At 32.5% G+C, this 72089-nt stretch overlaps 3 protein-coding genes and 1 pseudogene across 3 annotated transcripts; all 4 read right to left on the bottom strand.

The window, feature by feature from the left end:
* Nucleotides 1-7700: 7700 nt before the first annotated feature.
* LOC102663811 (protein MAIN-LIKE 1-like) lies at nt 7701-9382 on the bottom strand. Its single transcript, XM_006579242.1, has 4 exons — nt 9023-9382; nt 8517-8909; nt 8251-8415; nt 7701-8147 (listed from the first exon to the last, which is right to left on the bottom strand). Exons 1-4 carry the CDS (start codon nt 9380-9382, stop codon nt 7701-7703), a joined length of 1365 nt encoding a protein of 454 aa, XP_006579305.1.
* A 34694-nt stretch (nt 9383-44076) lies between these two features.
* Nucleotides 44077-45570, bottom strand: LOC100789513 (uncharacterized). The gene has a single exon (XM_003522329.4). The coding sequence runs from the start codon at nt 45228-45230 to the stop codon at nt 44373-44375; it is 858 nt and encodes a 285-aa protein (XP_003522377.1). The 5' UTR covers nt 45231-45570; the 3' UTR covers nt 44077-44372.
* A 7118-nt stretch (nt 45571-52688) lies between these two features.
* Nucleotides 52689-64071, bottom strand: LOC100788986 (uncharacterized; annotated as a pseudogene).
* Nucleotides 64072-64086: 15 nt separating this feature from the next.
* Nucleotides 64087-64987, bottom strand: LOC102663552 (uncharacterized). Its single transcript, XM_006579240.1, has 4 exons — nt 64847-64987; nt 64473-64740; nt 64285-64369; nt 64087-64168 (listed from the first exon to the last, which is right to left on the bottom strand). Exons 1-4 carry the CDS (start codon nt 64985-64987, stop codon nt 64087-64089), a joined length of 576 nt encoding a protein of 191 aa, XP_006579303.1.
* Nucleotides 64988-72089: the final 7102 nt, after the last annotated feature.

Here is a 72089-nt window from a genome sequence, read left to right as displayed (position 1 = left end):
CATAGTTCCTCATGCTTTGTATTGAATCCTATTCTTAGGCTAAATACCTTGCGTGTAGTTGTAGTTCTCCTATTTTGTTTTGTTACACCTAATTGTCGCAGTTTTAAGGTAGAAAACAATTGCTTTTTCCATCATTAATATTTTCAATTAATTTTCGGTAGCTCCCATGAAATCACTTCTTAAACTCCAAGGCAGGGAACAAAATGTCTTTCTAACATGCATGCGCATCAGTTGGCTTCTTAATCTTATTAAGAAAAAACAAAAAGTTGGCTCTTAATCCTAACATCAGAAATCAATTATTCATTTTGGCCAGAAGATGGTATAATATTTTGTCATGTGCAGAGGTTCTAAATTGTGATCATGACCACGGTTTTGTTGCGACAACATCATCAACCTTACTAATAAATTGCTCATATCTTTTTCCTCTCCCTCACTTGAGCATGTCCAAGTTTCTATTCAAATGCAATCGCCAAACTTTGAAGAGATACCTTCAACTAATGTCACCTCCTCTACGGGAGATAATTTTTTTTGAGTCCCGAGTATCCAGTTGTGTTTAATACTTGGGGGGAAAATTTTCCTGCTCATAGTGGTCCTACCCGATTCCAACAGGATTTCTTCAAGTGAAGGATACTTAAAGTCTAGAAAAAAATATCAAAGTGTACCAATACTTTCTAAGGTCTAATAGTATGGTCCACACACCAAAGAGTATTGCCATTTATGTGACTTTGATCTGATTTTTCTAGTCCACTTCTAACGGTTACCTAGTGGCTCATACATATTCAGGTGTAGAGACAAAGGGAATCCATAGTGCACTTGTTCCAATCCAACACAATACTTGGTCTCTCAAGTTATTTTAGAAATTTAATATGTTGTATTCCTTTGATTCTTGTTCATTTCTTTGTGTTGTTTTTTTTGTCTATTGGTTATTTCGAAAACTTAAGGGTTTAGAGGAAAAACGCATGTCAGATACCAAATCTTAAACAAAATATGATGATTATGTTAGCTTCAGGGGTGAGGACATCCGCTGTGGGTTTCTCAGACATTTGATTGACACTTTTCAAAGGAAGAAAATAAATGCTTTGTAGATGATAAACTTGAGAGGGAAGATGAAATGTGGCCATGTTGGAGCAATTGAAGGGTCATTAATTTAATTGATCATATTCTCACTAGATTATGATTTTTTGCATTGGTGTTTAGAAGAACTTATGAAAATATTAATACTTAAGTGCAAAGAGAAATATGGAGAGAATATAATCCTAGTTTTCTATCATATAGATCCCACACATGTACGATATCAATTTAGGAGTTACAAAATTGTATTTGTTGAACATGGAAGAAGAAAATATAAGACCAAAGAGGTACAAATCCAGAGACAATGATAGCAACACCAGTTGTAACATGTCCCATAACAAACCCAAGAAGACAACTGAGAAGTCCACCCATTTACGTGATTACGTGTCCCATAACAGCTGGAGAATATCCCATCACGTATCATTCTGTTACTACTACATATCATTTTGTTATTACCTTTTATCCATCATCCATTTCCAATGTAACCGTTTCAGTGCAAGTTTGTTAGTCGTGTAGTGGTAGCTGGCCAATGTTGGGCCATAATCGTGGAATATGTTCAGCTATAAATATGCTATCAGCAATATCAATAAACAAAGAAGAATTATGAAATACCTGTTTAGTGTAGTTAGCATAGCATAGTGTAGTTATGTTCCTAACAAATTGGTCCGACCTGCCGTCCATGGCTGCCTTTACCTGCCGAAACCCCTACCTTCAACCATACCTACTCACTACAGCCACTAGGCCACCCTAGACCGCCTTGCAGAGGTTGTTTACCACCTCACCCTAAACCTATCCCCATGACCACCCAAACTTTGGAGATGACCACCAAGACTCTAGAGATGACCGCCAAGCTTGACGTCATCCTTGACCGGTTATCCGCTCCCACACCCACTCCCTTTTATCCCAACTCATCCCCAACAGACGCACCACCACCTGTGGAGACCTTAACAATAGAGCCACAAAATACAGAAATTGACCTCCCGAGTCTTCGCTCCGCTTTCATCACCATCGTGGACACCAAGAAGCGCATCAGCCTCAGTCCCGTAATGAAGTTACGCATGCTTAAGCATGCCAGCTCCATCTCCCTCCATTGCTGACAACCCCGTCTCTCCTCTCTTAGTCTCTCTCCCTCTCGCTCCTATGACGGCTAGAAGAACGTTCACAGTCACGGTCTCTCGCTCTATCCTTGTTAGGCTCCTTCTTGCACCTGCCGTTCTCGCTGTGGTTTGCGTCATCGACCTTCAACCTCTTGCTCTGTCCATCATCGGCGACGATGTCCGCTGCCACACCATCACCACATCTACCACCACCACCGAAGCCACCCCCTCCACCACCACCATGGCCAGCATAGGCTGAGCTTCATCGACACAAGTGTTATGGCCGTCACGGTCATGGCCGTCAACATTGAAGTCAAACCATTTTAACAAACGAATAACCACTCAGCGCAAAAGAATGTAAAAAAAACATTATTTAATCTAATGTGCCTCTCTTCATGTTTACTTCAAACTTTAGAGTTGAATATGAAGAATGAACGACATTTCTTGAAGTAGAGATATGAATTGGTTTATTGTGTGTGTTTTGCACGATGGATTTTTGATATTTCTTACTAAGAACTTGGTTACTTCTTTTGCATTTTCAAAGTCATCAATGCAAGTTTGCTGGTATGTATGTATTTCAGCACACAAGGAAACAAATTATACCGTTATTATCAAAGCAAAAGGCACACAATGGTGCACCTTAGCTCTAAGTAGTTTAATTTGGAGATTTGATATTGAAATCAGATTGGAGTAGTTCTAGCATCTTGTTTTTCTTTTTTAGGCAAACAAATCATCTAACCAAAACTCTTTTTTTTTGTTAGTTGATTAGGGATCTAAACTACAAAATAACAAAAACTATTTATAGGCTCTAACTCCACATTTGATTATATTTTAAAACAATTTGACACTAAGGAAAGTTGGTTAAGAATTAAGTTAGGCAATGTAGTATACTACACATTCTCTGATTCTAGCCTACTTTATTTGCATTTGATGTACTTGAGACAACTATAGAAGTAGACTACACATCTAGTAAAATGTAGCTTAGTCATATCTTCTGTCTAATCTCCCTAACTGACTTAGAAGTAGTTAGACAGTTATAGTATATCATACTCTATTGTGATACAACTGGATTAACATTAATTAGCATCAAACTACAAGATAATATCATTTCCTTTCCTCCATACCCGGATAAGCTTGTCATAGAATGAACAAGTAGTTAGCTAGTAGTGGTTTGGTTTCTTAACCTCTTTGATTTACTTCTCCTTAATTCTGCCAGTCTGCTCCATAGGCAAGAGAATCATGCCTCTATTGTAATTAAATTTTCCAACACTCTAAGTTAATTGAAGTCTTATTAACAGGTTTTTAGATTGATCTTAACTCCCATACCCTCAAGAATTCATCATAGCTGATATATCGTGGACTTTAGAATGTCATATTGGGAGTGAGGTTTTGATGCAAATCCTAATTAATAACTAGATAATTTAGATGTTGTAGATTCCAACAGTTCACAGTTCTAAGTATAGACAACACGTTTAATTAGATTAGTTCTAAATAACAGAAGGTTACCATTATTTGTAGAAATATATCATACTCTATTATGCAGTTTCTGACTGTGCAGGAGTAATCATAATATTCTGCTCTATACAAGGTAAACCCTAGCTTAATTTAAGCAACTTTAAATTCACAAAGTATTAAAGCCTCTGCATTTTTTATTTTCATAAGTCGGAAATTATGTCAAGTACTTCCTTCCATTCATGGTTATTTTCATATTGGCATTGGATGTTCCTCTAATCAACTGAATTTCTTGTTCTTCATTGGCAGTGGCTTGCAAATTTGACAGGCACTTCAATTGCAGCTAGAAGTTAGAGGCATCTTCATGAAAAGCAAGCGGTATATTTGCTATATTATTTTATAACTTCTTGGCTACTATATCAGTATATCCTCATGTTCTGCAAACCTTGCAGGTTCATATTTCGTACTTCATAGTTATGTTCTCTAAACAATGTTCCCTAATTTCAAATTGTCTTTCTATTTGAGACTTAACCATGTGTACAGGATCAACATATAGAATTTTCTCATGTACATGGCTTTCATAACTAGAATCATGTTAAGTGCAACCTCTTTGATATGGGTCAATGTCATGGTTAGATTTTACAAGAATATCCAAAATCTCTTTTTCTTCTGTAAAGCCAGACCGGGAATCCCTTAACTTTTTTCCCATAAGGAGTTCTACCTTGCTGCTGAATAAGAAAGGTGAAATAAAGATAACAACACCTGAAGTGAAATTATGACTAAAAAAGAAAGAAAAGAAGATAGAGACAAATTAATACCTCTTTCGAAGATCCAATGTGAGAAGCAGCTGATTTAGCTTGCATTCTGTGAGCTGCATTTCATTGAACCTTATCCGCCATTCTTAATCCAGGCATTGGATTCAAAAGGCAGAACCGAGGAAATAGGCTCCAAGTCGTAGTTGTGTGGTTTGCAAACTCATTTATATAATTATGATAAAAAGAAAAATCATTTCTCATTCCCTCAAGTTTTTCTTCTTGCAACAATAAATGCATATTTTTATTATTTAAAAATGGATAAATGTAAAAGTAGTAATAAAAAGGATAAATATTTATTTGTTATAATTTTATTGTATACTTAATTTACAAATATATAATTTAGAAATATATGAAGTTGTTTCAGAGAAATAAATTCACAAGGCAAAACCTTAATAATATGAATATCCAACACCCAAGTATAGGAAAACTCAACTTTGAAATTAGAATGATTACAAAGATTTACATCACGACACACAAATGATCACATCCACTCCTCAGGCTTTGATCATCATTCTCCGATCGATCAGATCATAACTCTATACATAAATATTAATCATACCACAAACTCGATCATATACAAATTAAACAAATAAATGTCCCCGTTATTTAGACACACACACCCACCCCCCAAGGCCACCTCCCAAGGCACTTGTAGAAAAGAAAGCATACCATACTTTGAAGTAACAAAAAAGGATGTAGGACAAATTAGTAGCTGTTGATTATGTGTGTGTGTAATCTATCTTGTTCTATTTTTGGGAAAGAATTATAGTGAGGTGTGCTTACATGCCACTTTGTTCTGTTTTATGAACAAGCAGTTACAACTTCCGAATATTTTTGTGGTTTGTGTCCCAGCTGTGACTGCTTTTATCTTTCTAATATATACTTTATCCTAGAAATCATTTTGGACAAAGACAACCTTGTTATTTATTATTTCTTTTATGTATTTTGTCTAAATTGCATTTTCCAAATGTCTTGGGAACCAAGTTGTTTGCTTAATCAAATTGTACCTCACTTTGTTCTGTCCCATGTACCTTTTTATTGTTTGCAGTATGGGTGGCCTAGTTGTGAAGCAGATTCTTCATAAAGCAAAGGAAGAAAGATTTGATAATCTCATGAAAAATACAATAGGAATTTTAAGTATTGTCTCCTTAATTAAATATATGTTTTAAAAATTACAGGGTATTTTATGTTATTTTGGTTGTAGGTTTTTTATAGCTTCCCACATTTTGGTAGCAAACTTGCAGATATGTCCTCGCAAATGGGCTTTGTGCTTCGTCCTGCTCCAACAGTTAGTGCTTAAAGTTACCTACTTGTATTTTCTATTCTAATAATTGATACATTTGAAAGATTTTTTAGCACTTGGTTCTTAATGTTTATAGATAGGAGAGCTAAGAAGTGGATCTTCAAGACTGATAGAGCTTAATGACTATATTCGTCACCTTCATAAGAAAGGGTTGCTTAATGTACGTCCTCGGCTTTTGTGAGGTAATCGGCAGTTAAGTTATTTGTTAATATCTATAGTATTGTCTTTTCATGAGTTTGAGTTGTTAGTGACTGCTTTTTGTATAGCAAGGTAACTCCAATAGTTGAAGGTTATGGTGGATGGGCCTTTCGAACTGAAATTGTACCAATTGAGTAAGCATATCGTGGATTTGGGGAATTAGTTGTAAAAATTGTATCTCATTTGATAAATGATAAAGGAATTAGTTTAAATAATTATTTTTTCACCCAAGTTGTAGCCCCACCAAAGGTGGAGGTCTGGGCTTTAAGCCCCCAACTTCCCAGGAACAAGGAAGCCCTCCTACTAACTATGCCTAACAAAAGAGTGTTGTTAGGTGCATCCAACATTATTGTTGATGCACCCAACATTCTAAAAAAATAATAAAATTGTCCTTACTTGGTTTTTCTCTTAACTTGATCCGTAAGAGGAAAAATAATAATTTATTAAAACTATTTATTTTATAATATAATTTATAAAGATATTTATTTCATTAATTATAATATAATTAAATATATTTATTTATTTTATTAATTATAATATATTTATAAATATTGATTTATTATAAATAATTAATTTTTTAATATATATTTTTAGAATAAATTGGTTTAGAAGATAATATTAAAATACTTACTCAGTCCCATTATAATTATTGTTTAAGGTTATTTTATACATATTAATAAAAATCAATAAATACATAAAAGATAATAATGATTTTATAAAATTAATATTATCATCATTAATTTATTTTTTATTTTTAAAATTAATCATATCATTAATATTATAAAGAATATAAAAAAATAATTAGTATTATATTAAAAATTAAAATACTAACTACTTTATAATACATTTTTTTACATGATCATTAGTATAAGTGGGAAAATAGTAATTATAAGAGAATTTAAAAATATTAGTATGTTATATAAAATAAGGATCTTAGATAATGAATGATGTCCATTTTTTGTTTAATTTTTTTTGTACAAAAATATTAATTTATTTTTTGGTATGACCTCTACTCATGATGTCCATTTTTTGTTTAATTTATTTTTTTCTACACCCTTTTCAACTTCTTTATTTCAATTATATTTAAAGTTATATTTCAAATTTTTATTTATTAGTTGGTAAACTAAGTTAACTAGACCATTTATAATAATTTACATATACTATAACTAAGTTAACTAGACCATTTTAATAACACGCGTGTATATAGACACAAATGGAAATAAATAAAACTAACATTACTAATGAAAATAAATAAAACCAACAATACTCATGAAATGGGTTCATGTACAATATCTGTATATACATGGAATATCAATATAAAATATGTACATAAACTACGCCTGATCCGTGTGCCGCCTGCGTCTAGACCTAACATATACTAGATGGTCCTGTGTCACACTCCTGGCCAACCTAAGACATTCTTCGATCACCTCATGTGTCGATGAGTTAAGCGTGACCACCCCTAGACTCAGATGGCACTCCAACCTCTAAGCAATGTCATCACAAACTTCCTGTTACATACAAAACAAACTGATTACACAAATTATTATGCAAATATTGAGGTAAATGACATAAATTATTAGTATTACTTACCACTGCATGTCTAGGCTCCTCTGTAGATGTCGACGATGCTCTTGGCTCCGACACGTGAGGGATATCTGTTTGTGAGGCCTGAGGGACAACTCGGGGCTGCGGGGCGTGACCATGAGGCAGAGGATCTAATGCATGGTCTGGTGTCATGAAATGATGGGAGATGCGGAAGAACTAGTCCATGTAGTCACTGGAACACTGGCCTGGCACAACGCACACCTCACCTGCTAGAACGATATGATCCTCGTAGTGCATCCACCTGTCATGTATATCATCATACGAGACCCATGAATCGACAAGAGGAGTAGGAATGGTCTGCGTGTAGTGAAACTTCCGCACGATCCTCTCCGGTCGGTAATAAACAGCAACAGGCCCCCAGCGCAAGAGATCGGAATAACATGATTTGACGTGGAAGTCTCGGACCTCCCGGTGCTCCCCATAAGGGATCCAACAGACATCCGAAATCCGGAGTCGGTCCAGGTGCTCCCTATATGACGGCGTACGAATGCTCTTCACGGTCTTCTTGGTCGCAATCCACCTACACGCACGCGGAGAATCCTCGTCGTACTCTTGATCAGCAGTGGAGTCCGTGACCGACAGAAAGTGCTCGTAAATCCAGCACTACAAATGTAACATCAAAATTATAAACATTAATAATGAAAGTGTAACAAAATTTAAAGTTGAATATTGTTGAGGCTGAACGAATGAAAAACATATTTGTTACCTGCAGCAGTGTGATGTAACCTCCAAGCTGCCGACTGTGGCTCATAGATGCATCGTTCAGCTGGTCATACATATGCACCAAAGCAGCCACTCCCCAAGCGTACCTCTCCATCATACTGAGGTCACGAAGGGCCTCCAAGTAGACAACATGGACATTGGTTGCACTCTTGTTAGCAAACAGAGTGAACCCAAAAGATGAAGAAGATATGCGCGAACCGCAGCTGCCCAATGGCCTGCCTGGCATCGGCGCTCATATATATCATGTACCCATTGCAGGCGTATGTACGGTCCACGACACTGGGCTGTCTCAGCCCTAGCAGACTCTGCGGAGACCATCAATAAGTCCACCAGCATCTGAACCGCATCGTCCACGTGCAAGGGCTCAAAAGCGCGTAAGTCACCAATCACGGGAAGATGAAGAAGCGAGGAGACGTCGTCCAGCATGATGGTGAGCTCTCCCACCGGGAGATGGAAACTAGACGTCTCCCGGTGCCACCGCTCGACAAACGCGGACAAAAGTCCCCGATCGTCGGTGTCTACCGAACACACAATTATAGGACTTAGTCTTGTACCAGCAACAAGTCCCTCAATGGTAGGGACAGGCCTGCCTAAACTGTGGACCCTCCTCCCATGAGAGGATAGCTTCAATTCAGGACGCTCCTGAATTGAAGTATAAAGGAACGCAAAATTCGTTAAAATCATCATTTAAAGGAAAACTAATTTCAATCATAAAGTATAATTTACAAGTAACTAAAAATAAATAGTATAAATACCTCTTCCGTCCATACGCTGCAAGCAACATGATCCACATACTGGGTCAACACGGATGGGTCGCTCGGACCATCTGGAAATCCCTCATGCTCATCCTCAGCAGCCTCTATGCCTGTGTCCACAGGAATGTCTGCCACAATGTCCTCTACAGCAGCTGGTGCCTCCATCGGGTCATCCTGAACATCTGGCGTAGGGACGATTGGCTCATCGTGCGCCGCAGTCACAACGACTCGCTGCCTCCATGCGGATGTAGTAGGCCGTCGACGCTGCGGAGCATCATCGGAATCATCACAATCTCCTCTGCCCACACCTCTTCCAGTAACCTGACCTAAGGCACGACTTAATCCTCTGGTCCTAACCATGATCTGCAAATGAGTGCCGCAAATTCAATCACCGATTTCATTCACTCAAATTTCATTGGTCTAACACAAATTTCAATGACTGAAAGTCGCGAAAGCTGTCAGGCTTTCATTGATTGTAGGAGATGTATGTCAAGAAAGGCATGTCAAGAAAGGCTACACATGTTAGGCTTTTATCGGGTTAGTTTTTATTAAGTACACTATTTGATTGAATGGAAATTGATTATGGATCCTAATATTATTGATATTAGATGAACAAAGCCAAAGAAAGAAGAAATCAATCTTCTTGAAATGGAAGCAACTCCTCATCTTTTGGCAAATAGAAGCCTCACTTATGTGGACTGGTCAAGCTTTATGCTTATTCATTTGGTTCAACCTATAAAGGAAGTACATGGTCATAACTTAGTTAAAGGATACTCTATCCTTTATGAGCTATTTCTTTTCTAATTCTGGCAGTTAAGTGCATTCCTATGAGCCCCAAGCAATATTAATTGAAATATTAACTACTAAGTAGTTTACCAAGTGTTTTTATGATTCATTCTAATATCTCATGCAAGTTGTGATTTTTTTTTAAACATAAACGGTAAATTTATGGAAGGATTGTTGTATGACCAAAATTAACGTTTACTCCAATATGTTTTTGACGTGGTTTAGTTGCTTTACCTGCTTTGCCATATTTCTATTTTTCTTCTTCTTCAGATTTGATCAAAATGCTTATTGCTCTAAAATTTGCATTGAAATGGAAAGTGTTTGATATAAAACCATTTGTATGGAATAGTTGGTTCATCATTTGTGATATTATATTACAGCCAACCATGTGGCTTAGAGTTCTAAATAACTTAAGGTTTTGGGATAGTTGGTTCATGATTCCAAATGCATTTCTTCACATACAGGCTCAGAGGTTCTAAGCAAACTACCTTATGTTAACAGGATGTTTTTCCTTTTGGTGGTGATCAACCATTGAACATGCTTGATGGTCATACAAGTACTGCATCCAATCATAAAAAATAAGTGGGCAAAAGTTATTTCATCTGACCTTTTGCATGTATAACAGTCCCAGAAATCTGCAGAGCTACTTCTTGATTTAAAAGTGAATTGCATAATTAGCCGTCCTAACAAAGCTTGTGTTGGGACAGCCACGATCATCTCCCTGGTAGGCTCACTCTTGGTACTACATAGTTTCATCATGCCAAATTCCTAGTTCTATCATGTCAAATTCCTATTTCCTAGTTTAATCCATTAATTGCAAGTATTTGCATCTATCTATCTATCTATATATATACCTGTTGAGTTGTATGCCTGAACTGGAGAATTTGGATTTTCTATTTCTATTCATTGTTGTTCTCCTCTAATTAAATTGTTAGATATGAATTTAGGTACAAGAAGCTGCAGATTGCTTGGGTGCTGACTGTGTACCTCGATATGTTGAGATGAAGCACATGGAAGTTGGCTTATAGGGATATCAATCATATTGGTCATAACTTAGTTAAAGGAAATACATGGAAGTTGGCTTATATGAAGCACATGGAAGTTGGCTTATAGGGATATCAATCATATTGGTCATAACTTAGTTAAAGGAAGTACATGGAAGTTGGCTTATATGGAAGCACATGGAAGTTGGCTTATTAGTTAAAGGAATGAATTTGTATGCAATTACATAAAAGGCAATTACATATTCGCATTAAATCAAATAAAGTATTTAGCAAATAATTAGCATACATTCATGGCAATTTGTATGAAACAGTAGATATTCATGACACTATTTATCAAATATTTAGCATACAATCAGAGGTATCAAATAATATTTGACAATTTTTTAATTAAAATCAAACTGTGAGTTTTACGGATCAGGTGATCCGTAAAGCTCCCAGCGACTTTCCGACAACGATTTCCGCCATCGCCAGCAACATTGGACCAAAAAAGGTAAGGTTCACGGTGCTTACCTCGACGGTGGATGCTAACCTCCTCAACGACGGCGTTGCTCTTCGCAGAAGCTTCCTCGCAGCACCACCGCAACAATGGTGACAACCTCCTCAACGAAGAAGAAGAAGAGGCACAAAGAAGGGCTCTAACGTGAAGAAGAAGACGCACAAAGAATGAAGAAGAAGCAGGAAGAAGAAGAGTTGATCCGAAAGAAGAAGAAGCAGAAACGGAAACGCGGGGAGAGAGAGAGTCCAGGTTTTTTAAAAAAAAATTAGTGAGGGGCATTATGCCCTTTTCACAACAATTGTTGGGTGCACCTAGCAGCCCCCCCTCCCCCCAACAAAAAGGGCTCCTTTTTTCCTTTAAAGGAAAATATAATGCAGTAACTAAGGTCATTGCCAATGTTGTCTAATGATTAAAAGTTATCACTTATTTTTGTGGTTATGATAATGAGTTGATTGTGGCATTATGTTTTTTCTCATCTTAACCTGCTTCAAAGATCCTTCTGAAATTGATATTTATTGTACTTTGTTTACTTCATAGATTCTACTTCCATTTTATTTTGTGTGGCCCATTATATGTGTGTAATTTGTTCCTTTATGTACAATGTTTTGCGTGATCTGTTATAAGCCTATAGCTTCATTATTTAGGAAAAATTTATTTGTAGTAGAAATGAAAAAAAAACCATTATTTTGTGCCCTTTTATAATTTTAGTCGATAGTAGTATGAAATAATTGTTGGACAATGCTCATCTGCATGTCTTGTTAGATGCAAGCTTTTCGCCTACATGTTACAGTTATAGATTTGCCCAGTACCTTGAAAGTTTTATCAGTTTTATTTATTTGTTCGATTCTTTACTCTATTGTCCTATTGGACAGAGTATGTGGGGATCATAACCTTGGGCCCCTGATAAAGGTCAGGGAACTAAACATATACAACTTTTACTGTGATTTTCGACATATCCATTAAAATTAAACTCGAATGGGGAAGTTAATGTTGCCTAGTGACAATTCATGAGAGATACAAGTTGATAGATGCGTGTTTGGAGGGACTTGATATGCTTTTTTTTTACCAAGTATTTATGCAACACAATTGCGATGGGCAATAATATTTGAAGCGACCTTTTTCTTTTTGTAGTATTCAGTTTAAGTGCTTGCTTTCCTGATTTATCAATTTTGAAATAAGTATTGGAGTCAACTGATCACATAAATTCTTGCAAACCAGTGAGTCGTTTAGACCCTTCTTACACGGAGACATTAAAGTTCTTGCAGAAATTAAAAGCATGCCATGCCTGTTTCAGCGGAAGATATGGAAATACCTCTAGAAGGGTGTTCCGATTGGCAGTTATATGTCACAGGCATGGGAAGTCCATAGATCTTGTGAGTTTGACTTGATACAACAACTAAAACCTTATCTTACTAGGTGAAATCGACTACATGGATAGAAGTTTTAGCATTTTTAATGAAGCTTCAAGGTGAACTAATGATGTAAGCTCCATTGGAGCTTGTAGGCCTAGGATCTTCTTCATCAATGGATTCCTTTGCTTCTTGGAAGATGAATGACAGCGGAATGGAGAAAGGAAGAGAGAGAGGAGACGCCACTTCAAGGAGAAGATGAGTCTAGAAGAAGCTCACCACCATAGGAGGCCATGGATAAGAACTTGGAGGAAGAAGGAGATGAATGAAGGGAGAGGGAGAGAAGAGCACGAAATTTTGTGCTCTAAATGAGCTTTGAAATCTGAAGTTTAATATTCAAATGATCAAAGTTGAAAAAAATGCACACACATGACCTCTATTTATAGCCTAAGTGTCACACAAAATTGGAGGGAAATTCAAATTTCACTTGAATTTGAAATTGAATTTGTGGAGCCAAACTTTGGAGCCAAAATTTCACTAATTATGATTAGTGAATTTTAGTTATGGTTCAGCCCACTAATCCAAGATCAATTCCAAGATTCTCCACTAAGTGTGCTTAGGTGTCATGAGGCATGAAAAGCATGAAGGACATGCACAAAGTGTGACTATATGATGTGGCAATGGGGTGTAGTAAGCAAATGCTCACCTCCCCCTCTAAAATTTAATTGGATTGGGCTTCTACCAATTCAATTAAATTTATTTCCAACCACACACATCAAATATCCACTTAGTGCATGTGAAATTACAAAATTACTCCTAATACAAAAACTAGTCTAGGTGTCCTAAAATACAAGGGCTGAAAAATCCTATATTTCTAGGATACCCTACCTACATTATGGAGTCCTAAATACAAGGCCCAAAAATAATGAAACCTTAATCTAATATTTACAAAGATAAGTGGGCTCGTACTTAGCCCATGGGCCCGAAATCTACCCTAAGGCTCATAAGAATCCTAGGGCCTTCTCTTGCATCTCTGACCCAATCTACTTGGAGTTTTTTTATCTAATGCCCTTGTGGGATAGAATTGCATCAACTAACATGTGAAAATCTTCTATTAGAGTTCAACTTGCCTAAGCTGTACATTTTTCCATTCATTCAACCATTCGTCATGTGGCCCTCAGGGATTGTAATGAGTATCCAACTTGGTTGTCTCCTCTTTGGGAAAACAATATGTTTCTCTACTCTACTTAATTTTGGCACTCATCATTTTTTAATTAACAGTTGTGAAAATAATATGGAAAATTTAAACAAAATGAATTGATTACTTTAAATTATAAGAGAATATAATTAAGCATTTTCATAAATAATATAATTTTTTATTTTTTAATAAAAATAATTTTACTTTAAATTTCATAACTAATACCTTTAAGATATTGCTTAACATTTCTCTATTTTTAATCTCTCTTAGCTTCCACATTAATTTTCAACACAAAAAAGGATCGTTGCATTTATATATATTATACTATTTAATTGATTCTTTTTATGATCACCACGCACACCAATATTATTTCACCCTCTCATAGGACCACATGAACACTTCTTTTCATTTTTTATCAGAAGGTTACCATTTGACCATTTTTGGGTATATGGTGCTTCCTCCCGAGGGACTCTTTTTACCCACCATATATTGCATGGTAGTTGCTTGAATAAATTAAAGATTGTAAATACATTCAACATTAATTGATTCTTTTTCTTGTTTCTTTCTTTCTATTTTTCTTTCTGGACCATTTGGTTCAGTTAATGGAGTACAGCCCTATTAAAAGAGCAACATGTAGTGCAGGTTCTGCGCATGATCACCTGCCAAACTCGCAGAACTCAGTTTGTTTTTAAGCTTCTAAGTAAAAAAGGAATTGTATAGAAAGGAGTGAGGAAATACTGGAGGAAAGATAGTGCTATTGTGGCCTGACGTCTATCCTAGAGTATGAACATTGGTGGCCAAAAATTAAAATACGATATAAGGATAACACCAAAAAGTGTTAAAGGAAAAGCATTGCATCAATGAAATAGTTCATACAAATAGTGGTATTATGGCCTGACGTGTATCTTGACCTTTGTACCAATATATTTTAACGTTGACAAAAACAATTCTTTTATTAGTCCATGTTAAAGTGTTTGAAAATGAAAATTAAAAAAAAAGGAATATTACTAATTATACTGAAGACACATTTTTGTTGCAAGACGTGGACTAAGATTTATTCCATAACTAGTAAATACAAACTCAAAAAAAACCATTTCAAGAGAAGAATTAGAAATAGATGTACTTGTAAAAAGGCTCAAATTTTCACCACTGACTCCATGACTGATAGGTGTACTTTGGTAGTGCTGCTTTTCAAACACCTTTACTAATGTCACGTAAAATTACGTCATATGCATCATTTCATTTTTTTCATAACAGATGCAAAATGGGCAACTTCAGTATGAACACTCATCATGTCAGACATCCCACACAGATTACATACTAAGCTATTCTGACCATTAACGAAATAAGATGCTGCCAAAAATGACTGTAGAATGCTGCAGAACAAAAACGAAGAGGCAAATAAATCTGTAAGGACTGTGGAGAAAGCCTAGCTCTTCACGAACTCCCTGATTCAAAGGAATTTTGAGCCGTAAGAAGAGTCATCCACGTGCATCGTCGGGTTGATCGAATGGAAGAACAGCGAAGGGCTACGTTGCATCTGTCAATGTGCTCACTCACAGAACAGGAAAGGGTTCAATGTAACGAAGAGGGAAAGGTTTTTAACGGGCTTTGTTTTTTTTTTAACCCAACTATGACGGTTTTACACTTATATAATATTACATTCTAAGGCGATTTTTAATAACCGTCTTAGAATGTATGTCATAAAATGTAATTTTTTTTAGAATAATTACAAAAATGCCATCGTGTCACTATTTAAATCGGTTATCTAAATAACCGTCGTAGCACAGGTGACGTAAAAGGCAATATTTATAGTAGTGAGAGAACCAAACATCATGCACAAAAGTATCTGCGTTTTTAATTGATGGGTTTGTCATGTTGCAAACAGATAATTGATAGCATGGTAATAAATAATATTGTTGTTATTGGTCTCCTACATGAAACATACCCCAGCAGGAGGGGCAAAGGCCACACCAATGACCAAAGCCATTTCCCTCCTTCTCAGTCACTTTCATTGACATGGACACACTCATAGAGGTTGGCAAAGCACGCGGTCACTGTTGGACATTTTAGTGTAATTGATCTCTTTATTATGTTAAAATAAGAGTGCACGCTTGTTTTAATGTAATAACGAGATGTTCGATTTAGGTAAATGTTGGAAGTTACATGGAAGTTACTAAAACTTCCATCAACGGTTGGAAGTTACATGGAAGTTACTAAAACTTTCATCAACAGAAATTTTTAAAAAGAAATAACTTCCATCAACCGCCAAAAACCACCTTTTCTTTGATCATAAATAATCATTCTGGTTTAGAAAGCATAACGGGTGACAAAACATACAAGACCAAAACAAAACTCTTGAATTATAATCTTTTGATTTTATCCGATTGAACAATTTTGGTTGAACCCCGAAATTTGATTCAATCTGAAAGTGTTATACACGACTTCAGATTTATCCAGCATCATCTCGATTTTTCAAATTAACCAACAAAAGATTGAATCAAATCTTTCGAGATGACGAACGATAGTTCGAAGATGACAAGCAAGTTTGCAAAGTTGGACAAGTTTGAAGGGCAGGATTTCAGAAGATGGCAGAAGAAGATGCACTTTCTCTTGACAACATTGAATGTGGTGTATATGCTGAGTACACCGATGTCGGTGTTTATGGAAGACGAAACTCTGGATCAAACAAGGAAGCGTTTGAAATGGGAGAACGATGATTACATTTGTCGTGGACACATTCTGAACGGTATGTATGACTCTCTCTTTGATATTTATCAAAATGTTGAGTCTGCTAAGGAATTATGGGACTCTCTTGAATCCAAGTATATGGCAGAAGATGCTTCAAGTAACAAATTCTTAGTTAGTAATTTCTTTAATTACAAAATGATTGATTTGAGGCCTGTTATGGAACAATATAATGAACTGCTGCGGATTTTGGGTCAATTTACTCAACATGATTTGAAAATGGATGAATCCATTGCAGTTTCATCTATAATTGATAAACTGCCTTCTTCTTGGAAAGACTTCAAGCATACCTTGAAACATAAGAAGGAAGAGTTGACTCTGGTTCAACTCGGTAGTCATTTCATGATTGAGGAGTCGTTGAGGGCTCAGGAAATTGACAAAGTCAATGATAAAAACGTAGTAGGTTCCTCTTCCGTTAATATGGTAGAGGAAAGTGGAACAGTTAAGCAAAATTACAATGCTAAAGGTAACAAACGAAAATTTCAAGGAAATAAGAATAAAGGTCCAAACAAACAGACAAAATTGTCATGTTGGAAGTGTGGGAAACCTGGTCATTTAAAGAGGGATTGTCGGGTGTTCAAAGGAAAGAACAAGGCTGGTCCAAGTGGGTCTAATGATCCTGAAAAGCAACAAGGTCAGATTGTAGTGAATAATTTTAATTCGAATACGAATTCAAATTATGTATCACTAATATCTGATGCATTCTATGTGCAGGATGATGATGTTGCTTGGTGGTTTGATTCGGGAGCAACAAGCCATGTGTACAAAGATCGTCGTTGGTTCAAGGAATTTAGACCAATCGATGATGGCTCTATTGTGAAGATGGGCAATGTTGCAACTGAACCAATCCTAGGATTAGGTTGTGTGAATTTAGTTTTTACTTCCGGAAAAAGTTTGTATTTGGATAATGTCTTATTTGTACCTGGTATTCGTAAGAACTTATTGTCTGGTATGGTTTTAAATAATTGTGGTTTCAAGCAAGTACTTGAAAGTGACAAGTACATCTTGTCAAGACATGGTTCGTTTGTTGGATTTGGTTATCGTTGTAATGGAATGTTTAAATTAAACATTGATGTTCCTTTTGTTCATGAATCTGTTTGTATGGCCTCGTGTAGTTCTATAACTAATATGACAAAATCAGAAATTTGACATGCTAGATTAGGACATGTTCATTACATAAGATTAAAAGATATGTCAAAAACAAGTATGATTCCTCCTTTTGATATGAACATTGAAAAATGCAAAACTTGCATGTTGACCAAGATCACTAGGAAACCTTTTAAGGATGTTAAAAGTGAGACTAAAGTCTCAGACCTTATTCATAGTGATTTGTGTGATTTGCATGCTACTCCATCATTAGGTCATAAAAAATATCTTGTTACTTTTATTGATGATGCATCAAGGTATTGTTATGTATATTTATTAAATACAAAAGATGAAGCTCTTGATAAATTTAAAATTTATAAGAAAGAGGTAGAACTTCATCAAAATGGGCTAATCAAAACTCTTCGTACGGATAGGGGAGGTGAGTATTATGATCCGGTTTATTTTCAATCTACTGGAATAATACATCAAACTACAGCTCCCTATACACCACAACAGAATGGTGTAGCCGAAAGGAAGAATAGAACCTTGAAAGAAATGGTGAATTCCATGTTATCCTATTCGGGTTTAAGTGAAGGATTTTAGGGTGAGGCTATGTTGACAGCCTGTTACTTGTTGAACCGAATTCCTAACAAAAGGAATAAGGTTACCCCATATGAACTTTGGCACAAAAAGACACCAAATTTGAGTTATCTCAAAATTTGGGGATGTAGGGCTGTGAGAACTCAGCATAATTTGGCCGATCATTTAACCAAAGGGTTAAGTAAAAATCTCGTGAAAAGGTCAGCTGTGGGATTAGGATTAAAGTCCATCTGAAATCTCTTATGTTAAGATACCCAATTCCCATCTAATATGACATTAGGTGCTGAATTCAATGTGGAAAGCTTAACATGTAGAGATTGGAACACATCATCGAAAGTATCCCAAAAGGTATGTGTTCGGTTCTGTAAGTTAAGGAGGTTGGAGTATAACTCCTCAATGGTTCTTTTGAAAAATTGCATTTGCAGGTGCAAGAAAGAAAAGAACTACCTATATAAGCATGAAGTTTAGCCACTTCAAGAAGCTGGGACTTGGCTTTGATATGCTTATGAAGGATAGGGACACAGGCTAGTAAACTAGTGTCGAGCAAGAGTAATGTTATAAACTATTGTGCAGATTATCTTCATGTATTCATTATGAATAGAAAGGGTTCAATCCTTAGTGACACCCTGATATTCGAATATTTGAAACGTGTAATTTGCTAAGATGAAATTCAATCGTCACGATATTTCATCTATGCAGTAGTTTGTGGTATGTTATGACTTTGGTGATTTGATCGGTAATTACACTGAAATGGGGGAGGTATGTTGGACATTTTAGTGTAATTGATCTCTTTATTATGTTAAAATAAGAGTGCACGCTTGTTTTAATGTAATAACGAGATGTTCGGTTTAGGCAAATGTTGGAAGTTACATGAAGTTACTAAAACTTTCATCAACGGTTGGAAGTTACATGGAAGTTACTAAAACTTCCATCAACGGCAATTTTTAAAAAGAAATAGCTTCCATCAACCGCCAAAAACCACCTTTTCTTTGATCATAAATAATCATTCTGGTTCAAAAAGCATAACGGGTGACAAAACATATAAGACCAAAACAAAACTCTTGAATTATAATCTTCTGATTTTATCCGATTGAACAATTTTGGTTGAACCCCAAAATTTGATTCAATTTGAAAGTGTTATACACGACTTCAGATTTATCCAGCATCATCTCGATTTTTCAAATTAACCAACAGTCACTGCTTAAGAGCAGCAATGGTTTTGTAAGGAGAAGAGCCTCCTGAGTCCTCTCCTGTCCTTCTTCTACACTTTCTAAAAAGTCTTGGATTGGAACCATTTCTCTTAGTTCGATCTAAACTATTAATTCATCAGCTTAATTTATATGTGTTATCTTTTTTCACCTTTCTCTCTTTTTTATTTAATTAGTAATCTTGGCACGTCATATATCTTTGCTTCTGTCGCTAGCTTTTGCAGTTTTGCCTCACAGTGTAAATACCTACTTGGGCCAGCAGGTTCAAGGATTTTGGAAAAATAGTATCATAGTTATATAAAATTTAAGACAACTTATATATAGTCAGATTTAATGATATCGTTTCATGTCTTTCATCATTATATATAGTATTACACATAAGACATATATATATATATATATATATATATATATATATATATATATATATATATACATTTTTATATGTTTATATCATCAGCTAAATAGATTCCTCTTCATTTTCAGACAATGGGAATTTGTCACTCATACAAAACCCTCTCCAAAATCAGCAACCATGATCTCTCTGAACAGATTTATTAACTGAGTCATATCATGTTGCTAAATATCAGAGATCTCACACTCCTTGACAGTGATAGTATATATATTCATTCAATACAGAGTTACTGACTACTACCCAGTGGACAGTGTTGATGGTCATACAGCGGTGTTTTCAGCTTAGGTAGAAGTTTTGGTAGGCTTTGTCAATTCTCTGCAAGCGAAAATGGCAGTTTGCTGAGAAGAATTGATGAAATTGATTTTTGTTGTTTTTTCTAATATTCATGTGGTGGGACTCACCCTGTAAGTGCCTTTCACTAACTAACCCCAACTCCGCTCTTTCTTTTTTCTTTGTCTCCTCTTTTGCTTGCCTCCCCCGTAGTATCTTAGTTTTTTATTCCACCTAAAAAGTAGATAATTAAAATTGACTGCAACATTAATGACAGAGGAATAGATATATCCCATACATAAGTTAATGACGTCTATTAGGGTTGGAACCATACAATTAACAAGCAATTAATATACTTCCTAAGCTACCCCATTCCCTCGGCTTTTCTCCTAAATCAAACACTTAATATACTTCCTCCCACCTTAGTCACATTTACAACTGTTTTCCAAACTGAGTCAAACTTAAGAAAACAACTAAACCATGAGATGCTACAAAAGATGGATGATGGATAACCCTGACCAGCCCTTCAACTACTACATGTAAGAATCAGCCTCCTACCTTGAAGAGGAAGACAAACCTCTGTTGGAATCCAGGCAACTAATTTGTTTAACTGAAGAAATTATTTGGACAGAAGAACATCAACATAACAAGTTGTCAAGAAAGACCTACAAAGATACATGATAGGCTCCACCAATTGAAGGTTGTCTTGGTTGTAGATGATGTTCACAAGTTGAAGCAATTACAGGAACCTGTTGGAAGACCTGATTGGTTTGGTCCTGGTAGCATAATCATCATCACCACTAGGGACGGACAATTAATTGGTACCATCTCATAAAGGTAAAAGGTGAAGGAATTGAATGAGAATGATGGTCTTTAGTTGCTTACACAGAAAGCTTTTGAAAACCAAAAAGCTAATCAAAAGTACAAATAGGTCTTAAATCTTGTAGTAAAGGATGTTTCAGACCTTCCATGCATTGGCTTTGGTAGTCATAGGCTCCACGTTGGTTGGAAAAAGTATGGAAGATTGGAAACTTGCTATCGAAAAATATAAAAGAATTCCACACAACGACATCCTAAAGATACATCAAGAAAGCTTTGATGCTTTGGGGGAAGAAGAAAAGACTGTTTCTCTTGACATTGGTTGTTGCTTCAAAGGATGTACATTGACAAAGGTACAAGATATACTTTGTGCTCATTATGGACACAGCGTACGTTAAACATCATATTGGTGTGTTGGTTCAAAAATTAGTCATAAACAATAAGTATATAGTGCCTCATTTAGTGCAGAAAATTTCTAGCATTTTGTATGCCAAGTTTTCATATTCTCATCCATAGATCAAAGTTTATAATCCTATTTCAAATAGAATGTTTTATTGTTAAATTGAGGAATGTAGTTTAACCTAACTATGAATTAAAATTGTGACATAGTAATTACTAATTTCACAACCATGATGCTGTTACACTCAACAAAATGCATCACCATTATTCATTTTGCATAAAGCTGAAATTAAACATCAAAGGGACGAAAATGCAGCACAATTTCTAACACTCAGTTAAACACGAATCTGACTAGGGAACGGTACGAAGTCCAGGTAGGTCAACAAGCCACCAATAAAACCAATAGAATGTTTCCCAAGAACTGCTGCACAAATACAACGAAATACATGAAAATGCGTATAGTCTGAAAATTCAATAAGGCCCACTAATGGTGTATTCAAACCCCATCAGTATCTTTCCCATACAACCCCATAAACCAAGAAAGTTAGACGGACGTGAAAGTGTGAGCCGGAAAACAAACCTAGCTAGCCTTCAACGCAACCGGTTTTAGACCACGAAGGCGACACACCAAGTTCCACGGCCAGTGAGTGATGGGGGAGGTCAGCTGATGAGTGCGTGAGGGAAAAATAGGATAAGCTCACTTACTTCCGGCAAGACAGGGTCATCTGCAACCACGTGTGTGTCACCCTCTACCCTCACAAATATAAATAAATAATAAAAGGAAATAAAATCATACAAAATTTATTTAAAAATTTTTAAACACATAATAATAAAAGGAAAGAAAACCATGCGAAATTAATTAATTCTTTTTTAAAACACATTTAATTTAAATCAAATTAAAAGGGTAAAAGATTTAGATCTAAAAATCATAGTATAAATTGTTCGAATAAAAGATAAAGATATTCTGATTCAAAACAAGACCGTCTATTCTGAATAAATAAAAAAACTAAAACAAAAAACATAATGCAATTATATCATTCAAGGAATTATAACATGTGAAGTACAATCTTATGCCTCAATGTCACACTTAACAGAGCATATCCCTATCATAGACTAAGTCTCTCCATCTCTAGCATGGAACTCATGATATGCTGGCTCACCTAAAATAAAATGGCAATCAGCCCAAACATAGACACATACCAGGAGTGAGTTATCACATTTCTAAATAAAATATGGATAAAATAAAATCATAAGCAAAAATACATTATTCAATTATTTATAACATAACTCAACTTAATTCAATTCACGATATCTCAACACTTTATCTTTTAAATATCATATTTCAATCACCCATCTCATGACCCATGAATCACACACTCAATCAAGGCATAACAACACTCACCAATTTCATAATAAACAATTCACAGACGTTATGCAACAATTATACTAGGGCGCTTAGAAGTAAATAACAAGACATACCACACAATTGGTATGTTAGGTCACTCTCACTAAGTAAAATCACAAGGTGACCAGTTAGGGTTACTCTATTTTGCGAGAATGTTCCAACCACATGGGATCAACATAGGCTTAAAAGAGCACTCAAATCGAGTGTCTTTACCCCCAAGGTCTAAACTCCGAAGAATCCGTTTGGGCCTCACCTTCATGATTCAAGTCCAACCCCTAAAACAATTTTTGCACGTTGTTCATAAATTATACAATACCCACGACCTCACACTTATATTTCAAACATATTTAACAAGTTGCGCTACAGTTTAATGCTTCAAGATCCTAACTAGGACTCCTACACTTTTCCATTAACACTGTGCATAAAACTTTTCTTGAGGTAAACACTGGTCAGATTATTGTATAATTCATAGCTCACAAGATAAGTAATATCACTACAAGTATTAATCACACACTCATTCACAACCATATCTCATGTTTACAATTTACACATTTCACAATTTAACTAATTACAAAGTATACTTAACAATTAGAAGAAAAAAAAAATATAATAATAATAACATAACACATCTAACTTCAAGACTTATAAACAAATAGATCTAACATATCAATGTACAATTACATATAATACTTATATATATATATATATATATATATATATATATATATATATATATATATATATATATATATATATATATAATTAATAATAACAAGGATTAAACACATTAAATATTAAATATATATGTAAGTAATTAAATGTATTATAAACATTAATGTATATATATAAGTAATTAATATATTAAAAATATTTATATAAATATATTAAAAACTTATTGAATATATTAATGTAATGATACGTAAACAGTAAAAATACGTTATTGAATATTTATAAGTAATATATATATATATATATATATATATATATATATATATATATATATATATATATGAAACATTAATTATATTAAAATATTTGCATAATTATATTAAAGCCTTAACGTGACATTTAAAAACATTAATATAATATATTAAAACATTAAATATATTAAAACATTCATGTAAGCATTAAAAATATTAACATAATTATATTAAAACATTAACGTAAACATTAAAAACATTAAACATAATCATATTAAAACATATATATAAATATATTATATTCAATATAACGTAAACATACGTTAACGTAAATATATTAGAATTTTAATATAATATATTAAAACATTAAATATATTAAAACATTCGTGTAAGCATTAAAAATATTAACATAATTATATTAAAACATTAACGTAAACATTAAAAACATTAAACATAATCATATTAAAACATATATATAAATATATTATATTCAATATAACGTAAACATACGTTAACGTAAATATATTAGAATTTTAATGTAAACATTGAATATATATATATATATATATATTAAAAAATGTAAACATTGAATATATATAAGAATATGAAAAAAAAACATGCTAAATATATTTATATTAAAAAATAATAATAAATATAAATATATCCTCAGATAAAAAAAATATAATATATATATATATATATAACAACTAAAAGCTTATATAGATTTAGACGTATATCCTAATGCATTTTCAACCAGTCATGACAATTCAACAATGAGAAATAACACCTTGATTCTGAGTACTACACTATCATCATGGAAAATTAATCACAATTTTCTTTTTAGAATATTTCAGGAGTAAAATACAATCTAATAAAATTTATCATTGGCAAAAGGATAACAGGTGATAAACATTTAAAGAAGAAAATCATACAATAGAAGAACTTAAAAAACGCTTCTCTTACGGTAAATTCTTCCTTACTTAATCATCAACTAGGAAAATACTCAAATTATGCTTAACAATGAAACACGTAAATTTCATAAAACACAATCAATCCGTCAAACATCATTAATCCGCGATTTAAAACATAAGAACATAATTACATTTCATAAAACAACTCAAAATACCAAAAATTGATTTTCTAGGGATTCCTACACATGTTCATTCTAATCTTCAACCATGAGTAACTCATCACTTACCTCAAGGTAGTCACTCAAGTGTCCTCCGTTAATAATGATGGCGTTTATGATGCTCTCTAGAGTTTTTCCTTCGATTACTCTATTAGGATTCTTGTGCATCAGAAGAAGAAAAAAGAACAATATGTGTTTTTGTAAAAGAATGATTTATGGATAAGGCGATGGGCTTAAGGTGAGGTATGTAATCTTTCTCCCACAAACTTCCCTAAGGACTGCAACTAGATCTCTCACTTCCTTAAGCTTGATCCCTATGCCTACAAGTGAACTTCCAATGAATGTAGCAGAGCTCGCATGGTCGAGAACTAAAACCCCAAGGACAACAATCAATTCATCGGATGACTCCCCGGGAAAAAAAGAAAGAAAAAAAAAGTTTCAGTCTTAAAATAAGTCCTTGCTTTTGAAGAAAGAGCTCGGGTTAAAAGTTAATTTATATAATGAGAAATTGATGACCTAATCTTATTTTATTTATTTATTTATTTAAAGGAAGTAAAGGGACTGGTGTTACAACTAGCCTCATTTAAATAACAAGGCATGTGACAACGGTGCCCCAATAAAATGTCGTGAAATTCTCAATTCAATGACAGTTTTATTAACACCGTCGTTGTTGACGCACATCATAATTACAAAAATGACACCGAATATGATTCTAAGACAGTTTCAAAAGACCGATGTAGAATATGCGTCGTAAAAATAGTTTTTTCTATTAGTGATTATATATATATATATATATATATTCACTATAATTATTTGTTAAAAAAATTAGAACATACTAAAATGGTCATTACTCATTAATTAATATTTAAAGCATGGTAGCTGCATGGAGATATGAATTAAAATATTCAATAACAGCTGAGCTGAGCAAACCCTTTTCATGGCTAACTAGCCTTGGGAGGTTAGTTAGGTGCAAAACACCTTAACCCAAGTCCTTCCATATCAAGTAAATGGCAAGGTCCAAGATAATGGTGACAACCCAGTACCCTGGTGGCAAACAAAGAATGTCAGAATCAAAGAGATCGATAATGGAATTGAGTATAATGGAGCACCTGCTGCATCCAGTCAGCAGCCAGTCCAATGAGCGTGGGTTCCTCCTCAACCTCCTCCCATAGCAATGCCAGAGGCTGCAGAAGCGATCAGACGCCTAAAGCAGGTAGTCCAAAAGGAAGTGACACCAGATGATCAGCCAACAGCTCATTCTTCACACCTTTCTAATGGATCCAAATCCAAAGATGCAATACAAGGCAGCAGCGTCAACTCACTTGTCAGCTCTGGTGAGATCCAAAACCATGAAGTCAGCTAGGAAGAGAAATGAAGGTAGATCTTCCTCATAACAATACATTATACATGAAGATGGAAATAGAATTTGAAGTGGTCTCAAGTTCTGAAATAGTTTGATTTGGTTCAACTCTTATTTCTTAGTTATGTATTCTGTTAAATCAGAGTTGAGTCTTACGTACACCAAAGCATGAAGTGTCGAAATGTTAGTAGTTAGTGATTACCGTGTTTTCTTCCTAAATACTGTTTCACTTTATAGAAGCAAACACCACTTAAGCACATTGATTATTCCCTTTTTATTCTTTTGTTCTTTGACCAAAATATTACCTTTGGATGATGTGGTGATTGGAAGACTATTTTTAACAATTGCCTTTGAGTTTATTGTTTTTAATCTTTTATTTAAAAATAATTTCATTTACCCTCTTACTCAACTGTTAGTCCCGATCACATGGAGAAATTTTATGGTGGATCTAAATCATCATCTGGCCGTGAATCTTGGGAAGGGGTGGTTTCATAAGGTATGTTTGCATGAAGGGTTAAAGGGAGATTACCCCAAACATCAAAGTGAACAAAGTCAAAAAGAGAAGCATAAATAGAATCATTTTTACTAAAAGATAAAGCAGGTTGTTTAGTAGGTTGATGGATTTACTAAAAATATGCATTGGTCACAAATTTCATCACTGATATATTTTGTGACAATTTTTTAACTAGTTAGCTAGGGATATCATTCTCTCTAATGTTAATATTTTTAAGTAGCGAACCTAGAATATATCGAGGGGTTACACTTTTTCTATAACAACCCATAAAAATCCTCCTCAACAGGCTCTTAAGAGATCAAAATTGAAACTCAGAATAGTTCTCCATACAACCAATCTTGAAACTCTTGAAGAGTATCTAGGAAAAAATATACCCGTGATTAAGCTTGATTTAATAAAATTATAGCCCATTTATGGGATTGAATATAGAGTTTATTTTTTATGCATTATTTATATGAAAATATTTACAGTCGACTAAATAAAAATAATCTAAAGTAAAATTTTAAAGATAATTATTATAAAATTCAGAAATTTACTATGACAATATGTGATTATATGATATTGTAATTTTTTTTCTTAGATTGTCGATACATTTTAATTAAATTCTTCAAGGAAACCCAAACACTGTAAAATCTTTTGATTCCTTCTTTATTTTATATTATTTTTTTAGTTCATTTATATTGAGAAAGGGGCTTAAGCATCATTTCTATGAAAGAAAAATTTATTGAAATACACTACCATCTAATCATGCATTGTTATGTAATTAAAATATTTTAAATATTTTCTTTTTAGTTAATATGTAAACATATTTTTCTAAGAAACTGTAATTATTCTTCACGAAAGACAATTTTTTTGAGTTGAAAAAGACTACTATAAAAAATTCAAATATTTAATGTTACTTAAAAATTTAAAAATTAAAGTTGAGATCACTAATTTAGCCAGAATAATTATGTGCTTAGTGGTATTCATTAAAGTGGTAAGCGGATCGGATCCAATATGCAAACCCGTCCAATTCAATTAAACTTTGTGGGTTAGATTGTGTCATTGTATTAAATTGGTTTTAGTTTAAAGAATCCAATTAAAATTGAATTGTTTGACAAATTTAAAGTTTTGGACTCAATCAAAATCTAATTAATCTGCATATAATTAAATTATTAATATAGAAATTTTAAACTAAAACATATCACATTCTCAAAGTAACACATTGTTTAATTATCTTAAGGTAATACATTATTTTGGAGCTTATTTTTTTCTATTTATTTTAAGGTAATTGAATGGTATTTTGAGTACATATTTATGGATTTTTTTTTCTCTTCATCATATGAATAGTACTATATTTTATGATTACTATTTTTAAAAATATCCTAAACGCATATTTCATTCTCAAGGTAATACATTATTTTAGAGTTTATTTTTTTCTATTTATTTTAAAGTAATACATTATTTTATGAATGATATTGTGAATATATATTTATGGATTATATTTTTTTTGTTCATCATATGAATAGTACAATATTTTATAAATACTAATTTTTAAAAATATCCTTAATATTCTATAAAAAAATATCCTTATTACTTTTTAGTTTAAGAATTTTTTTAATTTTATTCTAAGACTTAAAGATGTGACAATTTTTTAATGACTCAACCTCATAACTAACTCAATCTAATCCAATTAAAGTTAAATTGAATTGGCAAAATAAAAAGTAAACCAAATTTAATTCAATCAAATTTAATTTAATTAAACTAGATTAAAAGATAGATAAAATTCAATCTAACCCGATTTACTTCCGGCCGTTGTATTCATATAGTTAAATAAATCTAGAAAGAAAAGGTGAAGTTTTTTAAATTATAATTATAATAATAATAATAAATATAAGTGCTTAAACTTAAAAAAAAAATGGGTACCGCATGCTCGCACCCAAGAAATAATGAAATTGTAATTGAAGTACTAATTAAATCATCTGGTGGGGCAGTATATATGGAAATAAGTCAATAAACTATCTGTTACTCCCTCAATGTCGTCATATAGGAGATAGTCACGTGGCTTGTCATCTTAATTAAATTGAAACCTGCAGCTAAAAATGCTATATCTGAAAAAAGAATAGCATGGTATGCTAGACTTCAAGCATGTAGTTAAAGATTTGGTCATCAAGTTTGTTTGTGCATATAAAAGAACATTTGTTAAGATGAATCAGTTTATGAAATGAATCTTTGTATTTGAAGAGATTAGCTTTATTTTTTATTTTTAAGAAAACCTTTTAATTATAAGTTTCTTAACTTTAAAATAAATTAATTCAAATAAGCTCCTTACAAGTTATAACCCATACATATATGCGATTATTTTTTACCATGTTCTTCTGTGTAACTTTCATGATACTGACATTAAAATAAAATAAAAGAGTCTAATAAATATGTAATATGTAAGGATATTTTTATTTTTTACGTAACAATAAATCTTGACTACCCCATGTAATTGTATGATTAACATTTAACTGTAAAGAATATTGATCATAACATTAAATCAAGAAGAAAAAAAATATCAAATTACCTTGAAAAAATAATATTGCTCAATGATTTGATCATGAATAATCAAGATTAAAACAATTTTTTTTAAATAATTATATAATATTAAATCTTGATTATCCATATGAATTATATGATTAACAATTAATTTTCATACTTTCATATAAAATTGACTCTTTCATTACGGTGGGCGCAAAATAGTTAGGATGTTTAGAAAAAGAAATAAGATGAAAATAATTTTAAAAATATCCAATCTTGTATTATTTCTCCCCTATTTACATTAATATCACACTACTTTATTTTTCTTCAACAAACACTTTTATTTTTCACCTATTTTTGTTAATCTTTTTTATTTTTTCCTCTATACCAAACACATATATTTTATTTTTCTCATCATATGTAACTACATGATTAACGATTAATATTCACACACATACATATTTATAAGAAAAAAAAATTGTTATGGGGGAAGAGGCAGCTCCCGTGTCATCAAGAAGCTCCGCCTCTGCAAGCAGGAAACATTGACTATTAAGCTTTAATTTAGGATTAACCTCATGCCTAAAACCCCACGTTGCCTAGAATAAATTAAATTAATAATTACAAAATATTTTTTAAATACTTAAATTAAATATTTTATTTATTATAAGAAATAAAGATATTTAATTATTACCATGCATAAAATTAAAATTAACTTTTCAAATTATATATTCAGTATAAGTTTCACGTAATTTTTTCATATTATTCAAAAGATTTATGAATTTTATGGAAATTGGAAAGCTTCATTTTTTTTAAAGTAAGGAAAGCTCCATTCTTAACTTAAGTTAGGTACATTGGTCATTTGATCTTTAGTAGCATGAGCACTTATGTAAGTATGCACATTTCTTTTATTATTATATTATTGATATGAGATATTTATTAATATTTTTATTTTTGTTTAATTTAACATTATCAATAATTAATGTCCGTCGAAGAAAGTTAATTGGTTGTCTTTGATCAAACTATAACTACACATATGATACGGATAAATTTGAGAATATAGTTGATTAATCGTATAAAAATCTTGTATGTTTAACTTAAATTCTTATAAAAATAAAAGTAGCAAGTCATTTTCTTATATAAAACAAAATGACCAAACACATAATTAGCTAATATGGATGTGACCATTTTTTTTCTTGTTTTTCTTTGCTTCTACGAACAGTTTTTTTCTTCTTATTATTTATGAAATTTCAAATCTCTGGAAAAGTATGACGGCGATAGTTTCATGGATCTCGAAGGACTTAAAATTCAAAGGGTATGTTTACATGTCGGCAGAGATAATGCAAACCAACAAACAGAGGACAAGTCCAAAGTTTAACATAATTTCTAGAAGGTAAACTTCTCCCCAGTTTCCCCCTTTTTTTCTTTGGTCAGAAAGAGTAGAATTAGGTACTGATAGTGATTAATACTATTATATAAGACAAATAACACCTTTCAGAGTCTTTTCTTTCTTTCTTTCAATCCAACAATGTTTCAGTGTTAGTCTGTCCTAATCCCACCCTAAATTAAATATAACAATTCTTTATACTTTATGAGTTTTATTATATTAATTACATAAATTCTTCTCTGATATTGAATATAACAAGTTTTAATACTTTCTCTATGAATTTTATTATTTTTATATAATAAATGAGAGTAATTAGACAAGAAGAAAAACTTTAAATATATTAAAAATAGCGTATTTCTTATTTTTTTTTCATTGAATTTTTATTCCACATTTTTAAATGATTGAAATTTATGAGGGGATGTAAACACAAACATTGTAGATTAAAGTAAAAATCATAAGTTAGATTATCACAAAAGTATTGATAAATGAGAAAGTTAAATAAATATTTAGAGGTGTAACAAGAAGGAGTAAATATTTTTAAAAACTAGAAACTAGCTAATGTTTATCCATGAATTCTTAATTTAGAGTCAATATTTAGCATCATTATTAATCCTTCTTGTTTCAGGTGTAACAAGAAGGAGTAGCCCTATTCGATAATTGACAATCTTATTTGATACTCGTCTGCTTCATCAATTCTTTATTTCTTCAATATTGACTATGTATGGTTCACTATGGACATCGATCCTGAAAATGACCACCATTGTCGCATGTATAAACAATGCGTATAAAGGATACTTACTAAAATCAGTAATTGATTTCCTTGACAAACATGACAAAATGATGATGAAGAATTACCCAACATCCAACACGATACCTGATTCTCTATAAACACTTGATCCATAAAATTACACAACTATCATTGCCGCAAGCATAGACATTACTAGTAAAGGATACTCACTGAATTTGTAACTGGTTTTCTAGACAAACATGATAAGGTGATTGTTAGGGTCCTATACTACGAGAAGTAAGACTATAAAGGTAAATCGGGAAAAATTCTGTTCTGCCTTCATTATCATTCATACTCCCTTATTTATATAAAGATTTCTGCACCAAAAGATATAACTAACTTTGGCTTGTAGTGCTAACAAATTCATAACATAATGTATATTCTTTTATTATAATAACTAACTAGATGGGAGGGATAGTAGAAATAAGTAGTGGGCATAATAGAATAGATTTTAGTGCTTGTTTAATAGCTTCAAACGAAGTCATTGAAGCGTGTGGGTTTTCTGGTATTCCTTCTAGACATGTTGTGGTCCAATTCCTTGCTACTCTGGTGTTCTTCCTATTCTTGTGTGTCTGAATTGCTATCATCACCCCCTTCAACCAAACCAACCTTGTCCTCAAGGTTGTAAGACTAACGTAGTGTATCCAGCGGCTCCCATGTAGTGTTCTCCTGTGCTAGGCCATTCCATTGGACCAGAACAAGCTTAGTTGGCGGGCAATATAAGGAATCCCATTTCCAGTCCAGAATATGAAGAGACTCAATGATGGGATGGTTCTTAGTGCTAGACGGAGGAAGGACTACAAATTGAGTGGGTGGCGGTCCGTGATGGAGTTTCAATAGTGAAATATGAAACGTGGGATGAATCTTAGAAGAAGATGGTAACTGGAGTTTGTACAGGACAGGGCCCACGCGTTCGAGTATTTGGAATGGACCGTAAAATCATTTGGCCAACTTGGTGTAAGCTGGCGCAAATGATGTTTGGCGATATGGTCTAAGACATACATACACCCAGTTGCCTACTGTGAATTCAAGACTACGACAATGAGTGTTTGCCACAGTTTTCATGTTGGTTTGGGCTTTGATCAGACGACGGCGGAGACCGGCGAGGATGACAGTGCGTGTGGCCAGCAAGGAGTCGACAGCTTCGACTGTCATGTCACCCAGTATATAATGTGGAATTGACAGTAGCGGTTTTCTGTATATTGCCTCAAAAGGAGATATGCACGTGCCTGAGTGTGTGGATGTATTATACGACCATTCTGCCAGCAATAGGAAGTGATACCATTGAGATGGCCTATCATGAACAAAGGCGCGAAGATATTGTTCCAAAATGCGATTCATGACCTCTGTTTGGTCGTCCACCTGTGAATGATAGGTGGTGCTCATCCTGAGTTTGGTTCCACTGAGGTGAAAGAGTTTTGTCCAAAATTTGCTAATAAGTAATGGATCCCGGTCTGAAACCAGGCTGTGGGCAAGACATGGTGCTTACAAACCATGTCAAGAAATAACAAGGTAGTCTTATAAGTGGTATTGTGTGACGGCAGTGCCCCGAAATGGGCTCCTTTTAAAAAACAGTCCACGACAACTAGAATAGTGGTAAAGTCATGGGACGGTGGTAGCCCGGTGATGAAGCCCAAAGAGACATCTTCCCAGATAGTTGAAGGAATAGGCAGGTGCTATAGGAGACCAGTCGGTTTCTTGGTGTCATATTTTATTTGTTGATAAACGAGACATTAACGATAGACATCTTTAAGGATGCGCAGCCAATCGAAGTTCTAGTGCAGGCGGCAGAAAGTCTTGGCGACACCCATGTGTCCTCCAATTGGTGAAGAGTGAAACTCTTGCAATAGTAAGCTAGTGAAAGGTGTTTCGAAAGGCAACCATATCTTGCCATTTCAAAAGAAGAGATCACAGTAGACCTTGAGGTCAGGATGTTTGGCAGGATTTTGGCGGACATCGACCAACAGTGTCGTGTATTGGGTGTCCTTTAAAAGAGTATCCCGAAGTTGGTCCAAGAAGACAAACGTAGGCACTGATAATGAGTAAAGCTTTTCTTCGTCTGATGCCAAAATTTAGGATAGCGCGTTGGTGACGACATTCTAAGGCCCTAACGTGTACTGAATAACATAGTCGTATTCCAGTAATTTGGACAAATATATTTTCTACTCATAAATTTGAATTCCTTGGGACATAAGCTCTTTGAGGCTCTGGTGGTCCGTCAAGATGGTGAATGGGTGGCCCAACAGGTAGTGCCGCCATTTTCGAACTGCGACAGTAATCGCATGAGGTTCTCTGACATAGGTCGAGGCAAGTTGCAAATGCGGACACAATGTTTTGCTATAATATGCAATTGGGTGACAATTATGTTGAAGTACCGTGCCCATAGCTCGTGATGAGGCATCTGTCTCTATAGTAAAAGGGGCAGAAAAATCAGGTGAAACCAAAACAAGAGCCTCTGTCATCTTTCGTTTCAACTGTTCGAAGGTTGTTTGGGCCTCGTCGGACCATTGGAAGTTGTCCTTTCGAAGCAGCGAAGTAAGTGGAGCAATAAGCGCGGCATAGCTCTTGATAAAATGTCGGTAGAAGCCTGTTAATCCCAAGAATCCACGTAGGGCAGAAGGAGTAGACAGGCTGGCCAGGTGAGCATAGCCTGAATTTTGTTGGGATCAAGAGCCACTCCTTGAACAAAGACTATGTGGCCGAGATAATGTAACTTCTGTTGAGCAAAAAGGCATTTGGATTGGCACAAGAGGAATTGTGCCTATGACAATGTCGATAGAACTTGCTTCAAGTGTTGGGCATGCGACTGCAAATAGGGGTTGTAGATAAGGATATCATCAAAAAAACATAGCGGCAAACTTCCGAAGAAAAAGGAGAAGGGTGTCATTCATAGTAGCCTGGAATATCGATGGTGCATTATAGAGACCAAATGGCATGACCTTGAATTCATAGTGGTCATGGTGGGTTCTGAAGGTTGTCTTATGGATATCAGAATCCGCCATACATATTTGGTGAAAGCCCTATCTAAGGTCTAATTTGGAAAATCGAGAGGCATGGCCCAATTCATCTAATAATTCGTCAATCATGGGCATGGGAAAATGATCTTTGATCGTTACTGCATTCAAGGCTCTATAATCGATACAGCAGTGCCAGCTACCATCTTTCTTCTTAACAAGCAGTACTGGTAAAGAAAAAGGGCTATGGCTGGGCTATATCAGTCTGACATTGAGCATCAAGGTGACTTGTTGTTCGAGTTCAGTTTTTTGGAAATGTGGGTAGCGGTAGGGCTTGACGTTGACTAGGTTGATGTTTGGGGTGAGGTGAATATGATGTTGGATTGTTCGAGAAGGTGGGAGTTGGTTTGGTTCATGGAAGATTTTTGGAAATTGGGTGATGATGGAAGTTATCTGGGGAGGTGTAGGTGTCTCGTGGAAGTGTAACGGGGAGGATGAAGTACTGGGGTGGGTTAGTGATGTAGTAAGGGCGAAAAGGGCTGAAATGCTCTGTGTCTGAGTGGATCTTTTTAATTGTTGGGCTGAAACAGAAGCTGAGTCCAAAGAGACATTCACGATAAGTGTCATTGGTTGACCCAAAAGGAAAAATGACATCTTCAGCGCCTTATAGTCTGTGGTAATGGGCCTTAATTGTTTTAACCATTAAACGCCCAAGACAATATCCGTGCCGCTAATGGGAAAATGGAAAAGGTCAGTGACAAACGTGTGACCTTGGATGTGTAATGGCACCTGCCGGGAAGTGGTAGTGTTGTCCAAGGTGTTGCCGTCACCTACCATAACGCATAGGGTGTCTGAAGGGGAAGTAGGCAAGTGAAGGAATTGAGCAACGTGGAACTGGATAAAATTATGAGTACTGCCCTTGTCGACCAAGATAACAAGGCAATGCTGGTGTAGAAGATCATATAGACGAGAGGTGTCAGGTGTCGCGGTGTCGTCCATAGGATGCAAGCTGATTTGAGGGTCTAGAGGGTCGAGGTGGTCCGAGTGTAAGGAAAGGGTGTCAGAACTTGATGCAAAGGGTTCGATGTCCTCATCGGCAATTAAAATATGCAATCGAGGTTTACAATGATGGCCAGGAATCCATTTGTCATCCCAATGATAACAAAGTCCCTGGTCACGCCAGAGAGCCATTTCCTCGGAAGTGAGATGTTTGAAGGGGATTTTAGGGGCTAGGGTTGTATTTGGTTTGGGTAAGGGGGAAATTGGGTTTGGGGATGCTTGGTAACAAGGCGGTGGTGGGGGATAAGAGCTGCAATGGTGGCCAAGAAGTTTTGTTTCCTGGAGCTTGGCCAGGGACGCGGCTTGTGTCAATGATGAAGGTTGGAGGGCCTGCACCTCCCGACGCCAGTCCGGGGTCAAGCCGGAGAGGAAGCAACTTAAAAGAAAGGATGGGGCGAGGCCAACAATTTTTTTGGCAAGATGTTCAAACTCTATAAGATAATCATTGACGGAGCCTTGCTGCTGGAGTTTAAACAAGGTGCCGAAAGGATCCTCGTAATATGCTGGGCAAAACGTGACTCAAGGGCTTCGAGCATCCCTGTCCAGGATGTGAGGAAACCGTTCCTCAACATCCATTGGTACCAGCACAACATCGGTCCCTCCATGTAGAAGGAAGGGACTGTAAGGAGTTCATGGTCTGGGATCCCTTGGTAGTCAAAGAACTACAAAGCTTTAAAGATCCACTCGACAGGATCGCGTCCATCAAAATGTGGGACGTCCAATTTCATATGGGGCCAAGAAGGGGATGGTGAAGTTAGTATCGGAAAGGAAGAAGGAAAGGTAGGGACAATGGTCATAGTAGCTAAGCGTTCAAGAATAGACTCGAACTTAGCGCTCATGGTGGCTTGGATTTGAGCAAGGTTTTGTGCTAGAGAGGACTGGCCCTGGTTCAAGCGAGTGACCGCCTCATCCAAGCGGTCAATGGTGGCCTGCCTGGTATTATGCTCTGGCGGCAGCATAAGGGAAGGTCGGACCAGTTGTTACGATCCTATACTATGAGAAGTAAGACTACAAAGGTAAATGGGGAAAAAATTTGTTTTGCCTTCATTATCATTCATACTCCCTTATTTACACAAAGAATTTTGCACCAAAAGATATAACTAACTTTGGCTTGTAGTGCTAACAAATTCATAATAGAATGTATATTCTTTTATTATAATAACTAACTAGATGGGAGGGATAGTGGAAATAAGTAGTGGGCATAACATAATAGATTTTAGTGCTTGCTTAACAGCTTCAGACAAAATCATTGAAGTGTGTGGGTTTTCTGGTATTCCTTCTGGGCCTACTGTGGTCCAATTCCTTGTTGCTCTGGTGTTCTTCCTGTTCCTGTGTGTCTAAATTGCTATCAGTGGTGATGAAGAATTACCTAACACTTTATCTGATTCTTTACATACATTAGATTACAACGTTCACCAAATACAAACAATTTCTACATGTAATGTTGCTACTCTACTGAACATTGGTTTGAATGTCAAAATCTTTATAGATACACTTCCACCGTGGTCATGTGTAAAAGACTCAATCAACACAAGTAAAGATAAGCCTTAGGAAAAGTTCTACATAGCAGCTCATCAAGAACAAGTAATACGTTTCTTTTTTATTTTTAACTTCACATGAACTTATCTTTATTTATATTTACAGTAAATTACACTCACATTATATATTTGATAGCCTTGTCAATTCATTTCCTTATTGTCAATTATATACCTAGTTAACCTTTATCGACATCATGTAAGAATTAATATCTCATGTGAGAGACATGTGACTTATGTAGAAACTAATAAATAATTAATTAATAATTAAGGACTAAATTATAATTGAGATAAATTTGAGCAGTTTCTAGAAATAACTATTATTTGATGGGAGTAGTGGTTATAAAGGGGTTAATACCCGCCAAAGTAAAATAAGGTCACTTTTCTGACAGAAAAGTGTTCTCTCAAAATCTCTAGTTATCACAAACATAGAGAAACAGAAAGAATAGTCAAGGAAGGGAAATCTTATTTCTCTTCTCTTTCAAGAAATCTAAGCGCACCAGAGAGAAGTCTCACAATGGAGAAAGACACATAGTGTTTATCTATTATTTGTTAGAATCATATATTTCAAGATCCTACTTGTTTTTCATAATTGTTAATTTTGATAATCCTTAAGATTTACATGTAATATCAGAGGATGTGTTATGAAATTTTTTATTCTCCAAGAATGATTTATTTTCTCCTAATTATGCATGAACTCTAATTATAAAATTTAGGGATTTTATTGTTTTCGGTTGCAAGTATGAATTATTTATTGTATCGCGTGTATGTGACTAAAGAATTGATTTGAACGATCGAAATTTTATAAAATCGAATTACAATTAGGATTTTACAAAATTTTAAGAGCTTGTGTGTTAATATTCGTTTTGTTTGTTGTTGTGAAAATCCCACTTGGCCTTGGGGAAAGTTACCTGAATGGTGCAAAATCAAAATTAGAATCAGCATAAGGTGATTGGTTTGGTACTTTGGTTACCTTGTTAATGTGCTTGGTATGCGCCTTTTTCATTAGGGATAGTTAAAGCTTAGATATGCATGGTTTAGACATTGAAAACATGGAACACAATAAAATTCTTTGTGAGAAATATTTACGTAGTGAAGTGGACATCATAAAATGTTGGGATAAATATTTATGTTCCAATTTTGTGTGAGAGACCTATATGTGAACATTAACGTGACTGTAATTTTTTTATGGTTATAATATGAATGAGATTAAAGAGAATGCTACAAATTATTAGTAACAGTAAGCATATATATGTTGTGTATTTGTTTGAAATTAATTATATGATGAATTTGTTAGTCACCAAAGTGTTCAAATCTATAAGGTCATTTAATTCCAAATTAATGATTATTTCAATTACTCATAGAATAATGGATACTAAATTGTGCGATTATTGATTTATGGGTACATTGAAATTTATTGTTATAAGGCATTTATGGATCACCCAAAGGTTGATTAGTTGTTCTTATAATCAATGAATATAATTGTAGGTAATTTGTGTGTATCATTAGTTTATTTATATTCACAAAAGTAATAGATACTACTAATTGGTGCTATTTAATTGCCAAATAATGTTAAGAGTTTTATCAGCATAATCATGTTTGTATGTTGTGTGTTGGTGTATCATCCAAAGGAGAGCATCAATATACATTAATTGTTATCTGAATAAATTATATGTATGACATGTGTTTTATATCTCAAAACGCTTAACTAATTTTTATTATGCAATACATGTTCCCAATTCACTGAATTCTCATGTATCATTTGTTGTCAATTTTTAATGGGTTTAACTTCTCTGACTAGAATAAGCAAGTCAAATTTCATCTTAGTATTTTGGATCTTGATCTTGCTATATTGGAAGAAAAGCCTATTACTATTACTAGTAGCAATGAAGAGAAAACTCATTATAAATCTTGGGAAAGATCTAATAGACTCAGCCTAATGTTCATGAGAATGAATGTTGCAGACAATATAAAGACAACTCTCCCTAAGATTGATAGTGCTAAAGAGTTTATGGGATTAGTGAAAGAGTGCTCTCAAACAGTTGATAAGTCTCTTGTGGGGACATTAATGAGTACATTGAGCGCCATGAAGTTTGATGGTTCACGTACTATGCATGAGCATGTCATTGAGATGACAAATATTGCAACAAGACTTAAGACCTTGGGAATGCTTGTGAATGAGAACTTCCTTGTTCAGTTTATTCTAAACTCATTACCATTTGAGTATGGCTCATTTCAAATGAGCTATAATACCATGAAAGATAAATTGAATGTGCATGAATTGCACGGTATGTTAGTTCAGGAATAAACGAGGCTTAAGAATTAAGGCAGTCACTTAGTCCATTATGTAAGCCAGCAACGGAATCAAGGAGCTGGAAAGAAATTTGTGAAGAAGCATGATAAAGTCAAAAAGGCCATTAAAGATCAATGATGGCTCTATTCAAATCCAAAAGAAGGCATCAAAGAGCAATAATTGTCATTTATGTGGGAAATCTAGAGACTTTTAGAAGAATTTCCCAAAGCATAAGTCTTAGTTCGAAAAGAAAGGTGAGCTTAATGCTCATGTATATTTTCAATCAAATTTAACTAAAGTTCCCCATAATACATGGTGAATTGGTTCTAGATGTACGACTCATGTTTCTAATACTATGCAAGGATTCCTTACGATCCAAACCATAAGCCCAAATGAGAAGTTCTTCTTCATGGGGAATAAAGTGAAAGCTCCAGTGGAAGCAGTCAAGACTTATCGTTTAAAACTTGACACTGAACATCATTTAGATTTATTGGAAACTCTTTATGTACCTAGTTTATCTAGGAATTTAGTTTCATTATCTAAAGTTGATGTTACTAGATACTTTTTTAATTTTGGTAATGGATATTTCAGTTTATTTAAGCATAATCATCTCATTGGTATTGGTGTTATTTGTGATGGTTTATATAAATTGAAAATAAATGGTTTGTATGTTGAAACCTTTTTAACTCTGCATCATAATTTTGACAGTAAATGTAGTTTAATGAATGAACAATTTGTTTTCTTGTGACATAAACGTTTAGGTCACATTTCTAGAGAAAGGATGGAAAGATTGATAAAGAATGAAATTTTTCCTTATCTAGATTTTACGGATCTAAATATTTGTGTGGATTGTATTAAGGGAAAACAAACAAAACATACAAAGAAAGGAACTACAAGAAGCACTCAGTTTCTTGAAATTATGCATGTTGATGTTTGTGGGCCTTTTGATGCAATTCTTTCGGAAGGAAAGATACTTTATCACCTTTATTGATGACTATTCACGTTACAGTTATGTCTACTTACTGTATGAGAAATCTTAGGCAGTGGATGCCTTAAAAATTTACTTGAATGAAGTAGAAAGACAATTAGACAAAAAGGTGAGAGTTGTTAGGTCTGATAGAGGTGGTAAGTATTACGAAAGATATGATGAAACTGAACAACACCTAGGTCCATTTGCTAAACTCCTTCAGAAACGTGACATTTGTGTGCAATTCATAATGTCTAGTACACCACAACAAAATGATGTATCAGAAAGGTATAATAGAACTTTAATTGAATATGGTTAGGAGTATGTTAACCAATTCAACTTTACTCGTATCTTTGTGGATGTATGCCTTGAAAACTGTCATATATTTGTTGAATAGGGTTCCTAGTAAGGCAGTTCCAAAGACACCTTTTGAATTATGGACGAATATGACACTTAGTATAAGGCACCTGCATGTCTGGGGTTACTAGGCAAAAATAAGGATTTATAATTGACAAGAAAAAAATTAGATGCAAGAACAATCAATAAATATTTCATTGGTTATCCAGAAAATTCAAAGAGGTATATGTTTTATAGTCCTAAACATAGTATGAAAATTGTTGAAACTGGACATACAAGGTTCATTGAAAATGGTGAAATTAGTGAGAGTATAGTTCCACGAGATGTAGAAATTAAAGAAGTTAAAATGCAAGTCCCTTTAACGTGTGCATCTAGTAGTAAGGTGATTGCTCCTTCAGTTGTTCTTCCAAACAACAATGAAGAAGAGCAACACAATAATGAGCCCATGATACATAATGAACCTATTGTGGAAGAACCATAAGAGATAACATTAAGGAGGTCTCAAAGAGAAAGGAGACCAGCTATTTCAAATGACTATGTGGTATACCTACATGAAATAGAAACAAACTTAAGCATTAATGATAATGATCCAATTTCATTTTCACAAACTGTAAGTTGTGATAATTCTGAGAAGTGGTTAGATGTCATGAAAGAAGAGCTAAATTCCATGGAACATAATGGTGTTTGGGACCTCATGGAATTGCCAAAGGGTTGTAAGTGGGTCCTTAAGACTAAACGTGACTCTTTTGGAAATCTTGAACGTTACAAGGCTAGACTTGTTGCTAAGGGATTTACTCATAAAGATGACATTGATTATAAAGGGACATTTTCACCGGTCTCGCGGAATGATTCTTTCAGGATTATTATAGCATTAGTAGCCCATTATGACTTGGAGCTACATTAGATGGATGTGAAAACTATCTTTCTTAATGGAGATTTAGAGGAGAATTTTTATATGAACCAACCAATGGGATTCTTAATTGAAGGAAAGGAACACATATTGTGTAAATTAAAGAAATCAATATACGGTCTTAAGTAAGCTTCCAGCCAATGGTATTTGAAGTTTAATGACACCATTGTTTCCTTTGGATTTAAGGAAAATATCATTGATTGGTGTATATATCTGAAGGTCAGTGGAAATAAGGTTATTTTTTTTCTAATTTTATATGTTGATAATATCTTGCTTGCAACTAATGATCTTGGTCTTCTTCATGAGACAAGAAGTTTCTCTCTAACAACTTTGAAATGAAAGATATAGGTGAGACAAGCTATGTGATAGGGATAGGGATAAAAATATTCTGAAATAGATCACAAGGATTGTTAGGCTTGTCTCAGAAAGCATATATCAATAAAGTACTAGAGAGATTCAGGATGGAAAAGTGTTCAACATCACTTGTTCCAATTCAGAAAGAAGACAAATTTAGTCTCGCACGATGTCCTAAAAATGATCTGGAGCGAAAACAAATGGAAGCATTTTCGTATGCATCAGTTGTTGGAAGTCTTATGTATGCTCAAATCTGTACTCGACCAGACATAAGCTTTGCAGCTGGAATGTTAAGAAGATATTGAAGTAACCCGAGAATGAAACATTGAAAAGCTGCAAAGAAGGTTCTAAGACACTTACAGGGAACAAAAGATCATATGCTTACATATAAGAGGTTTGATCACCTTGAGGTGATTAGATGTTTAGACTCGGACTTTGTTGGATGTGTGGATATGAGAAAATCCACTCTTGGCTATGTATTTCTTTTATCTGGAGGAGCAATATCATGGAAGAGTGCAAAGCAATCATTTGTTGTTACATCTACCATGGAAACTTAATTTGTAGCATGTTTTGAGGCTACAATTCAGGCTAATTAGTTGTAGAATTTTATTTTAGGACTTGGAATTGTCAACAGTATTGTTAGGCCGCTGAAAATGTATTGTGATAACTCCACAATAGTATTTTTCTCTAAGAACTATGAGTACTCTAAGGGTGCTAAGCATATGAAATTGAAGTACTTTGTTGTGAAGGAAGAAGTTCAAAAACAAAGAGTGTCAATAGAACATATTAGCATAAACCATATGATACTTGACCCTTTGATAAAGGGATTGATGCCCAAGACATTTATAAAACATGTTGAAAATATGTGCATTATTGTTATTGATGATCATTAAGTGTAATTTACCTTATGCATTTTACTAACTCATTTATGATATATTTTTTATTACATGTTCTCTATGTTTGCATGCATATTTGTATTAGAGTAATGTTCACAGGTTTTGTCTTGAATAAAGACATTATGTTGGACCAATTATGTACTCCTAATTAATGGTCATATTAAGGAGAAGACGAATTTGTAGTATATGGAAGGGACTATGTCGATTAAGTGATGTACAACCGTCATGACTTAAATTGGTTCCTATTCTTAATCATGAAATTATGATGTACCCAATATATAAAACGATTTAGTCATTCTAATACACATTATGTTAGTTTAATCTATTTATTTATTTAGTCCATAATGTTTGGTAATGTCACATGAGTCAAGTAAGAGAATGTAAGAATTAATGTCTCATGTAAGAGACATGTGACTTATGTAGGGACTAATAAATAAATAATTAATAATTAAGAACTAAATTATAATTGGATTAAATTGGAGTAGTTTCTTGAGATAACTACTATTTGATGGGAGTAGTGGTTATAAAGATGTTAATACCTACTAACGTAAAATAAAATTTCTTTTCGGGCAAAAAAATGTTCTCTCAAAACTCTTAACTATCACAATGTACGTAGAGAGATAAAAAAAATAGTTAAAGAAATGAAATTTTATTTCTCTGTTCTTGCTCTTTCAAGGAATCAAAATACACCTAATAAAAATCTCACTATAAAAAAAGATATATAATATTTATCTATTATACATACAAATCATATATTTTAAGATTCTACTTAAATTATGCAATAACCATTGTCACAAGCATAGACGTTGTGGGTAAAGGATAATCGCTGAAATTATACGACCATCATTGCATGTTACATACATAAATGTTTCGTGTAAAGGATACTCACTAAAAATTGTAGTTGATTTCCCGATTTAAACAAACATGACAAAATGATAATCAAGAATTATCCAATATGTTTATCTGATTCTTTATAAATACCTAATTAAAACCTTCACTAGATACACAATTCTTGTATTCAATATGGTTATTCTACTGATCACTAACTTAAAACACTAGTCTTTGCAAATACACCATCCTCTCTCACATGTAAAATGCCTTGTCGACACAAGTAAAATAAGCCCCAAGTAAAGTTCTTTGTAGCCGTCCTTCCCTTCGTAACAATAATTTTCCATTTTCTTTTTAACTTCGCACCAACTTACCTTTATTATCTGTAAAAACATAATACCGCACACTCCTTCGAATTATGACTGACCTTTTTCTTAATTGTATTTTATGCAGTTGTATGAACCAAGCGAGATCAAAATAATACAAAAAGGAAAGAACATTGAATATAAAATTTTATTAAACTTCAAAAGTAATTTACCCTTTATATTTATTTATAATTTTACATACATCATAGACTTGAGTAGGGACCGAAAAGAAACCCATATACGCCTCACCATCTTCATCTTAATCTATACAAATCCCACTAGCACGCCATTTCAAATACAAACTAGCCCCACCACAAACTAGAAAGCTCATCATAATAAATGCTTGAATTCTGAACAACAAAGAGAAAGAGAAGAAAATACCCTTAAAATTTCCACAGAATTTACAGAAAAAGAATAAACACTACTGCATCAGGTTTTGAAAAAAAAAAAAAATCAAAAAGGGCGCAAATTCCGACCAAGGCCATTGGCGTTAGTAAAAAGTCCAACCAATTCCGGCTTGTAAGGCAAGAAGGACTTCCTCTTGTTCTGTTCCACATGATGTTGCTGTTCCGTTCCCACGCTCCCGTTTTGAGGCTTCGTCGCAATCCGAAACAAATCCCGTTGCTTTTGTTGCTCTTGTTTATTATTATTCTTTCCGTCACTGTGGCTCCTAAGAAGCAAATCCCGAACACGAAGCTTCCACCGTTTCGATGTGGACCCCGTCGAGTTGCTCTTTTTCCGCTCACTCCCAACGGAGTTCGGTGTCCACACGCAGTACGCGCCTTCCGCGACCCCCTCCAGGTCAACGCTCTCGTCCGTTGACGACGAGCACGACGCCGTTTCGCCCTCCTCGAACATTAGCTTCCGTAAAGGAAGACGGCGCCGCGGAGTGGGCGCAATATTGTTATCATTCGGAAAAAAGCTTAAAACGGCGTCGTTTGACGGAACAACGCCGAAGATTGGGTACATGGGCTTGATCTGGCCGTTGTAGAAAATGTCGTCGGCGGAGACGGGAGAAGCCAAGTCTCGCGAAACGAACGCGAATTCGAAATCGTCGTCGTCGTTTTGTTCTGGCGGCTCGTCGTTTTTGGGGAGGAAGTTCTCGTTGTCATTTAGGTTTTCCCATGGCGGGAAAAGCGCGTCATCGTCGTCGTCGGAGAGTGAACTAGGTTCGTGGCGGAGCTCCTCGATTACCCTGGCGGCGATCTCGGCGAGTGTCTCCGACGAGTAGCTGCTGAAACTGGGAGAAGGGGATGCCTTGTTGTGAGGAGAAGCTTCTTCTTCTTCCACCTCTTGTTGCTGGTGCATCATCGTTTCTTTCTTTCGTTTTCCACTATTGTAATGCGATTCGGTTCCTTTTTTCTTTCGCACCAATTGAGAAAAAAGAAAGAGAAAGAAGAAAAAAGGTATCGGGTGAAATGAAGGAAAGTGTGTGGGGAGGTTCGGGTGTGGGATATATAGGATGTGATCAGTTGTGGTGGTAGTGTAAACGAGATTTTTTCTTTTTTGTAATTATGCTTTTTCAATTATCTCTATCATATTTATTATAATTAAATAGTTTTGCAAAATGAAAAATTATTAACATAACTGATTTTACAATTGAGTCTCTTAATCAAAATCTGAGTCATTTCAGACTTAAATATGCACTGATGTTCTATCTGATTGACTTGGCTTATGTATGTATAAATATATGTAAATATGTAATAAAAGCGTATAAAGGAAAGGGAAATCAGGAATTGACTAATTGGGTGAGATGTGGTAAGGTAAAGTTTGGTATGTGTGAGCCCAATAAATCGGCTACTTCTATTTTGGATCACTGAACTTTATTTTTATTATTTATATTTTTAGGTGACGTGGAATATATTTTTCGCTTGCTTACGGGTTGTGATGTTGACACGTGGTGTGTAACGCTGTTGCATGACACGTGTACGTAGGTAGGTAGCGCTCTAGTCATTATACCTTTTCTAGGACGGTGAAGCGGAAATGGATTGACGGTGGATGATGAAAATGGAGAGGCAGAATATAAAATAATTATGGGGGCGCAGCTGGTTGATGATGATTGATTAAGGATTGAGCAAGGAGTTGGACCCACACATGATTGGATTCATTAGCATTTATTAAATTGTAACAAGAGGAACTTATCTACCCATTAAAGGTACTAGAGTTTAATATTATTTTCCTCCTTAAATATAATTCTTTTAACTAGTCTTCTAAAAATAATTAATTTAATTAATCAAATTAAATTTATTAATAATTTGTATCATTTTTTCAAGATTTTTTTATAGTTTTTACGTAATTAATTAATATGAATTCTTCCATTCTCCTATCTTAGTAAGAGAAATAGTATAATTAATTACAAATATTATTTTAAAAAATAATTAATGCACCAAACAATTAAAATAATGTCCTATAGGATGGTGCCTACAAAGGATCTAATTAATGTCTTTAAGCAAAAATATTATTTTTATCTTAAACTTAAATATAAGTAAATTTAACTAATTTTATTTATATTTAATTATATCATTTCTAAATTATTGTTTAAATAATTATAACTCTATTTTTAAGGACTCTATTTTATTTATAATATCAAATTTTACTAAATAATATTTTAGAAATAACTTGTTTTTTACTTAAGATTAATAAAATTAAATAATTTTAACTAATTTTTTTAATTAGAGTAAAAATAATTATTTTTTACTTATATATAAATTCAAATAAAATATTATAAAAGCATCTATTAATAAAAGTATCATCCTAAGATAATCATGACGATTGATAACGAATAAATAAAATGGTTGTATTATATATAGAAAAGAGGTAGTAGTATTAATTAATTAAAACTCTATTGGTTACTGGTACAAGGGCGGTGGCGGGTATGTATAAGTATAATGTAGTACTATATGATATTCCTTTCCTTCATGAAACCGCGAAGCAAAAGGCAATGAATGACGTTGTTCACGGATTTTGAGCAGCAAAGAGAGGATGGATACATAGACGTGTGATGAAGAGCTAACTTTAATTTGTTGTTTTGGTGCCACATAATGCACTCGATAATGACGATGAGCGTGTGTGGAAGGTAAAGCACCATGACAACTAGCCTCAAAAGAGAGAAACTGCGACGTAAACCATGATCGCAGTCACCATAAATTTTTCTGCTATATGGGAAAAAGACAATTGGTATGCTCGTGACCAGCTTTTCAGCCTAGCTAGCTAGCTTTCTGGTTCAACTATATTGCTGATCTTTTTATGACTATGTCCTATGTGGGAATTTGCGGTTTATCAATCGGTTCTTATGTTACTGAGATAGATGAAATTCTCCTCTTCTTTTTTTCCTATTAAATAGGCCAATAAAAATATTAACTTAATTAAATCTTTCGGCAGATCATGGAAAAAACATAAAATTTGGAGAATGGGCTATTGAGTTGAAAGTAAAAGTTAAAAATACTTTATGGATAAAAAAAAAGTGCCAATACATTCTTGTTTCGGGATAGGATTTTCTTAATTAGGGTTAGAAATTGTCTCCTTAGAGCATCAAATATAATATGTCTAACTTAAAGATCTAATCTGTTTTATATAAAGATTTTCTTCAATTGAAACTTATCATATTTTATTTCTAAAATTAGGGAATGAGATATGATAATATATATTTAAGATACGATTAAAAGTTACCATATATGATCAATGATGATATTTTAATAAGATATAATCAAATAAGATTAGACTGAAAGCCTAATAAAAAGTTTTATTTGGGTCGAATACAATTCGATCGAAAATCAATTATATGAGCTAGGTTGGCCTATAAATGATTCGAGGGTACAACTCTTATTATTGTTGTATCACTAATCAGTAACATTTAAGACATTCATTAGTTATTAATCTATTGTACTCTTTAGGATCCACAAAATCTACGTGTCATCTTACATGACATTCAGAGACACATGTTCACCCTCCACATCATCAATCCTGCTACAAGAACACGGATGCTTGACCCTTAGCAATCGAGCTTTCCAATAAACAGATTATCTCTACCCTAACTAATATTCAAATGTATTTGAATATTTTATCTATTAGCAGGTATTAAATTATCTATAGCGATACATTATCTAAAAGGTATGATTATCTTCTACCTTTATCTATAATTCAAATGTTTATCTCTAATATTATCTCTAAGCCCTCTGCTATTATCTATAAGGCGAGAATTATCTACAAGGCTAAAATAACCCCTACAAATAAGAACCAGTATCATCGCTCAACTAATATAGATACAGGTTTCATCGAACCACTCTACACGACTTACTCACACACTCAACACACAACAACAAACTTGCTTTTCTCTTGCTCGTACGAGTTATACTTAAGCATTACTTGTTTTACTCTCCTTGTACATATTTTTACTTGAGCGTTGGAGTCTTTTGTTTTGCAGGTCTCCTGCTCTCAAAGACACCTCTCCAAATTGACGTGTGAAGTTTGGCTTATTAATATAACTTACAAAGTTATTAGCTAAAACATTATAACATTTTAATAGATAGTATGCACATCTTTTAAGGATGAAAAAAAAGCTCCAATTCACCATTTATAACAAGGAAGACTTCTTTGTCTAGTACCCTGCCTAGTTAGGGGAGAAATTTGGAGTACACAATCTTAATTTGTATCTAGAGGAAAAGAATTAAGAGAAGAAAAAAAGTACAAATATTATAAGTGATATGATTTATGATTAATAGAAAGAAAGAAAAAGAAATAATAAGTGTTTGACAAAATATATACTTATCTAGTTATTTTAGGTTAGTTGCTAAACTTTAATAGAAAATAAAATTTAATATGAAATACACAGCAGTCCGTGGTGCTTAATGTTTCGTACAAGCTGAAGTTTGAGCTTTAAAATTTGATTAAACCTCATCAAATCTTTTGTGACTGCTATTTTTCAAATATATAAATATTAAGTTGGCCATTTATATGCAATTAATTAACTTGTTCCACAAGTAAAACAAAGTCAACTAATGGAGACCAGAGTGAGATTTCCAAACACACAAAAATAATACAAGTGGGGGCTATGTTTCTGGAAGAAAAATTTGAAGTAATAATATATTCGATTTTTATGTACAATCAACAGGAAGCAAATGTTTGCGTTTCGTCATGTGGGGATGGATGACGAAGTTGACAAATACAACCACTTTGTTCACATGTAGTTTCAGAGGGAATCATTCAAAAGCATCATAATTCTCTCGTTTAAGGGTCTAATTTACGTGTAAAAGACAAAATAAAAGAAAGTGGCTATACTTGGCCCAAAATAATAAAAAAAAGATTACGAAAAGATCATATGAAGATTGGTGATATATGAGGGGTCGTGGTGGATGGCACTGCTTCTGTGGGCTTGCAGTGGTGTGTCATGTTCACCACCCACATGGCTATTTTGTCACATGACAACGTGGCATAATCTGATTGGGTGACAACCTCCCTCATTCTCTGTGTGATGTCATTTTGCAATGCCATGGTGATATCAACCATGCACTCTAAGCATTTGAATAATATTTATTAATTATAAGTGTGAATTATGATTATAGCCTTTTAGGGATTAATGAATATGCTGAAGAAAAGCACGGGAGAAAATTTATATAGTCATTTATTGGTGACGCTGAATTGAATTGATAAAAGTTATGATGAAATCAATCTGAAGCTTTCTTGAATAAAAAAAAATTATAATGTGAATAACAAAAATCTGAAAGTTTCGTAATTAACAACCTGAGCAAATTAAAATAAACCCTTGATTTGAAGAATTATAATAAGAAGAACGCGCAAAACTTTTACTTGTGCTGGATCATTCATTACATTTTTAATGCTTTATAAGTTTATTACATGATAGCATGGCATAGATTAAACTTTGTGATGAATAAGTAAAGGGCGTCGAGAATTGATGCCAAACAACAAATAGGGTGATGTCTTACTATCCTACTATCATTTAAAATAATTTAGACTAAAATACATTTTGATCCTTATAATGTCAAATAGCAAATACGATGGGTCATTTTTTATGAATTTATATCTCTTTATTTTATTGTATTTTTAAAAAAATCTTTTACTTTTTTTAATTTTTATTTCTTTTTAAAAAAATTATTTTTCTAATCTCTTTTTCCAATTACTATTGAAATTACAATCGAAGTATAATAATTATCAAAATTAATTTTTTAATCGAAAACATTATTATAAACTCTACTTACAAATTATCTTACAAACGATAATATGACATTATTATAATTATCTATGGATATCTTCCTCGAAATTATTATTATTATATGTATTAAGTATTAAAAAATTATTTGATAAGTTAAAAATTATAAACTTATTTATTTGATTAAAAAAGCAAGAATGATTTTTATGCATTATCTTTAAACATTTATTTGTTAATATAATTATTTAGTGAAAATTACTCAATTTGGTATAAAAATATAAATATTCCTTTCGAGGAGTAAGTACAATTTTCAAGATTAACAACAATATACACAACTTACAAAATTGGATATAAAATATAATTCACCCGTTATATTAATAATGTTGGAGTATACTAAATAAACAAAAAGTTAAAAAAAAAAACAAAAATATCTAATTTCGTCTTAAATTTATTCAAATAAAATTATCTATTTTCAAAAATAAATTAGTTGTTAATATCTATATATTTACATAATGTATATTTTTAATTTGATTCTTATAAAAATTAATTTAATATTCATATGTTTATTTATTTTCAATTTAGTTATATTGTTGTTTGTCATTGTTATAATATTATTTATTAGAATTTTATCTTAATAAAATATTATAAACAAATTAATAATGATTTCAAATATAAAATATAATATTTTTTATTTCTATACATAATAATTATTTTTCATTCAATTTTCATCATCATAAATAATTGTTATCACTATAAATAAATGTCATTTTATTATCATTATGCTAACAATTTATATGTAGTGTGACACTTAATTAAAAATTCAAAACTACTTTCCGGAACCAAAATGACAATGCATACTTAAGTTCAAGGAGCAAAATATCAATGATTAACTTTAAAGACAAAAATGACCGTAAATTGTTATGTTTAAAAACCAAATACAAAGGTGAATTTTTTAACATGTGACAATCATATATATGACATGAGACAATAGTCAATTGTCACATCATCAATGAAAGTACCACATATGTACCATCATTCTTAGTTAAAGAAAAAAATAACATAGGATTAATTTATTGTACTTTTTACAAATTCAGAAATAAAATTTTAATTTTGCATTATTGACCTAACTTTAAGTTCTTAACAAATTCATGAATAAAAATGGTTATTTATCTTTATGTTTTACTCTATGTAATCTCTTGTTACATAAATACTAATTTTTTTTAAAAAAACTAAATGTCTTAAAAAAAATCAAAATTGGGAATTAAATATTATAGGGGAACTAAAAGTAATTTTAACTAACTAACAATTTATCAATCTTTAGTGTAATTTCATTCCTCTTCATCATTTTGACATTGGCTAAATTTCATTTTTTTTTTCGAGCTTATGAATAGAAGATCGAAGTTGGCTCCCGTTGGAGTAATCAAATACTCGAGATTTCAAAGTTTATGTCCAAGAGATCGTATATAATCGAAGACATGAAGTTAAATTTGAAGATAAAAAAATATCTGATGTCTAAAAATGAAGATACAAAAAATATCGTGTCAATAAAAGAGATGAATTTGGGTCAAGGGTTTGTTGTCACATAGATCACAAGACATAAAGGTGAAGATCACTACAATAATTTGTGAAATTAACTACAACAAAATTAGTAGTTAATTTATAGTTAATCACTAGTAAAAATAATTAACTACAAATTACTATAATATGGGTGGTATTAATCTTTTATATATATATATATATATATATATATATATATCCTATGTGCGATGTCACATGACACTTTTCATTTTCATTTTTTTAAATAATTTAATTAATTCATATTTTATATTTATTTTATTTTTTGAATTTTATATAATAGGTTTAACAATCGTTTAAATTGATATAATATATATTTTGTTAATAAAAAAATGTGAAAAATATCTGATTATGAAAATACATGAAGTAAAGAATCTTTTTTTGGTTGATCCAGTATATTTTAAAATATACTTATGATCGTTAAAAGTAAATTTTATGTGAATGCAATTAATAAAGAATTGTTATTGGTGTTTTTTTAATTTGCACAAATAAAACACAAGTATATTTTACTATTATGAAACATAAACTTACATTATTTTAATTGATTGTCCAATAAAATAATTTAAATCAATATTAAGTTATTCTATATACTAGAGAGACTCCCGTGCCGATGCACGAGCTCATACTTCTATTTGAATATTGATAAATGTGAAGTATGTCAAAATATATGTATAATGTTTGAAAATTTTATTTAATGGGACGATAATAATATTGAAATATATGTAGGGAAACGAAAGCATTAATTTAGGAATGTATTTGAAACTAACCTGATTGTATGATAGAATGTTTTTTATGGTGCTGGAAAGATTATGATGGTAACATCTTCTACGGAGTGGGAGACTATACAACATAGTGTTGATGTATACTGCAATATAAGAAATGGTATACTAATAAGCATAGTATATTGTAATCATATAATCGGAAATTGACAAAGTGAAGATGAAACGAACAATTAGTGTTTGATAGAAAATGAATTTTAATAATGAAAATGTACATGAAAAAAAAAGGATTTGGGAAGCATACCATGTTTATAAGTTTGCAAAAACTTCTTTGTATACTATATTAATGGTAGTATTTTTGGGAGTGCCTTGATTATCATGAATAAGAATATGGAGCCCTTTTTTGCTTTGAACTCGTGAAAGTGCAACATATAACTGGCCATGAGAAAAAACTGGGGTTGGCAAATACAATCCAACAAGTGCCAACGATTGTCCCTGAGATTTGTTAATTGTCATTGCAAATGAAACCATGAATGAAAATTGTCTTCTAATTAGCTTGAATGGCCATGGTGAATCAGAAGGAAAAAGATTCATTCTTGGTATGTATGTTCTATGACCTATGTTAGGCCCAGTAATAATCTCCGCTTCAACAACACTTGAACCAAGTCTTGTAACAATAAGCCTAGTTCCGTTGCATAACCCATCAGCTTGGTCCAAATTTCGTAGTAGGATGATAGGCGTACCAACCTTGATTCTGAGCTTGTGATTTGGTATGCCTGATGTCTTCAATGAGTTTAGAAATTCAGCTGTTAGTACTCCAAATGCAGGACTGAGTAGTTCATCTGATTTGTCAACAGAATCAGCACTACAATACTCTTTCTCCTCACCAGGAATCAAAGACAGGACATAGTCATTTATTTTATCAACAACATCTTTTGTAGAGGCAAAGACAACTCTTTTTTGCAAGAAATCCCCATTGCTGGAGTTGTGTAATAAGTTTGGATATGTTGCTTCAACAATTGCCTGGATAGGATCTTGAAAGTCCTTGATAAGAAACTCATCTGGGATGGTGATTTCACCATAACCATCATTTGGTTCTGCAAGTTTACCATCACCTATGTCTAGTAACCACTCAGAAAATTGTTTTAGTTCATCCAAGTTGGAATGGTCAGTAGGATTTGATTGCAACCGCATATTTTTTGTCAGCTTTAGAATTTGACAATGGTTCCAAATGTAAGATGAATTTAGAGTTGCATAGACAATGTCAGAACGATTACCTCTTGGCACAACAGGTAGAATTTGACGGAAATCACCACCAAAAACAATGACCTTTCCTCCAAAAGGATTGTCGTTGTGCATGATATCCTGTAAACTTTTATCAAGGGCCTCAATACTGTATCTGTGACACATTGGAGCTTCATCCCATATGATGAGTTTTGTGATATGGAACAATTCAGCCAAATCACTCCCTTGATGGATATTGCATGTAGAATTTTTTGTTGCAGGGACAGGAATAACAAACTTAGAATGTGTTGTTCTACCGCCAGGAAATAGTATTGAGGCAATCCCACTTGAAGCTACTGTTAAAACAATGCCGCCAGTAGAGCGTATAGCAGATGATAAAGTTTTCCACACAAATGTCTTGCCTGTGCCACCATATCCATACAGAAAATAAACTCCACCTGATTGAGTTGCAACCACATGCATAATCTTATTAAAAATAGAAGCCTGCTCATCTGCATTTAGTAATGTATGAATGATTTATTATTAGTGTGGATTGTTGGGCATTCATATTGTGTTAGTAAAAAGTAAAAAATTTTGTAAATACCTGTTAGCGACTGGTAGCATTTGTCAAATTCGGCGACCAATATGTCCCTGTTGTAAGCCAGTTCATTGTAGATGAGATTATTTTGGTGTGGGTTGGCGGCATATCCTAGTGGGTATGGCATTGAAGGAAAATCTCGTAGGCTTTTCCTGTTGGCTTGCAAGAGGTTTTGAATTTCCGTTAAACAAAGATGCATTTTTTCTTTGTTTGTTAGTTGGATGCCTATGAATAGTAAAAAATGACATTGTCAGTTAGTGAGTTTTTTGCTATGATTGATACGTATTTATTTAGGATTTATGAAATTACCTTGTCTTCTATGATTAAATACAATATCATCTGCCATCCATTGCCAAGTTTGTTTCCACACATATTCTGGCCTATCCATGGTATTCATAAATAGCAGCTTCACAAATAACTTCCTAAGATAGTGTGGAGTTCCCCAAGTGTTTGCTTCTCGTAAGGCACCAACAAATTCTTGATCACTTCCTATAAAACCTTTTGCAAAGCATGCTTCTCTGAATGTATGATAGACAACATTTTCTACTGTTCTAATATCTTCGTAACATTGTGATCCTTTAGCAAAGGAAAGCATCATCCTCATGTAGAACAACTCTCCACTGGAAGGGGGCACCCAAATCAGCCTGCCAATAGTATTTCCTTGTTTCCTTGGTTTCCAGCATCTTTTTCGTACATCATAAACAAATTTGGACACATATTCAGCATAAGTAAGATCTCGTCCATGATGGTATATTTTATTAGAATCCATCCAAGCTGTGAACATTGATTCTTTGATTGTACTCTTAGCCAGTACTGTGCCAATTTCTTGACTATCTTTCCAGTAAACAGGTTGTTGATTTTCTAGGTGGAAATAAAGGCGTTCAACTGCTGGTGCACGCCCATGCATTGGGAATGCGAAAATCTTCCAACATGCTTCAGGAGCCGACACATACCTGGAGAATGAAAAATAAAATATGAACACATAATTTGTAGTAATTATTAATTAGTTCATAACAAAGGGTTTTTTGTCTATAGAAGAAATGCATTTAATGAGAAGATGATGGACACATACCTACAGTCAAGATAATGTTTAATTTCATCATGAACCTGATTGTGTGTGCCATCCTGGTTTTGGTCATTGACAATAGCTGCTGTAATCCGATCAGATCCTTTGTTGATGTACTTAAACAAATATTTTATTGAGGTACTTTGATTGCACCATTCCACATTTAGGTGTGTTCTATATTTGAGTAGCAAATGTGGACTATATGGGACAACAAATTGATTATCGAGATAAACACTCTGCTTTTGCACAGTCTGTCTGGTGTCTCTTCTTCTATAAACAGGAAAACCATCTTGGTCAACAATTGTGGCTGGCTGAAACTTTTTTGGGAAAAACCTGAAACACTTGCCATTGGCCATACATGGTTCCCTTTTATTGGCTAGTCCACATGGACCATGCATCATGTGGTTGGAGACAATTTGATACAATTCTGGATCTGTGTCCTTGTTTGGTATTTCAGCAGAAATTATGTTGTCAATGTCTTCTAGATTTGGATACTTATTTGAAGGATGCAAAAAGATTAAGATATGAGCATGAGACAATCCTCTTTTTTGCCACTCAATGGTGTAAACAACTGTATTACAAATAAAATATCAGTAGCATGATTAATAATGTATAATTCTAAGTATAATTGTAAAATTGGAATGTAAGCAAAATTTGATGTAGGTGGTAATTACTTACATGCAAGAATGGGACCAAATACATGTCCACTCTTAAGATCATGCATCAACTGGTTTAGTTTCATTTTGAATACCCGTGACACAACATCAGGGCAATCATGAGCTGTAAGATTTGACTTTGCAACTTGTCGTTGTATTTCTGGCCATGCTGGATTACACGTTAATGTCGAGAATAGATCAGGAAATCCAACATGGGCACAAATTGTCATCCCATCAAAATACAATTTTTCCATATATCTCTGACTACCAACGAACGAACTTGGTAGTATAATTCTCTTGCCTTTTTCATTGCCTTGGGTTAAGGGCTGATTATTACAGTCATTTAAATTGATGTACTTGTCAACTCGGAGTTCTTGTTGATGTTGTCTAACATAGTTTAGTTTTTGAGACTCAATCATACAATACCCATCAACAACCCATTGGTGAAACAATCTTCTTGAATAAAGTATTGTTTGTGCTTCATTATCCCTTGATTGCATCATGTAACAAAAATACTCACGCATGGTAACTTTGTTCCTCTTTGCAGCATGGCTATGCGGATGATCCTTATGAAGAATGTTTGGTCTGTAGCCATCTTCATCGTGTGGGTACAAAAGAGGATATTGCAAAGGTAAATATGCAGGATGAAGTTCATTTATTCTTTGCAGCATGTCTGTTTGCTTCTCAATGATGATATCTCTGTTATTTGTACCAACAATTAAAGCAGCCACTTCAGAAGCATTTGGCAAATTATACAATCTTTCATCAGTTTGCCTGTCACTAATGAGCTTTAGTTTCAGGTCACACACTACAGAAGAGTCTAGTTTATCCCTTGCCATTCTGAATTTTTGTGCATATGGATTGTGGGTATCTAGCATATTCTTGATACCAATTATAATGTCTTCATCAACATTATTTTTGATACTGGACATAGACAATTGTTAACGGTAACCATTCTTAAAAAAATATATAAATTTAAATTTAAATAATTATAAAGGTGACATTAGATTAATCGAATGTTTACACTTACGGGTATTGTGAAAGCCTATTGTTGACTTCGTTCTCCGTGTCATAAATATATAGTTGTGCAAACTTTGGTGAGTTATCCGGCATAGGTAGGAGGCTTCCAATAAGGTGATGCGATTGACCATGTATGCGTAATGTAGGAGGACCTCTTCCAGTATTATAGGATGTGTCTACTTTGACACCAGGAGATGTGAATGCAAACATTAGGTTGTATAAACGTATGTTTTGCTGGAATTTCTTTACTTGTGAGTCTCTGCTATCAAAGAGTAGTTGCCGCAAGGGTTGCGGAGCATCATGTAGTATTGGCAGTTGTATTTTACCATCACCACAACATAATGAAAACTTTGGGTTTTTTGTCTATTTATCTTTGTTAATCCTCTCATGATACCACATCTTCGTTTTACATTGCTTGCATTGCCAAATAGGATCTCCAATATCCTTGTAATATGCACCTACATGTAAATGCAGAAATTTAGACATGGTATTACATTGTCAAAGGTAATGAAGGACAATACAACATAATTTGGACAGTGAATGTAAAAACCGGTATTTTCATTGTCATATGGTGCTTCTAGATTGCCATCATAATCGGTATGAGCAAAATCCTCAGTTGCTATGTCGTCAAATGAATAATAATCTATATAGCACATACATAGTCAGCAATTAAATACAAATAGTTGAATATTTAAAAATGTTGTAATTAACATAACAACATATTACTTGTAATAATGTCTCCCTGTGTTATATCGAGTTCGTCATCAGTGTCATCCTAGATGTGCTCCATTAGTTTGGAATTAAATATTGTGTATCTTCCTGAATTTATATGTTGAGAAGTCATCCCAATCTGAGTAGGTCGACAACCTGTAGTTGTATGTGGTGCAGTACATGGTCATGAATTAAGGGTTGACATAGTTATATTCTCTTTCCCAAACTTGGACAACAAATTCCTCTGTATCGAAGATGCATTGATGGTACGTGAATTCACAAAATTTTTTGGTCGAGTTTCAAATTGCCCTGTAAAATCTTGTTGTTTCTGATTCGCAGTCAAAGTGCTTTCTGATAATGGTGTAGACTGTGTATGTGGTAACGCACTGTCTACAAAAGGGTGTGTTTCACATGGTGAGGTACGTCTACGCTTTTCTGCACCAATAATTGTGATACATGCATAAATATTTATAAAATAAGTACAAATTAAAAGAATATTTGAATGTATTGTTACCACTATGTAAATCTGGATTTGGAGTGACAAAGTTTTGTCTTCTTTCTTGCAAAATGTGTTTTCTATGTTTCCTCCGTTGAGCAAAATTTTCCATTTAACCTTTTCGTAATGAATAAGTTCTACAATATTATGTCGCAGCTTCATAATACAAATGTCAAATAAACATACTCAAATACCATCACCTAATATGCATCCCATACATGTACATTCATTAGTGGACAATAATTAATGTAAAGTATAATTTATTGCATTAACATAAAAAGCTTACTTGAGAGTTAGCAATAGAAGTAAGTGATGTGGTGTTGTTGTTTAGCAGCTTCACTTTTGGTTCCTCATTTATGAATAGATGCGTTTTAGATGGTGGTGAATGTTGTTGAAGATGGGAGACTAAGGTTATGAATTATTCTCCATTAATTTTCTGCACTAAAGCTATTAAACAAAAAAGAAGAAGTGGTTTCGGTCCATTGGCACTAATTTGTGGAGTTTTCTTTTCCTCCAAGCCTGTGATCAAAGATTGTGTGGCCCTCACGCTTGTGTCAATCAGGCCCACAGTACACAACAGTACTAGTTATTAATTGCTCCATTAAATGTGGTTGTAGCCTTTATTGATATGCACGCAAATGTCTAATTAATCCTGGGAATTTGTACTTTTGATTTGACAAACGGGAAAAGTTGTTGTATTTGTGATATCTTTTTAAATATTTAATTTATTAATATGCATTGATATTTCTTAAAAAAATCTAGAGTATATTTTTTTTTTGATAAAATATATTTTATAGATATCCACAGTAGTTAAAGTCGTAAAAAATTTGTTGGTGTTCAAACAGAATGATTAATAAGACTAAAAACTAAATTCATTGTACCCATTACATTATTTTAGGAATAAAAATTCACTTAATTAACAAACATTGGTAATATTAAGCAATCAAGAATAAATATCATATTAATCAACTAACATCAAATACCTTATTCAAACATGTAAAGGCATAAATATAGCAACTAAGTAAATTCATAATCAATAGCATCCAAATCTTAAGCGAGTTTGTTGTTCATAAAACTTACATTACAAATAATAAATTGTCTGGTTCCCCAAGGGAATATTAAAATGGTTATAAATATTACATGATTACTAAATAAAATATCAAACAAAGTTACAAATATTTTAAACCAAAATATTAAAGGCTAGTGGATTCTGAACATAAATAATCATGGGGAGTCGTCCTCGTCCTCGTCCCACACAGTTTGCTTTCTGGCAATGACCTCCCAAAGAAGTTGATTAGGCCTGAAATAAAAGACAACTTCGTCACCGGCCATCAAATCATTTTCTGTTAAGAATTGGAACCATGGCTCAGCAAAACATTGAAGCCCATTATGCATACTCAACTTCCAAAAGTGACGACGCCCATGAACACCAAGGACAGTAACATACTCGTCTCTTGCATTAACATAACTCACAGCATCGAGTGACAGTACCTACATTGGAACGAAGCTAGTCAGTAAATATTTAAAAGGTATTATATTAGAAAACAAAAACAAACTTCATATGACCAAAGTGTTACCAATGGATAAAGTCTAACAATCATGCGATTGTCGACATCCACAGTAAACACATATTCTCTGGCAGAATGGGCAAGCCTGCCACATGTCTGTGTATGCAGTGGCGGTGAAAAGTGGATATCAAACTTCCAATTCTTGTCTGGCGCAGCAAATGTGATCATCACACCTTCATATATTCCCATATCCCTCCTGAAGTGTTTGAGACCATCACCAATGTAAACTCGGTTACTAAATTTTCTAACTCTTATATGGTGCTTCTTTCCATTGTAGTCCAACACCACATAATTCGGGTAATCTGGAGCCCATTGTTTATGATAAACAGAGGGTACCTCAATGATATTCTGGAAGTAAAGACCTAAACATGTTACTGATTTATATGGGATCATGTAAATATTTCAACATATATTATTTTTTTGTGGGATTAAAAGAAATGGATAAATATCATAGAGGATGGCAAATACAAACCCTGTCAACATGAAATACGGCCTTAAATTGGTATGTCATACCTGATGCGAAAAACATAGGTGGGTCCTGAATGGCATAACCAAAATGCAACCAAATAAAATAATTTAATACAAACAAATAATGAAACATAACAACAGGTATACGAAGGTACTGACGAAAATGATCAATAAATACCGTTAATGTTCCGAATACAATCCTTAATATTCAATAGCGGTTGCAAAAATATGTAGTGAATCATGCACACGCAGGATTATAAGGCAGTACAAACAAAAATAATGGTTCTTTACAACAAACCTGCAAATCAAAATAGAAAAATACGCTATACGAAGGCACAACAAAATATATGTACTTGGGTTTGTGTTTGGAAGACATTTTTTAAAAACATGTAACCAAAGATGGACCAAAAACATATAAGAAGTATCACACAAATAATAGGAAAAGACATAAATCTTACAGTCATATTTTCCAAATCTGCGGACTGAAAATGATGAATATCGTAGTCAACAGTGTTACAAACATCAACATCATGTAGTCTATAAAGGGCATATAACATACATATAACATATAATAACCATACAAAAAGGAGGGAAAAGTAAAATACACTAACAACATTGCAAGGATTAGTGATGAACGAATGTTGAACATATACAAATGAGAAGGAAAAGAGGAACGATGGAAAAACATATACAAAGTAAAGACGAAGGATGGAAAAGTTAAAGAACTTACGACATTGGAGGCGGTTGATGATTGTGTACTCATATTGTTAAGGGTTGTATGACGTTCTTTGAGAAATGACATAAGAAATGTGGATAATTGTTGGTGGTGGTTTGATATACTGAACGTTTTGTAATTATTATTATTGAATGAAAATGAACGGGGTTTAGTAAATACATAACCTACTTGGCGTAGCAGTTATTGCTTATTCTCACCGGTTTTTAAGTGACGTCTCTTCAAATATACTACTATTTTAATACTATTTAATAGCGCGACTATCAACAGTTAATTAACAGTTCATAATAATAAATGTTTTCTTAATTATATAAACTAAATTCAAATATTTAATACTGCTGATGTGTATTAGTTGGGAGGCTTTTACACTTCCCGTAATAATAATGATTACCTTTCTCACCCCCCAATAATGATTAGACCACTACAACTTTCGACACATATATTGTGCATTGGGAATTTGCACCTACTCACATTTGTACTTTATAATTGCTCAATTAATTACTATGCACTGATCTATATCTAAATTGTACCCATAAGACTTATTATAGCTATAAGCCCATGATCCTTTTGATGGCATCGAGCATACCTGTGTATATGTATTATTTCCAAGATGATCCTTTGGCCGGATTTTGTAAATGAGTATACGTTACCTTGATAAGTACGTCAGCATGATATGTGAAGCTTTAAATCCTACGTTTGTACTTGAAAACCTGCAAGTAAATAAAAGTATCACATTTTGTATTCCATATTAAAATTATATATTAAAATAATAATACTCAACTTTTGGTTACGAAAATAAAAGACATAACATAAAATGTTCTGAATAAACGAATTTGAATCTTAGGACAATTTTAACTTAAAATTGTAATACAATGCATAAAACACTTCAAACACTTGCATGTAAATAAAAGTATGACATTCCATATTAAAATTATATACTAAAATGATAAAACTCAAGTTTTGTTTGCGAAAATGAAAGACATAAAATTTACTGAACAAATTGATTACACAAATTTGAATTTGACAACAATGTTAATTTCATTTTAATACAATGCATAAAACTATTCAAACACAACACAAAACGTTGAATGATTTCAGTAAATTTTCAAGAACAATTAAAATACATTAATGTTTGGTATTTTAATATGAATCTTATATCCGCATTTCATTATGAAAAATTTTAAAGTTATTATTTTGTTACTATCATATTCTACATTAACTATTTTATAAATTAACTCAAGGTTGATGCTGGCATAAGTTGTAACATTCATACAATTCATTCTTCATACATCGATAATTAAACTTGTTCCACATCACAAAATACATCATAATGATGACCTAATTGTTTAAACCAAAAGGTATGAGATGTCAAACATAACATACATACATCACTTAAAAAGTTACAATTTTTTAAATCAAAATAACAACTAATTACTCAGCTTTTATATGCTTGTTGGTCGATAGTTCATATGTTGCGAAGTCGTCACTATCAAACTGACTACTTTCTTGCTGATCGGACGTTCTTTTTGCAGGAGTTACAAAGGCAGCATTTCCAGGATCATATTCAGATGACTGTGACAATGAAGGCTGTGTAACAATACATATATTATTAGTAAATAACAATTATTAGTAAATAACAATACAATAATAATTAAAGTGGTTCCCGGTAAAAACAAATAATGTAAACAAATAAATAAAATTTCTACTGTAGGATGGTAATCTTGTTGTGATGAAGATGCAGCACCAACAGCCAGTGACTTGTTGCTTATACATTGTTCATCCTGCAAGTAAGAATAGATTGATAAGAATTTTTTAAAAAAAATCTACGAATTACACTGACATGGTCAAATTATTATTACCTGTAGACCTAGTGTGGATATCACTGATTGTATATGATGTTCCTGTTCACTAAAATCCAACACAGATGATTGGTGCATCTGTATACGGTGTTTGAATCTGACAACCCAAGTTTTACCCAACAATTGATCAACACACGCAGGGAACACCTTGATCTCATCACCACTCTACAAATAAAAAACCATTTTAAATACACATTTGTGTTCATTGATCATTTTGTAATATAATTGTAATATAAATAACTTACCGCTATCAACTCTTGACAACATTCATCTGCAGTTTTACCAAATATTTTGATACATACTGCATCCCAAAAATGGAAGTTCGCCTTCTCCCCATTCTGTTTCATCTTGACAACTAACTTATACCTAGACCAACAAAACATTCTTACAGAAAACAGTGAATGTGGATGACTTAAAGAACAAAAATTCGAATAACTATTCAATTCGTATTCGGCGAAAAATAAATGTTACCTTGGAATAGTGTGAGTAACATGATTCTGGCACGAACGACAAGCTGCACCTATTTTTAATGGATCAAAAGTGGTAGTACAGTATGTACAACTGTCATAACTCTATGGGGTATCAATCATCACCTCATCGACAGTGCCCACTGTCAAACAGTAACAGTCCTAAATAAGTTTAATTCATTTTGAAAATTTATAAGAAATTAGAAATATCATAACAAAGTCCTCGGCTAACTATACATTAAGTTCATCACAAATTGATAATATTATAACAGATTAAGTTCATAAAATGAATATAATAATAATCTAAAAACAATGCCTTTAATAATAAATAAGAATACTTGAAAATGATAATGACTCTCATCATTTTAAATTAACAACAGTTAATAGACTTACCTGTTGCAGAGTCTTTATTTCACCAAAGCTCACTATTTGAGCATTATGCAAAAACTTATCTTAGCAATACTGGGTAGACTACGACTAAGAAACACCACCCTCATCATCTAGACCACCAATATAAAATGGCACACGTAAACTGCATCAATGAAGAATATAAATGTATACCTGTACCAAACTGCTTAATAACCTAGCAAAGAAATCCAAATCATTCATTGTACCTATCATGGAATTGTTGGATTTCTACAATGTCACCATTCACATACAACTTCAAACCATGCTTTATATTTTGTACACTGAGGGGATACTTGTCTGCAAAAAATATAACGCATATAATGCATTCATAAATTGAAGTCAACAATGAAACATTTAATAAATGGAGAATGACTTAATACTGACCCTTGGGTTCTTTGATCTTAGCAAGGGTTAGCATAACAACCAATGGCTTTTACACCAAATGGTTTTTCTCAATAGCATCATCCAGCTGAAGAGCATATTCCTCCCACACAGTCATGATGATCTCAGCATGACTATAACATAACAAAACATATACATACATGTTGTGTCTCAACTGGGGTAGAATGACAAAGTTAAATTTGATTACAGATCACAAAATACTACAGAGGATGATTAAAATTAAAAAGACCTGTTGTCTCTCAACTTGACAGTTACTCTGTATGCAGGATTAACTGTTTTGCGTTCAATCACTTCAGTAATAACACCCACAATATCTATTTACATTGCAAACACAGTAATGCTAATTATGTTAAATATATTCATACCAACTAATGATGCGTACAACAATGATGCCTACCAAAAAGATAAATTGCATACCAACTAAAGTATCAGGTTTTGCAACGCCTGAAATTATATCAGCAAATGAAGTAATGGTATGAACATTAGGATGAATCTCAGGTCTGTCCACCTCTTTGACAGACGTTGTCTTCACGAAATAAACCAAATATTTAATTGCACTCACTTTGTAGTCAGAATGAGTATCAACAACCTTTACGTTCTTAATAACATATGCACCACCACAACGCAACTTGAGCTCAAATTCAGGGAAAATTTCTTGCGATAGAGTTGCCCCAATCTTTGTACCCTGCAACAAATACAAATGACACTTGTCAGTTAACAACAAATACAAATGACACTTGTCAGTTAACTAAAGTAGAAAAACTTGTTAAACTGAACAACATTTAAATTACCGTATGGTCCATCAACACCATCTCAATGGATTGTCGACCATTATGTTTGTTAACACGCCACATATCAGTTATTCGCACGACTATCTTCCAAGTACCTTTCTTTGTATGCAGTTCATATAGGAGGTTTTCTTTGCGAGACATGACTACAAAGAAATTTATGTCAAGCATTGAACAAATAAAAGAGGATTGAAAAAATAAATGAGGATTGAACAAATAAATGAGGAAAGAACAAACCTGCAGGTTTTGTCTTCGGCTTCTTGGTTATTCTCCGCCAACAGACAACCAAATTAAAGAGTATTGAACAAAAATGAGGGTAGACAAAATAAATGAAAACAACAACAACAAAAAGTACTAAAACATGCACATGCAACATCAACAAAGGTCCAACCCTTTGTCTTGATGGCATACACCGATAAAGAAGTGAAAAAACCAAACATACCAAACCAAGCCAAACAAAAATGAAGACCAAAACACAACAAATCTGGGTTTAGGAAACGATAACATAATGATAAAATGCCCAAAGGTCTAACCTTTTGTTTCGTTGTCCTGCAAAAAGTTAAGAATAAAACAAAAACGTATTCACTGATAGACATGCATCATCAAAAATGGTTCATAGACAAAAATAACCCACCAAAAAATGAAAACTCATATACCCTAACAAAAATGCATACACCGATATACAAAAACGCATACACCGATAAAGCAGTCAAAAAACCAAACATATCAAACCAAGCCAAACAAAAATGAAGACCAAAACACAACAAATCTGGGTTTAGGAAACGATAACATAATGATAAAATGCCAAAAGGTCTAACCTTTTGTATCGTTGTCTTGCAAAAACTTAAGAATAAAACAAAAACGTATTCATTGATAGACATGCATCATCAAAAAGACCTAAAATGCAAAGGAGAGCAAATCGAAATGAGAGAGCATTCAAAACCCAAAATCCAAAAGCTACAACGGAAATGAAAAATGGAAAGGCGTGTAGCAATGGAAAGCGTGAGACATCGAAAATAGTGAAAAATTAGAAAACGCGCATCGGTAACTGAAGGGTTACCCAGAAAACGACAAAAATAATTAATGGCAAGTGAAAAGACATTTTTGGGCGGGAATGGGAAGCACTGGTATGTCGACACGTAGGCACTGGCAATGTCACGTCAGTATTGTCAGGGCCTTGTTTGTATCATGATAGATGATTTAATGAATATTATATATTATAATTTAAAAATTCATCACAATGTCAAGTATGTATATAAAATATATTTAAATATTTATTATATATCTACTAATTTACCTTTATTAAAATTTAAACTAAATAAAATATATTAAAAATTAAAATAATATAAAAATTTATTCTTATAAATTATAAGATGTGAATTGAATACCTAACATTGAAAACTAAGCTAGTTTGTAGTAATATATAATTCAATTTTCTTTATTCCTATGTAATTAAGTTATTTTCAAGTAATTTTATAGGTAGTATAAATAAAATTATTCTATATCTATAACAATTTAAAAATTATTTTCTAGTTAAGTCCTAACTAATTTATAGTTAATTAAAGATATATATATATATATATATATATATATATATATATATATATAATATTTAGCCAATTTAATTTACTTTTTATGTTATAATTTTTTAGTTAAGTCCTAACTAATTTATAGTTAATTAAAGATATATATATATATATATATATATATATATATAATATTTAGCCAATTTAATTTAATTTTTATGTTATAATTTTTTTTACTTATTTATTCAAATATTTGTCACAATTTGACCATTCAAACAAAATAATCATAGAGAAATATTTTTTTTTGAAAAAGCAAAAGTGAAATTTATTAATAAATAATTTTCCGAAGTTTAATCCTGGAATATAAAAAGACTTTTTAATTTGAATTTTTTTTACATACTTTTAGAATATAAATTTCGTAAGTCACTTTTCATATTTTGGGAATTTAAATTCTAGAATTCATTTCATTTTTCATAATTGAAATTCTAGAACAATGAAATCACACTCAGTTATAAGAACCTGTGGAAGGTGTGGATAGCTAGAATGGAAACAAAGCAATAGCCTTTTTCTTTGAACTGAATTTCTTCTAGACTGAGTAAAGGCCTAGGCCCAATATAGACCATATTGTCTAGTTTTTCTTTGCGCACCCAGTAAATTTCTGGTACACCCACCATAACATGTGCAATTCCAATTTTGTCTTCCGTAAAACTGATATGGATTGCAAATCTGTAAGTCCAACCTATGACTTTCACGTTATTTGCACGACGTTCTAACCAACTGAACTAATAAGTCAATTATGTTATAAAATAATTAATATCATTATATATAACACTAAAATTTCTAATATATATTTAATGCCCATGCAAATTTACATAATAAATTTTGTGACAATTAATTTTAATCTAATAATTAATTATTTTATATATATAAATTGTAAATAAAAATCATAAATTTAATAAAAATTTATATATGTAAAAAAATACATTATTAACATAAGTTTACTAATTTATTTTTTGATCTTATTACGATTAATTTTGATCTAATAATATATTTTTTTACATATATAAATTTTAAAAAAATCATAGGATTCATAAAAATTTATATATGTAAAAAAATTAATTATTAGATCAAAATTAATCATTACAAAATTTATTATGTAAATTTATATGTACATTAAATATACATTAGAATTTTTAATGTTATATATAGCAACATTAATTATTTTAAAACATAATTGACCTATTAGCTTAGTTGGCTAGAGAGGTGTGCTAATAAGGCGAAAGTGATAGGTTCGTTCCTGTTTGAGCCATTAATTTTAAATCAATTCGCAAAACATATTTTTGAAGGCAATCCGTATCGGGCTTAGGAATTGTCAATCCGTATCAATTTTACGGAATGAGCAAAATTGGAATTGCGCATGTTGTGCTGGGTGTACTAGAAATTTACTGGGTGCACAAAGAAAAACCCCATATTGTCTATCCAACCTAGACCCAAATGATTTGGTCTTAACATGTTAGAAGTGCAATAAAATTTTCCATCACCTCCTAGGCTTCTACCAAGAGAAGGCATATGTTGACTCTAATACATTTGAATTCATCTTAACCATTGCTATTTTTTTTTTTTTTTATGGAATTAACCATTGCTATTATTCTACTGAAGTTACTCTTAATTAAGTTGAACATTGAAGCACAATTGTAGGTACCCACATCGAGCATTTCATAGCAAACACTGCCACAAAGCAGCAGGACCATCATAAAAGAGAAGTTCTAAATTCTAATTAGCAAGTTTAGGATTTAAGACTTGTTTTTAGAACTAAGTTTAGGAAGGTTACGCAAATAACTCCCATTTATAATAACCAAACTACACTATATATATCGTCTTAAAACTTATTTTTCCATAAAATGCCTAAAAAACTTAAGATGGTGTAATTAGGATAATTGTTATTTTTGAAATGCATAATTTTGATAACTATAAAGTATAAAGTATAAGAGAAAAAAAGTTATATATTGATAGTGCAAAAATTTTACAATGTCATCCAATCACAACCCATTATATACGATAAGTTTGTTGACTTTTATGATAATTATTTTAAAAGTTATATTAGCGGTGAATTGCGATTGAATGACAATGTAAAGATGTTTTATACTGTCAACACATGATCATTAAACTCAAAGTATAAGGAAAAAAAAGAGTTATATATTGGTAGTGTAAATTTTTTTACACCGTCATCTAATCACAGTTCATCACGTATGGTAATTTTATTAACTTTTATGATAATTACTTTAAAAGTCATGTTAATAGTGAATTGTGATTAGATGATAGTGTAAAGGTGTTTTACACTGTTAGTGGATGATCATTAAACTCAAAGTATAAGAGAAAAAAAGTTATACACTGATAGTGTAAAAAAAATTATATCGTCATTCAATCAGAGTTCATGTCTGAAAAGTTTGTTGACTTGTATATTAATTACTTTAAAGGTCATATTAATGATGAATTGTATTTGAATGTCAATGTAAAGGTATTTTACACCGTCATCCAATCACAACACACAATATATGATAAGTTTGTTGATTTTGATGAATTATTTAAAAAGTTATATTAAAAGTAATGTATAAGATTTTTACATTGTTAATACATAACCATTAAATTTAAAGATAAGAGAAAAAGAATTATGCACTTGTAACCTGATTTTGATTACTTTTAATATAATATAATATAATATTTTTTTCTCAGTGTAGTTGACTCATATTGTCAAGTATATCTCTTGTTTTACTGTTATGTGAATCTCAATAAAACTATTTAAATAAAAAGTTACAAATTAAATAAAGACTATTGATTGATATGCTTTGTTGCTTAAAGTATAATGTGATTACTTGTATAAACCATTAGTCACACCATCAACTTCTTTTAATATAAATCTTATGAAGGACATAATTTCCTTAAGAAAATAAAGGGCATAATTTTTTATTTATAAAGTTTAAAGAATTTAATTATTATAAAAAAATGTCTTGATACTAAGATTTCATCTTAGTTATAATAGAAAATAAAATATCTCACAGGCTTAACCAAATAACCAATCCATCAACTTTAATTGAAAAGAAAAAACTTGAAAATCTTTAATATGAAATAAATTTTTGTTTTATTAGTTGTTGAATGTTCTAGATTTGATCGTCTCAAATCAAAACATGGGATTGATATTCATTTTTCTCCTAATTTTTACCATTTCATCCAAACAAAACATTAACGAATAGAAAAATGTATTGTATGAAGAAAATTATGCTGAAAAAAGTAAAATTCACTTATGTGATCTTTACATTTTAAGAGTTAATGTTATAACTTTTGACAAATATCTTGTTTAAAAAAAATCAACAGATAGAAATAGAACCAATCCAAAACCTGCCACCATATGTAGTTGATTGATTAATTAATTGATAATTACTCATGTGGTTATTATTAATTAAATAGTTAATCATTTCTTGTTTTGTACCTATTTAACCTTTTTTTCTTTCTTTTTTTTTTTTGGGCCAAACAAAGGGAAGAAAACCACCTTCACTAGGCATGAGTAAGACCGCATAACAAGAAAACCACAATACCGTCCGTAAAAAAAACAAAACAGAAAGAAAACAAAGCTGAAAACGGTGACGGAATCCACGGGAACGATCAGATTCCACTTGCAATCCGCTTGACGGAAATGTTGACCGGACAATTTGAGATTTATGTATTTATTTATTAAATTAACATGAGAAAGAGAATAACTTTTGAGAAAGACAGGTGAAAGAGCTTTGAGCACACGGATAACAGAAGGAAAAAGAGAGAAAGATGAAATGAAGCTCAATGCAGATCAAATGTAACGACGAGTTACATAGAAACTATGCAAATAAAATCCCGCAAGGTAACGTCATCCGGACGATAAAATGGTATTTTGTAAAAATAATTTTAGACAGTTATCAAATCAGAACACGTATGATTCCCAAAAAAAATAATCAGAACACGTATGACAAAATTTGTCAATTATTACTATGATTATCCTTAAAATCATGTAAATGATGATACACAATTACATGATACTGTATAAAGTTATTTTATATTACTAGAGAATATTGGATTAAGATTTTAATTTTCTTTTATAAAAAAGTCTAGTTATATTCCATGAGAATTTTTAAATAGTAAAAATAAATCTTTCATTGTTTAATTAAGGTTTTTAAATTTTTTTAAGAAAAATAATAAAATTCAGTGTTATTTAATTAAATTTTTTTTATAATTTATAAAAAGTTTTTTGATATTAAAAAATATATAAATTTGAATGGACGATTTTTTAAAAAATATTTTGATAAATTTCATTAAACTTTTAGTATAAAACATTTATCAAATAATCTAACTAAAATCTTTAAGATTTTATTATATTTTTTTCTTTCTTTTACTATTGAGTACCAAATTTTATTCTCTCTTCACACATATCATCTTCTCTTTTTAATATTCTTCAAAATGCATATGTTGTATATATTTTTGCTATTTTTTTGGAATAAAAGAATGTCAAATATACTTCTCTCCTAATATATGCTTATTATTACATCACATTTAAACATGTATTAGATTTATCATGAAATAATTATAGTAATTAAAAATAATTAGAAAACCAATATATAATTTTAAATTTATTGTTAAAATCTAAAAATGAGAATAAAAAGATGCTATTATAAGAAAAGTTAGTATATGAAAACATAAAAAATACTTTTAAAAAATTATATTAGTTTTACTTTTTTTTTTATCTAAATCTCATCATTTATTATTTTTTTTTTTATCAACTCTTGTAATATATATATATATATATGCAGATGTAAGAAGATGAGTATGAGCTGAAACTTACAATGTCACATGTGAAGCTTATCTTACTCTATTTAATTAATCTCTTAATGTTAAAATAACTTATATTTGATACATATTAAGGAATGATTTAATATATTATTTGAAATAATAAATTTAAAAAAGAATTTAAGTTTCATACATAAAATAAAAATTATTATATTACTAATTAATTATAAATAATTTTAAGAATGACTTATAAAATAATTCTTATAGAAGTTAATACTGTTATCTTAAAGGACTGTTTTTATGATTCAATGATAGCATAAAATGAACTTTAGATTGTATATTTAAGTTAAATTATTTAAAATATTAATTCTTTAAAGTAATTTATACCTTGTTTTGTTAAAGGTTACTTTAAATAAAAAAACTTCAAAAATTAAAATAAAAATAGTTTGATAATTTTAAGAGAATTTAATTATAAAATATTCAATCACACTTTGACTTAAGATAATTATTTTAAAAATTAATAAATTTATCATATATAGTGAGTGTTGATTAGATGACGGTATAAAATCTTTTATATGTATATAATCCTTTTTTCATTTTAATATTCGGAAAAAGTTGTTTCTTTTATTAGAAAATAAAAATTCATTAAATGATGTATTTTTAATATAATGACAACAATCTTCTTTTTTTTTTACGAAGACAACTATCGTATTTAAACCTAGAATTTTTTTAAACTACTCAAACTTATGCTTATAAAGTAAATAAATAATTCTAACTTTTTACAATCTCTTTTTTTGTGTGTATTTCCTCCGTTATTAATTTCTTTAATTTTTAGGAGCATTTTATAAAATTATATTTAACAATAACTTTTTCTATAAAAAAAAAGTCAAACACAACCAAAACATAAT

The sequence above is a fragment of the Glycine max genome, chromosome 4 (assembly GCF_000004515.6).
Source record: "Glycine max cultivar Williams 82 chromosome 4, Glycine_max_v4.0, whole genome shotgun sequence".
Taxonomy (NCBI): domain Eukaryota; kingdom Viridiplantae; phylum Streptophyta; class Magnoliopsida; order Fabales; family Fabaceae; genus Glycine; species Glycine max.
This window is presented reverse-complemented; position numbering and strand designations above follow the sequence as displayed.

Coding starts and splice junctions, on each gene's coding strand:
- LOC102663811 (XM_006579242.1), bottom strand. CDS start 9,382: ATGGTTAGGACCAGAGGATTAAGTCGTGCCTTAGGTCAGGTTACTGGA. Junction 8,416..8,516: donor CGTACATACGCCTGCAATGG/GTACATGATATA, acceptor TTTGCTAACAAG/AGTGCAACCAATGTCCATGT. Junction 8,148..8,250: donor GTTACATCACACTGCTGCAG/GTAACAAATATG, acceptor TTACATTTGTAG/TGCTGGATTTACGAGCACTT.
- LOC100789513 (XM_003522329.4), bottom strand. CDS start 45,230: ATGATGCACCAGCAACAAGAGGTGGAAGAAGAAGAAGCTTCTCCTCAC.
- LOC102663552 (XM_006579240.1), bottom strand. CDS start 64,987: ATGTCTCGCAAAGAAAACCTCCTATATGAACTGCATACAAAGAAAGGT. Junction 64,741..64,846: donor TGGTGTTGATGGACCATACG/GTAATTTAAATG, acceptor TATTTGTTGCAG/GGTACAAAGATTGGGGCAAC. Junction 64,370..64,472: donor AAAACCTGATACTTTAGTTG/GTATGCAATTTA, acceptor CAATGTAAATAG/ATATTGTGGGTGTTATTACT.